Source organism: Akebia trifoliata, chromosome 3, assembly GCF_017979445.1.
Source record: "Akebia trifoliata isolate Shusen 1 chromosome 3, ASM1797944v1, whole genome shotgun sequence".
Classification (NCBI taxonomy): Eukaryota; Viridiplantae; Streptophyta; class Magnoliopsida; order Ranunculales; family Lardizabalaceae; genus Akebia; species Akebia trifoliata.
The window spans coordinates 39,153,921-39,221,634 of NC_141377.1; the positions used below are offsets into that span (position 1 = coordinate 39,153,921).

General features: G+C 35.0%; 2 protein-coding genes across 6 annotated transcripts; both read left to right on the forward strand.

Moving 5' to 3' along the window:
• The first annotated feature begins 6,621 nt into the window (after positions 1–6,621).
• Positions 6,622–55,064, forward strand: MCM9 (minichromosome maintenance 9). 5 transcript variants are annotated; one of them, XM_086435149.1, is made up of 21 exons: positions 6,622–6,890; positions 6,974–7,076; positions 7,148–7,247; positions 7,550–7,688; positions 8,345–8,411; positions 8,679–8,850; positions 10,068–10,167; positions 12,790–12,887; positions 13,056–13,121; positions 13,338–13,430; positions 15,193–15,309; positions 20,474–20,546; positions 35,417–35,483; positions 43,039–43,120; positions 43,368–43,489; positions 43,565–43,638; positions 48,946–49,055; positions 49,473–49,520; positions 49,609–49,761; positions 49,875–50,036; positions 54,025–55,064. In XM_086435149.1, exons 1-20 carry the CDS (start codon positions 6,775–6,777, stop codon positions 49,964–49,966), a joined length of 1,992 nt encoding a protein of 663 aa, XP_086291275.1. In that variant the 5' UTR covers positions 6,622–6,774; the 3' UTR covers positions 49,967–50,036; positions 54,025–55,064. The 5 variants fall into 5 exon arrangements, with proteins under 5 accessions (XP_086291275.1, XP_086291274.1, XP_086291276.1 ...); XM_086435148.1 differs by lacking the exon at positions 54,025–55,064 and adding an exon at positions 51,917–52,183 and having other exon boundaries at positions 8,676–8,850; XM_086435150.1 differs by having other exon boundaries at positions 6,623–6,890; positions 7,172–7,247; positions 8,676–8,850.
• Positions 55,065–57,210: 2,146 nt separating this feature from the next.
• LOC147406854 (uncharacterized) lies at positions 57,211–57,805 on the forward strand. The gene has a single exon (XM_086435152.1). It carries the CDS (start codon positions 57,283–57,285, stop codon positions 57,649–57,651), a length of 369 nt encoding a protein of 122 aa, XP_086291278.1. The 5' UTR covers positions 57,211–57,282; the 3' UTR covers positions 57,652–57,805.
• The last annotated feature ends 9,909 nt before the right edge of the window (positions 57,806–67,714 follow it).

A 67,714-nucleotide genomic window follows, 5' to 3' on the forward strand; every position in this document is an offset into this window, starting at 1 on the left:
AGGGTTGTATGTCAACTAGCTTAGTTGAAAGGACAATTATAAAAACACCTTACAAATTAATAAGGGTAACTCATATCATAGTCGATATTTTTTTTTTTTTGTCTTATATGAGTTAAAAGTATTGAAATAAGCTGATTTTTGGTGATGATGATCTCTAGACCATAGAGATCATTATCACAAAAAATCAGTTCATTCATAAACTTTTAACCCATATAAGACATAAACAAATTGGTTATGTGTGGATTGCCCTTATTAATTCATGGGGTGCTTTTATAATTATCTTAGATGAAAAGAATCATTATTTTATTTTATATTTCAAATTCTTTTAGATGCACTACGTGATGTTTCAATTATTCAATTTCTTTTAAATGTTCTTATTTACTATAATTGACATTTTTTCAACGAGGGTATTTCAATAAATTTAAAAAGATATTGATTTACTAATGAATTTAATATGAGGTATTTCAAAATGTGAGGGTATCTAAGTCTTTTAACAAGTACTTATTCACCTAACATCATCTTTTGTTGGTCCCTCGATCATATGTCATCAATTTAAAAATATGGGAGATATCTTTAATATTCATCAAAATGTAGGGGGTATATTATTTATTTATTGTTGGGAGGCGGAAGTGCAAGTGCACGTGGAAAGAATTTGTCTAGAGCCACACAGGAAAAAGTCCAAACGCACGAGAGTTCGTGGAAGTCCGCGCTCACGTGATTGGGATGGGTTACGCGTGGATAGAAACACTATCCTACATCCTCTACTCACCTAAATTATAAATATTATCGCATGTGATGATGTATCCGAAACAGCAGACCAAAGTCAATGGGGCTGATGATGTGGGCCCATTGGCACTGTTTTTCTCGAAAATTAAATGGTTTACTAGATCTTCTGATTTAGCCGAATGTACGTATATTTGTCCAGATGTCGGTGTCCATACGTTGAAATTGGAGTAAATCCACTGTCGACCGTTATAAAAAAAAAATGGATTTAGGATCACAGTTCTATGATTTGTCCATAATGATCTCCACCATTTACTAGGCTGCACGTTATGTGAGTCCCACCTTTTAATATGTGCCACATGTCACGATGATAGTAAATGCGATATGACCGTAACATTTGGGATGTTAGTTACTAAGAAGAGTCGCGTTAGGGTGACACAGGATTCACTGTGATTCTCATAATTCTAATGTGATCGTGCATACATTATCGTAGATGATTTTTACTTGTATCACGAGAAAATACACTTATGATTATATGCACATCCCATGTTAGACTTGTGAGAATTGCCGTAAATACTTTTTGTCATTTCAATATTTTTCTACTTAGGTGTTGTTTGTTAAACTGAAAAAATAAGTGTTGAATAGCATTAAGCGTTGAAATTTATAAGCGTTAAATTTAAGTGCTAAAAAAGTTGTTTGTTTATATACTGAATCATGTTTGTTACACATTACTGAAATTGATAAATTGTCTTTGTTACCCTTACAATCATATTATACATTGTTTGCATATTTTAAATGTTTATTTATTATCAAATACAATAAAATATATTATTTATTATAAAATTAAAATATAATTTATTTTTAAATAATAAATAATACTCAAATCTTCAATTTATAAATAATAATTTATATTTATAAAAATTCACAAATTTCAAATTAAAAATAATAATATCATACAAGTCACTAAAATTTGAAATCAACTTTAAAAGAACTTAATTTTGGATGAATAATTTTCGATGGAAATGAAGGATGTGTAATTATAAAGGCACCTTATGAATTAATAAAGACAACCCACACTATAGCCCTTCTTTGTTTTGTTTTATATAGGTCAAAGTTTTTGGAATGAGCAAATTTTTAGTGAGGATGGTCTATATGGTCTAGATATCATCCTCACCAAAAATCAATCTATTTTGAAAATTTTAACTTATAAAAAATAATTTAAAAAAAGGACAATTTACGGTTCTTAAACTTGTTTTGATAGGGTTAGAAGTTTCAAGATGTGCTGATTTTTTGTGAGGATGATCTCCTCATTGTAGAGATCATCCTCACAAAAAATCAACTAATTCCAAAACTTTTAACCCATATAAGACAAAATAATTTAACTATGGTGTGAATTTATTAATTTGTGGGGTGTTTATATACTTATCAATGGGATATAAGAGGTAATATTCTTTTAAGAATAAGGGCATACTTGTCCATACTCAAAAAAACAAAGGGCATACTTGTCCGTGTTGAAAAAAGTGAAGTGCTTATCGCTTCAGTACTTTGTTTCAGCATCAAAATAGTGCTGAATTTTTTTTACTTATTTTTAGTAATAAACGCTGAAAATATAGAGTAAACAAATACACTGTTTTAACAAAAATGTTGATTTTTTTTTTTCAACAATAAACATTGAAAAATAACACAAACAAACACCGTCTAAGAAATTTGCATCCCTACAAAAATGAGTGTTAATCCCTAGAACATCGAAATTAATTTTTAGAAAATCCGTGTTTTTTGTCAAATCCCAATTGCCCTATCACCATGAGACCTAAATCCATACGACTATGGGTGCATGTTTTCATATTTAGTTTAGTATTAATATCAATATAGCCTAAATTGATGACTTTTGACGGGCAAGTAACTTTCAAAGAGAATGTGATTTGTACACATGTATGATCTTAAATTTGTCCATGAACAACAACGTTTTATGGTAAGTTCTACTTCTCGAAGTACTTGTGGTTTCTTATCTAGTGCCCAGTTCAAATATCGAGAAGTGGCTTATTAATAAATTATTATTTCTGTTAATTATTTATTATATCTGTCACATATCAGGCACTGATCTCGTAAAAGTGCTTCAAGAGGGATCGTCTTATCTACAATACAGGAATTGAGAGATGATGTGTTGTTGGGCCAACCGATAATTGGAGCTTTTAGGAGACTTTTCCTACATGAGCAATGATGGGTACATGTCCTTCACAATGTTATAAAAGTCTCTTTCAATTTATTAGTTTCTTTAACATTACGTTATGGGTATGGTCGTGTGCGTGTTCGTCACTTTACATATTCATTCACATGGGCACTGCTTTTTCAATGTGGGTTAGAGAAAATTTGACACTATTTTGTCATCCATTATTAATTAACAAAATGGTATGTCAATGCCGGTGATGTTCAACTACAACCATGAGCAAGGTAATAGGATGCTCAATGTAAATAAGAGAGTTTGATTCACTTTTTAACAAAACTTAATTTAAGTTCATCGATGTTGTTTGGCGCAATTGAGTGAACTTAAATAATTTATGTAACTTTATTTTTTCTAGATCGACGGTAATTAAAGACAATGAGATCCGCACTCTTGAAATGTTTCATCTACAATAACTTGAAATTATAGCATTTATTTTATGCCCACCCCCAAAACTAAAAAGGCAGTTTAGAATTATCCGCACTTGATTTTGGTGAATAATCAAGATTTCGTTGTATTTTCAAACTAATGGCACTCCTCTGCCACAATCTTTGATGGGAGACTAACAAAAATCCCCATAATCCTTGGAATTTGGATTCTCGTCAAGAATACTTCATCTTCGACCCTTTGTATTGGTAACAGAATCACCACTTGTTCTCTCCTTGACATGGTTTTCTCTACCATTCCATATTCTAACACAATGATAAAAGTTAAAATTCTACTCTAGAATACTATATTTCCATTGGTTCTCGACGGTTGGATGGCAACAAAGCAACTAGGATTTTTTTAAGAATGACGTAAAGAAATTCTAACTAGAGAAATCTTGAATAATGAAAGATAAGCCAATCTAACATAATTTTTATATCGTTTATGTGAGGGCACAATGTAAAAATCCCATAAAGGGTAGAGGTTAATCCAAATGGGACCAAGGGAAGGATCAAATATAGCGCATTGATGAACCCAACACATATGATCAAAGTCTCGAGCACACACCACAATTTTGAAAAGTTATGGTAGGATATTTGAGAATCTTGAAAAAAAAAATTAACATGATTAGAAACTTGTCAAAACAGTTACAATCCATGTGGCAAAGATATAAGGCCAAATCTCAGTAGAACAGGAAGGAGAAGTAAAACATAAAAATGAACTAGCAAAGGTGTGGGAGCCATAATTAGAAGGAAACCCTAAGAAGACTAGAAAAGCTATGATTGCAACAATAGTTTATGTATGCAATTTTTTTGGCCCCTTACTATTACTTTGCCGAATTATTCACTGACTCGAGCATCGAAGTGTGCTGCCAAGATCACGACGGAACACACGCAGGGAGCTAATCAAGGTTAGGCATAAGGTTCTCAAGGAAAATGCCCTCACAGTTTACATGATATAATGTGTCCCAATACACCAAATTTTATGTATAATATATAATTACTCTAATACCCTTTTGCAATAACATGTTCACTTGAATAAGTGATTGGTTACATATGCAATTGTAGCCTCCAATTCCATTTGATTGAATACTTGATATGGTGAAAACATGTTCATCGTGTTATTGGTATTTGTCGTCTATCTATGAAGCCATCATCGTGACTTCTCATCATAATGAAATTTGTTGTGAGAGCACAGGTTATTGAATTACTCGCTTTGATACCATGTAGAAAAATATCCTTTTATTGATTACTAATGATTAGATAACAAGAACCACAGAGGGTTTATATAAATGTAAAAATAAATAAAAAGTCCTAATCTAAATAAACTATAAATAATAGAAAATAAACTTATTTTACTTAGATTAGCTTGATATGTATTTAGTTATAGTTTACTTAGATCATCTAAGTAAACTTGAGATAACGACTTGTCAAGAAAATAAAAAAGTCTAGATGATATGTATGCTGTGAATACAAGACAATGTATTGCAATACCTTTTTATCATAATGCATCATATTAAATTACTCTAATATTTACTACAAATGTCATCCAAATAGATCAATGGTTGAAGACAATACTTTCAAGAGAAAAAAAATGTAAGTTTGGCAAATGAATCAAAACCTTTATCCTAAAGGTTTACAAGGTCAAACGTGTTGGACTTTTAGAATAAAAGCAAGAGTTTTTGGCAAGTCAAATATGAATTTTGTGGGGAAAATTACTTAAAGGACTCAGGCGGAGGGATTTCTTTCTAATTAGTCCCTGAGTTTATTGGCTTCTCTTAATAGTTAATTTAGTAAAATTTTATTTTCTAATCTGTCCCTGAATCCCATTCATCACATCTCATTATTAAATATCCTAATCATTCAATCTCACTATTTTCATCCAAAACTTGGATTTTCGACAATCCAATTGAGGTTCAGAGAGTCCATTCCATCATAAAGGATTTAAAAAGAAGCCATTTTCAAATGATTTTTAGAAGACGTATGTAAAAAAATGGATTTTTTTTCAAATTTTTTTTTTTAATGCAAATCAACCAATGATGGTTATTTTAATTTGAAATCACCTACACAAGTCGTTATCTCAAGTTTTTAGTTGAAAAATGAAATGGGGGGATTTTACCAGTGCCAAGTTCACCACTTTTAATTGTCGAATTCAACAATAAAAAATGTCGAACTCTACAATAAAAAGTGGTGAACTCGACAATAATAAGTGATGACCTTGACAATAAATAAAAAATGGTGAGGACAACAAACTAACAAGGGACCAGTAAAAAATAAAAGGTTTACTAAATGGATTATCAAGGTACTATCTAAAATTCAAAGACTATTTTAAACAAAAATTCCTCTGTTATGGTCCCTTGTGTTGTGTATGTGAACACCTTTGTAAACTCACTTAATAATTTGATTAAACACCTATTAGGTATTTCACAAAATATTTCGTATGCCACACCTTTCAAGATATTGTTTGATAATGGCAATGAAATACAAACCCAACAAATATTAACAAATGCAAAGAAGATAAATAATCACACAATGATTACAACACGAGATTTTACGTGGTTTATCTAAAGATTATATTCACGGACGTACGAGTGTTGGAACTTGATTTTATTATATTGATATAATGAGTTATCTCTATTATTTAACTTCACCTTATAGATTCCAATCTTCCAAAATCTCTCATCTCTAGATTTTCGTTATTTCTTTACTTTATTTTCTAAAAAAGACGTAGATTTGAAATTATAACAAAGTAAAATAAAATCCCTTTTAAAAGTATCATATAAGTGGATCACTTACATAAGTTACAAGTCCAATCCAAATTATCTTCATCAAACCCAAAAAATACACTATTTGGACTCGGCCTTATTGTTTTGAGCCATACTTCAACACCTTGAAGTAATTTCCCCAATTATATATCTGTCCTCTCACTGTAGAAAGGCTGCCCATTGTCAACGGTTGTAATGTCATCAATTTTAAAACATAGGATGGAATCTCAAATATACACCAAAACCCAAGGGTTAAGGGTTATATCTAAATTAGGCAAACTAAGACGAACATAGATTTGCTGTTTTGAAAGTTATGTATTAAACTGTGAGCCAATGGCACGAGGCCATGCGTACCGAAAAGTTATCAAAAAATAAAGCACTTTAATTGCTCCAAAATTTTCTCCCGGAATTTTTCTCAGTGACCAATCACTTTTGCTCATTTAATACACGTGGCCTCCTGCCACTAGTTCACAGCTTAGCACATAACTCTGGAAACAGCGAATCGTTCAACTAAAACACTCACATTGTACCTAGCACACGTGGTTACGACTCGTATTTTTTTCCCGCCCAATAACCTCCTCCTCGGTTCCTCTTTTTTCCAAGACACAGAAAGAACCGCCAAAACACATTAGCTATTCGAATGGCCTCGGATCCAGTCCAAGCGTTCGCGCGATTTCTCATCTGCCACCACTCCCAACAGATTCGCTCCATTGTTCTCTCCCAAGACCCTATGCTTCACTACTCAATTCAGATTGAGTAAGTTATCACAGATATCATCAAACCTCACTTCTTCATCCCAATCTCTCTTACTCACATTCACATCTTTTTTTTTTTCTCAGCTTCGCAGAGCTGACAGAAGACGATCCTCCACTCGCTCACCTTCTCTTCTCTCAACCTAACGACTTCTTACCATTCTTCGATGATGGCGCTCGTATCGCTCAGGTGCCAAACCCTAGAGTCTCTCATTATATATCTCTGAAGAATGAAGAATATGTTTAATTTTTGAATTTTAGGGTATCGTTTTTGAGGATCACAAGGATTGTGCGAATGCGTGTGAGAAGGAATTCGTCCACGTTCGAATCAACATTAGCGGTTCTCCTTTGGAGTGCCCAGGTTTATATGTTCTACTATCTGAATTCTGGATTCCTCTGTTTTTGGTAATGTTTTTAGGGTAATTTACCATTTTGTGAGCTGAATTTGATGAAATTCCGATTGATTCCCAAAGTGACAATCTGGTTGAGTGATGATCTCTCGCTACTTTTAGCGAGATTGTTGCCTTAAACCTACAAGATCGTCATTGAAAAACCTGTGATCTCGCCTTAAACCTTTTTGGGATCATCATAAGTTGATCCCGTTTTGAGAAATTTCTCATGTTTTAACTAGTTTTAGTTTGGATTCTTTGAAAATTTCTGTAGAGACGTTCCCTAGTATTGGGCGTGTGAGAGTGAAGCACCGAGGAATTCTTCTCACTCTCAAAGGGACTGTCATTAGATCTGGATCCATCAAAATGATCGAAGGAGAACGAGTATATGAGTGTCGCAAATGCAAACATAAGTAATCTTTTATTTTTTTCCTCTTTAATTGCTATCTTTGTAATTGTTATATTGTTTTATCCCTTTTGGATTTTCTATACGAATTCTTGTTAGGTGTTTATAGTTAATCACCGTACTTCTAATGCATAAAAAATAAAAGTAGTAATTTGCATTATTGCTCACCGTTTCACATGGAACTACTATAGTGTAATTTATGTGTTGCAAACAAAGAATTTAATATAGATTGTGGAACATATACAAAGGAAATTATTATATTGGCTTGAATTGTTTGTTAATCCACTGATTGCAAATTAAAATGAACTGGTTCAAGATTGGAATTGCCAACTCAGCTTTCTCGAACCTGAACAACTCTAGTTGCATTCCACGCATGCAAACCATAGTTTATGAATTCCACTATATCAAAGTCTCAGTGCGATATGCCAACGAACTGATTTATGGGTCCAAGCCCCTCATGATTTCATTCTTGGTTTTATACCCTTTTAGACTAAAAATATTTCCTTATCTTTTCTCATCTCATTATGAATTCCATACCTGGAGTCTTTAGCAGTTTATTTATTGTTCAAAATATCCTGATATTGGATTGTGGGATATGCCTTAGTTTATTTCAGTTCTTGTTTTACTTGAAACACCAGTTTGGTTAACAATGTCCGTATTTAGGTTCAAAGTTTATCCTGAGATGGAAACCGGAAATGCCATACGACTTCCATCGTCTTGCCCTTCTCAGGTTTGTTCCAGGACAAACTAGATTGCACAATCAATCCCTACAACTGTGATGTGTACGTGATCAGCAAAAAACCACACTTTTTTTTTTATCATCTTTGATTTGTGAAATTCCTTGTAAATATAACTACAGAATTCATTTAATGGCTGCTAAAATTTATTTTTGTCATCAAACCACTGTATCTGACTCTTTTTGATCCATGTTGGTATCTTAACTTGTACCAGTGCATCTAGAGTTTGACAATAGATCTAATGTATTTTGTAACAGAAGGCTAGATCATGTGAAAGCACAAGTTTCCAGTTTCTAGAAAACAGTATCGTTTGCCATGATTATCAGGAAATTAAAATCCAAGAGAGCACACAGGTTTTGGGTGTTGGGTCCATACCACGTTCAGTTCCTGTTGTTCTCAAGGACGATCTCGTTGATATTGTTAAGGCTGGAGGTAATGCATATTCCAACGTGCACCTTTTCCACTGATTTTTCTTCTTTCCTAGGGCCTTATCACACTTCAAGGTCATCTTTATCATTCAGGAAATTCTCTTATATATTTGAAAATCACTGCTTTTTTGACAAATTCTTGTTTCCCAAATTTTATATCCATTTATTCAGCTATTCGGCCTTGTTCTTGTTAACGGCTTGCAGCTGAAAATAAGTATTTGATTTTCTGACAGTAATCTTTAAATTTAGCAATTATTTCAACAACAAAAAATGATGGCATATGATTTTAGAGCCTTTTTTTTTTTGTCGGTAACAAGAGTGCATTGTATTAGAAAGAAAAGGCATGGTTATGAAATGTCTTTATCCGTAGGCAATGCATATTTTCAAGCACCATCTTTTGCAAGAGTGTTTGTATTCTTTTCATACTCGGTAAGCATGGCAACATGAAATTCAAGTTGGCCACTGAATTTCTAATGTGATCAAGAGTGTTGGTGAGTTTCCGAGGGCCTAAATGCTTTCTCATTTCTTTCAAGAACAATTTGATGAATCTCTTTCCTCTTCAACATGACCTTAAAATGTGATTCGGTTTTCTACATGTTATGTGAAATGTTTGCAGCATCATTGTCACACATTTGAACCTAGTTAAATAATTTTGGGAGTGTTTTAAACATTTTACTCAATTATGTTGTTTTGCTTTTCCACCTTGGTTGCATATAAATTTTCAAAATTTTACTTGTGAAATTATATGCAACCAAGGTAGAAAAGCAGAACAGCATAATTGAGATTTAAAAATAACATTCCCAAAATTTATTTCACTAGGTTCAAATATATGAAAGTGTTGCTGCAAACTAGGGGTTTTCTTTGAGTATTTTGTGTCTAATTGGGATAAAGTTTGTAACCTCTCAGGGGAGGATTAGTCGTTTTCTCTTCGGAGAGGTTCTCCTCTTCTTTCTTGTTCTCTTTTGCTGGTTATCTCAACCAGTGTTTTAATATTGTTTCGTTCACCAAGCCAAAAAAAAAAAAAGTGTTGCTGCAAACATTTCACATAATGTTTACCATTTCCAAAAATTCTATTGGTACCTTATTCCTCAGATGATGTAATTGTTACGGGGGTTTTGACCGCGAAATGGTCATCAGATTTAAAAGATGTCCGTTGCGACCTCGACAAAATTATGCTCTTTATGGCTTTTTGATAGATTCTATTGTTACCTCATTCCTCAGATGATGTAATTGTTACGGGGGTTTTGACCGCGAAATGGTCCTCAGATTTAAAAGATGTCCGTTGTGACCTTGATCCTATCTTAATTGCTAATCACGTGAGGTAAATGGAATACTTCTTTTGCTTTGATTTGTAAATGGAATACTTTTGATAATTTGTAGAAGTATTTGGTGTTGGATTTCATATGCCTAACTTCCTTGAGTTGTATGTGAGTTCCTTTATTGTCCATGATCTTCGAAAGTTTTTGATCTCCAATCTTCAACATCTGATTTGTCTTGCATTATAAGTCTACTCTTGATTCCATCTATATTCCTGATGTTCTCTCACAACAACCTACCTCATCAGGGCTAGAGAGTGGAACCTTCATGAACATTTAAAGTCTTCTTGATAACCCTACGCTATTCTTGGTTCAAGAAAAAATGCAACCTCCAAAAATATTTATAGGTCAAGAATTTTCTCAGTGACCCCCTCTTTTTACTGTTTGGTTATAACACAAAAAATCACCATTTTTGGTGTTTGGATCCTAGAAATAGGAAATGGAAACTAACTAGTTTTGACAATGCCATGTAAGATCAAACAATAAACTTAGTGAACAATTAATTTCTATCACAATTAAGGTTCATGTCCATCAATCTTATTCATCCTATCCATGGACTCCTTGTGCATGGTCCTAGCTTAACAATAAGCGATTCAGTCATTTAGGGATATTGAGTAGTTTGGATCAAATGGTTTATAAATATTGTATCTCTTTGGTGTCATAATTTGAAGTTGGAGTTATCTAGTATATTGTGTTGCAATTTGTTAACATAATTATGCGGACCCTAGTTATCCACAAGGGTACAAAAGTCAAATTAGCTGTGGTTAAGAGGAAGATAGAGAAGGCATTGAGTCTAGATGGTATCCCAATAGAGATTTGGTGTTATACGAGAGAAACTTGATTGTGTTGGTTAACTAAGTTGTTTAACAGGGTTTTGGAGACTAAGAAAATGTGAGATGAATAGAGAAGGGCAATGGCACCTGTTTACAAGAAGAATGGCAACGTGCAAAAATGTACCAATCCAGCTTCATGCCAAGAAGGTCAATGATCGAGGCGATCTTCTTCTTCTTCTTTTTTATTGTAAAGATTTGAAGCGATATTCTCACTAGGATAATTATGGAGAAGTTTCAATAAAAGGGAAGAATTTGGACATGGTTTTTATCCATATTGAAAGTAGAATATTACAGTCCTTTGAGATTTAATTTGGTGGATTTTAGGAAAAGGGGAGTTCCAAACGAGTATTCCTATATTATTAAGAGCATATATGATGGGGTTGTAATTAGTTTTAGAATAATTGGTGGTGAAACAAGGATATTCACAATTATAGGGGGTTTGTGCCAGCAATCAACCATATCATTTGGACTAGTTATGGACACAATCACGAGGGGGTCCTCTAGTATATATTATTTGCGTATGATATATGTGCAAGGAGTAAATTCATAACTAGAATGACGGCAGGATTCCGTAGACAGTAACGGTTTTAAGAAGAGTAAGACTAAAACCGAATGGATGCAATGTATCTTTTGTAATGATAATCTTTGCGAAAGATTATCATTACAATGGAGTGAATATCCCAAAGTGATCATCTCCATTATTTAGATTCAATTATCCATTAGGATGGAGTGATCGGTGAGAATGTGATCCATACAATTAATGCTATGAGGATAAAGTGGAAGAGCACTTCTGGAGTTTTATGTGATTGAGGGGTACAGATTAAATTTGAAAGGCACTGATTAAACTAACAGGAAAATTTTGTTACACAATAATTTGACCAAACAAAGCTGTGATGTGGATGTTGAGATGGATGAGTTATAAGACTAGAAAAGACAAAATCAGAAAGGACAACCTTATTAGAAATATAAGAGTAGTCCCAAAAGGAGATAGAAAAAAGGAAAGTTGTTTCAAATGTTTGGGGACCAAGGAGACTGATAATAACACTAATGACAAAGAGCTCTTCGGTGCAAATCAATTGATCTAACACAGCAAGAGGAATGTCAAAAATGTTCTGAATTGAGATAGTAGGGAAGATAGTTCATACATTCCTTGATTGTAGATATGACCTTATTTAGATTGGAATGATGAAATAGGACTCGTGTGGCCGACCCCAATATTTGAGATAAGGCATAAGATTATTATTTTTTATAATGTTTTCTTTTATTTTTTATTATTTTTATTTTAACAAATTTACGAGCAGAATAAATCTAAAATTTGGTATTATAATACAAGCTCAAGGACCTGTTGGCATATTGGGCTTTTCAAAAGCATTGCATCAAATACTTCATATCTGTATCGGACATTGATACACTCATGCATGTCCTTGTTGCATAGGCTTTTTATGAGAACCGGCTTTTATACAAATATTGAGGCATTGGGTTTCCAAGGATTTGTGTTTGTGTTTGATGCCATTATGTGTCAATGTCTAAGTTATATAGTTTTGGACATTGCACCTAATTTTACTTCCATTTATATTGAATGTTATAATTTTTCCATTTCAATTGCTTTCAGTGCTTGGCAACCAGTTGGTCATATGTATGAAATCTTAACCATCTTATTTGGCAACATTTGTTACTTTTGTGTCCATTAATTGTGTTATAGTTCTGGAAGTTATCATTTATTTGTAATGGAATGGTAATGGAACCACTTGCATTTGTCTGTTGTAACTCTGCACTTGAACGGTCTGTTTCCAGGAGAACCAATGAACTCAAATCAGATATAGATATCCCCGATGACATTGTCAATAAATTCAAGCATTTCTGGTACGAATACAAAGATACCCCATTGAAAGGTATAGTGTACAGGTTTTATCTTTATGTGGTGTTTTTGGTCAAATACCCCAATTGAAAGAAATTATTTGATATACATATCTTCCTTTTTTTTGCTAGTGCCATATAAAGTTTCACTTGATTCTTATTATATAATTTTTTACTTCAAAGCATTTCAAAATTTCGTTCAGGAAGAAATGCCATTCTGCGAGGAATTTGCCCTCAAGTTTTTGGACTCTTCACAGTGAAGCTTGCAGGTATAATGATGCTGGTGTTAGCTTTTTTTTTTTGTTTTTCTACTAGTTTTGAAAATTGGAATAATGTAACTTTCATGGAAAATTTATAGTTGCAAGACTACAAGATGGTGTGCATTTTGTATATTTTGTATATTGTTAACATTTATTATGCCTTTCCGCACTATCATTGAGGAGTTCACAGTTCTAACCTCCGTTGTTACTTCCTTCCATCTTTAGTTGCCTTAACATTAATTGGAGGTGTACAACATGTTGATGCTTCTGGGACAAAGGTTCGAGGAGAGTCACACCTCCTTCTAGTCGGTGACCCAGGTACTCCCCCCCCCCCTTTGTATAATATGAAATCTCTTATTACTCCAAATATGAGCATTAATTAGAATTGTAAGTGAGGTTGCCTCTTCACAACCAGTGTTAAGTAGCACACCAATTCTTGTGGAAAACTGGACTCTAATTGACAGGAACCTATGTAAAGGAATTTTCATGGTGATGGCTTAACATAGTGTCATGGTGGCGTATTATAAAATGAACCCTCCCTGTCTGGGGTATTTTGTTTCATGTGTTGTCATTTTTAGGAAGAAGAGCTAGTTTTACTTGATTGTTATTCGTACTAGTTGAACACATAAGTGAGGTGTTTTGAAATATATCTTTGTTAAGATTTTGGTATTTTGCTCTTTATTCATTTAGTTTTTTTTTGAGTATCTTCATCCCCATCTAGAATTTCTTTCCATTTTCTTTTCCTTTATGTATTTATTTATATTGTGTCTGTTTTCTTATATTTTGTATTTCTCCAGAGAGTTTTTGTATAATTGCGCACTGCAAACGGGCTCAGTTCCAGTGGGAACAAGTATTAAATTAATCCTTTGTAAGACCATTCCTGGCTAACCCCTCCCATGTCCCAGTGCCATATCTCGGCTATAAGCAGCCTAAATCATCATTTGTGCCCCCCCTCCGGAAAGAGGATTCAGAGAAACCTTAGAATGAAAAATGGGCAATCCTGCTAAATCTTGTTTAAACAAAAAAAAGGTTCAGAAAAAGAGATTAAAAAAAATAAAGGAGTTGCAAAGACTCAATGGAAGCTGTTCTAACTAATGGAATTGACTACGTTATGTTTGTATAGGGATCCTTTATTGAACCTCTAGAAAGGATGAAGGATGAACCTACATATGTACGTATAGGCGTACTGGAATCTCAAACGATTAATGACAATCCAAATCTGTATTTTTATATGTAAAATTGAAGAATTATTGTGCATCAATTTCAAGTTGAAGGATAAATCGAATATTCACTGATCAAATCAGTCATTCCATAGTTTGATAGATCTTTTGAAGAACTGACTGATTGGACAAGAATAAAGATAGAGTTCCATTCTACATGTCAATACCGACAATAAAGAAAATTATAGTAAGAGGAAAATCTGTTGACTTTAGAGATCGAGAGGGTTCGAGTCCCTCTATCCCCAAGAAAAAGGCCCGTTATTTTACTCTATAACTAGGGTGAAAAAATGAGCCGCAACGACACGTAGTTGTTGTGAGAGAACCATATAATGGTTCCCTAGAAATAGTCATTCTTTCTAACCTATCCTCTCTTAATGATTTCTGCTTTTGTTTCGTTATGTTCCGGTTCTTCCGAAATGTTTTGGCCAAAACATTCCAAGACAAACCAGCACAGAAGAAAACATGTTCTAGGCATGTTTTGTATTGGAATGTTCTAATAACAGTACTAATGGCTGATACATTTCGAAATAGTATGATACTTTTAACAATAAGTACTACTTTTGGTGAAAATATTCAAAAGGTTTATGACAAGGTTCTAATGCCTAAATAATGTCCGTGGATTGTAACAAACGCATAATACTATTATTCGGTTCATCTGATACATTTATATTATGGTTGATTTTTTTTTTTTGTGCAAAGTTCGACTAAGCAGCATGTTGTCAATTTGATTTCACTTAACATTAATTCCACTTTATCTCTGCTTTGAATGAATGACATAGTTAGTCCAAGAAAGAGGAAAGAGACAATAGGATCATGCTGGCTACAGAGAGATAATATTGATGTATTTGTAAATCTCACAGGTACTGGAAAGTCTCAGTTTTTAAAATTTGCTGCTAAATTGAGCAATCGATCTGTCATTACTACTGGTTTGGGAAGCACTAGTGCTGGATTAACTGTTACTGCAGTCAAAGATGGAGGCAAGTTTTGTGATTATCAACTTTTAAATTTGGTAATACCTGCAATACTGAAAACTTGGGTTTCTTGATGTTGTTCGTGTAGCTTAATCTTTTTATCCAAATATCCAATGCATGTGCTTGAGTTCATGTGAGTGTGTTTCTCTCTTCTTGGTACTAAAATAATTCAGAAAATGGAATATAGTCTTCTTCCAATTGGATTTTTTTTTCCCTTCATTCAGTGCAATTAATCATTTGCGTACTTGTAGTCATGAATTCCTTCAGTTCTTCACCTTCTCCGGAAATTCTTCCGTGAAAATGGATATAGTTCTCTTCTTCCAATAACTGAACTGGGGACCTGGGTTTATTGCCTACCTTTTCCTTACTGATGTTCACGCCTTGTGCTCGATTGAGACAAAAAACTTTCTCTTAGTCAATTATCCAGAAGTCTAAACTGCTCCATTACTGTGTTCCCTTTTGACTGCCTCATGTAGAACCACATGCTCACACATACTTATGTTATGCAAGCTTTGTACAATGCTTTTATATACCATCGGGGGGGGGGGGGTGTTAATCCACCTCTCCAGTAGCTTCCAAATAGATAGGGCCGTCTCAATTTCAATTCCCACCTGAGGGTCTGAATAGTTCTGAATATTTAAACAACTTTCATCTTTGGGTCATTGGGATGGATTCACTTCATTTTTGTGCAATATTTTGTCATTTGCTTACGCGTTGCGACTTTACACCTGAAATGTTATACATTCTTCTTGTCCCTATTCCAGTCGCCTTGGTGTTTTCCATGTTTTATTCTTCTCTGTTCCATAATTGTCGGATATGCTCTCTCTTAAAAAGGGGATTCTTGATGCCATTTGCCGTATGTTAGGGTATTTGGAAGGAGAGGAACAATATAATTTTTGAAGGAATAGAACATTCCCTCCAAGAAGTCATTATTAATATTCATAGTCTCTTGTATTTCTGGTGTAAACAATTTAAGGGGGCTTTCTTTTGAGGGCCTTTCATTTGGATGGGAGTTTCTTTGTATTGGGTTAGGTATTGGTGTCTATATTCTCTCTTGTCGTTGAGGCAGGTTTTCTTGTCCTCTTTTTCCTTCTGCAATAAAAATTTACATTTTTCATTAAAAGTTGGATTTCCATAGTCCTCTCTCCTTGGAAGGAAGAATGTGATGTCTGTCGCATTCTTGCTTCCAAGAGGTGTAGGCAGCCTGACTTATGGTTTCTATGTTTGGCTTGAAACAAAAAGATTGAATTTCACCTATGACATGATCAATGGGCAAGAGCAAACAATACAACTTTTTACCATGAATCCCAAGTGGTGCCCCTCTCCTTCGATATAGAGCTAAGCTAAGTGAATCAACAGCCTTTCAAACAAAAGTCATAATAAGAAAATGAAAGTATGTTAAAAAGAGTTTGTAGAGAGTATGCTCATCAACATTCCAACTCCTATACACCGCAACAAAATGGCATTGCTGAAAACAAGAACTTTCACTAGGTTTCTAAGGATTTGGCTGTGGAGAAATCATATTGAGGGCCCCGTAAAGGATGGACTTGTCTTCTAAGTATCTCTCACATGGTAAGTGCATCTTGGTCTGTCTACTCAATCAAAGCTCGACTATGTGGAAAGGGATAATCAAATATGCATAATAAATTATCAATAATTGGCTTTTTCAATGGGAAATGTTGGTAGAGTAGCAGAGTCTATCCCCGTATTACAAAAGAGGTTTTGAGTTCATAATTTCTAGATTCGTCTATCAACCATGTTGTGGAGAGCTTTTTCGGCCTTCCACTCCTCGAGATGAAAACGGTCCTTTGATGGTAGGCTTGATCTTGATCTAACGGTCTTCTTCTATTGTTGATGATGACTCGGTTAATATCCGCACTTTCGCAAAAGAGGTGGGAGATGCAGCTGGCGATAGCCTTTCCAATTGAACATGCTTCGGGTGGTTCCTTATTCTCCTCCCATTTGAGAGAGATACGACATTTCTTTCATTTTCTCTGTCCAAGGTGACAATGGAAGGTGAGAAGGTAGGGGTCCCGGTATGATGCATGTCAAAGATCCTTCGAAATTTAGGTTAGTAAATAATGAAGTGAAAGGTGAGAAGTTTGGAGAAGATGATGAACAGTAAGTTGCAGAATGTGGGTGATATTCAGAGAGATGAAAGTCTTAAGAGATTTCGGGTTCTATACCCTTTTCCAGTCTTTGAGAAGGGGTTTTTATAGTTGAATGCCTAGGACAAGTGTCACCACATTACTTAGAAAAGTGTACTTCCAACTGTCCGTTGACTTTGCTCTTGTATATTGTGCCCATGTTTAATTAATGCTAATACTTGAGTTGGATTAGTAGTGTCTCAGAGTAATAGATGCTGAGTTGGTATGATTTCACTATTTGGAGGTAGGTGAGAGAGAATGTCATGTCCATTCTCTGTTTGGAGATATCACATTAAATGCCCCAGTTTGGCATGGGTGAGAGCTCAGATCGCCTTGAATTCCTTGTCTTATTATGTTGGAGGCTATGAGATCGAGCTGCGTGTTAATGTGAATAAGTGTAAGATATTTAATCCAATATTATTCTCTCTTGTTGTTACTAGTTGATCTTTTTAACCTTTTTGGGACAACGATTCATCTTGCGTTCCATGACAACAAAGGGCAGACCCTCTTTTTCTATCTAGTCTACTGCGTTGCCAACACTAATTTAAGCACTCAGATTGTATTGGCCAATTAGAGTATTGACAAACACCACCTATTCATTTCCCTCTTCTAAGTTCTTGATTTCGTTTCAAGGTCTAGTTTTTAAGTAGAATTGTTGAATGTCTCAAAAAGGGGGGGGGGGACTTAGGTTTACTCCTTCATTTGGTACAATAGAAGCACTTGTAGTGTGGAAGAAAGACAGAATTTACTATAAAGACCGATTAGGCTAGACGTTGAGGTCATGCCATTCTAATTGGCCTACCTCGATGTTAATTCACAAATCTTGTAGTGCAATTTAGATTGCTTGAGTTTTGAATCTAATCCGCATGTAGACAGTGCTATCTATCATACGTTTATTTTAGCTGTTCCTTGATCCATTGTCTCGCCTTAAAAAAGTGGGTAGGTAGAAAGATACTGCATTTTCTATCTATTATGTCTGAACTACTTTTTGCAAACAAATATGAAACCTAAAATTCAGGGTTAGTGCATGTAGTCCAAAAAATTGAGGTAGCAACCTTATTTGCTACATTGTCTCTATTATCCGTAAGTATGAAAAGATTGAGGAGGAATTTTCCCATAAAATTAGAGCTGGATGGTTACAGTGGGGGAATGCTTCTAGACTACCATGCGACTGACGCATCTTAGTCAAACTAAAAGGAAAATCTTGAGTCCTGCTATGTTTTATGAAGTTGAATGTTCGTTGATCAAAAAGTAACATGATCAAGAAGCAACATGTTAATAGCTTGATGTAACAAAGATTTTGAGATGGATGATTGAAATGATAAAAAAATAGCAATGAATGCAATAGGTGATAAACTAAGAAAAAGTTCATCAAGATGCTGTGGTTATGTGCAACAAAAACCGATCATAGCCCTTGGTTGAAGGAACGCGCCAGTTGAAGGTTCTCAAAGAGTAAGAGGAAAACCAAAAGAACATGAATTGAGGTAGTGAGGGTGGAGGATATGAACACATTTGCAATACTAGAAGAAATGGATTTAGTTAGAATTGAATGGGAGACGATAATTTGCTCAGCTCCCCAAATATTTGGGAATTGGGACAAGGCTTTGATGACGATGAGTGCATGTCTTCACATTTACTATTACTAAGTGGAAAAGGGAGAAGCGAAACAGTAATTTGAAATGAATAAAGTGGGAAAGGTAATATATTCTTATTCAAGTTTTTTGTTATATTCACCTGCAAAATATCCTATCAACATTCCAATAGAGAAAAAAAATATCTAATCCAAAATCAATCATAAAGCCGTAGTATTAAATTTCGACATATTTCCACGAAATATACCGAAATATTTCCATTTCCACAAGTTCTAACACGAAATTTTACCGACAATTTCTATTTGTATATATTTATGTGGAAATCACTGTTCATTTCGTGAAATATTTTGATGAATAGTGAATTTCGGCCGAAATTATTATTTTTAGACATAAAAATGCAATATTTCGATGAATAGTAAATTTTGACCAAAATATTTTTCTTTTTTGAAAAAAAAAAAAAAAACTTATAATTGATTTTAGGAAGAACTTGTAAATTACAGAAAGTATTTACTATTAAAAATTGCATAGAACATTCATCCATTAGTATAAATGAATTATGATTAGTTAGTTATATATATCATCTTATTTTAATGTATTCTAAGCATATTAGTACGTTTATACAATCAACCATGTTTCGCTTAGTTGGATACATTTGCAATTTATTCATACTTATTCAAAAAATAAAAGAAATATAATTACACACGAATGCAATACTTAATAGTTTCTTCATTTTAATTTTTTACATATTAAGTTGTATGTAGTTAATGCAACATTAGTATTGTTATTTCCACTGCCAGCCTCTCAATACATGTGTGTATGTTACCAAAATGTTGTTGATATTCAATTTCTCACTCCATTTGGTATTTTATTGTATTTTGATGACTTAATGAGTGTGTTTTAATGCCTATTTTATCGTTTCCTACAGGGTTAATGAAAATTTCATCAATATTTTTGTCATTTCCAAAAAATGTATTCATTTCCACATTCATCGAAATATTTCCATTTCCAGACTAACCGAAATAGGCACCGAAATCGAAATTTAATACCGATAAATCTTGAATAAATTGTACTATAAGTAGGACTATTCATGTTTCTAGTACAATTTGGAGAAGTTACACAATTTGGCTTTAATGGTAACTTTTAGGCCTCCTCATAGTTTTTATGATCTATTACTAGTAATTCTGGATACTAACTTAAGAACATTATATAGTTTTAGAAGGATCATTTTATAAGGGTTCTATGTGAGTCTACTATTTATCAAGTGTTGATATTAATCATTCTTTTAGTGAAGGTTCATCAATTAATTTATATTCCTCGACTTCATTATTTTTGATGATATACTCATCTAGTTATTTTCTGAGTTATATGCTTAGTCCAATGTGATTGATTGGTATCTAACATGAGCATTTCATGCATTAACGGAATATCCAGGTGAATGGATGTTGGAGGCCGGGGCTCTTGTTTTAGCAGATGGCGGGCTTTGTTGCATAGACGAATTCGATAGGTATGCAATTACAAATTGTTCCTAAAATGTTACTATTCTGTTATATGCTCAATTGACACGTGTGGTTTCTTCTCTTATGACATCCTTATTTTGAGTAACTAAGAAATATCGTGTTCAGCCTATGCACGTGAAGTTACATGCAACATTGTGTGGAGTCTGTTGATCCTCACCATAAGGCACATGTTTTCATTGATTGCAGTTTTCGTTAGTTTAAAAATTAATAAAAACCCACAAGTTTGGATTATAGTCACTCTACTAAATGTTTGTTTTAACCTCGTTTCATATTGCAAGGATATTGTTGCTCCCACAATTGACCAATTTGCCAAGGTTGTTCATTTGCAAATCAAAGGCAAGGGTGAATCCATTGTTCCCCAATATACTTTTGTATATGATGTGTCAAGTGGAGAGGGTTTTGCTTTTTGGACGGAACAAGGAAGTTTCAAATAAAGAAATTAGAGTAAATGGCTCAGATATTCTCACTTTACCTTTTAACCCCTAATATTTGGGCTCGTCAGGCTTGCCAAGCTTGGTTTAAGTCTTACCCGACTAGTTGATGGACCTGGAAATCCTAGCTTGAGCCTAGCCCCATGGACCTACGTTCTTGCCAAATTTGAGTTTGACTATTTGGCCCATTTGCAAACCCTAATTAACTGCTAATTCTTTGTGCTTTAAATGATTTTTAACAAGTTGGTATTTCTATATATTTGAGTGAGATGGAATCTGAGTTCATAAAGTTTCCTTGCTCCTATAATTTTTTGTTAAAAGAGAATTTTCATGACTTGGGGGTAACTAAATGTTCATCGAGTCCACTCCGCATAATTGCCATGTGGCACATACTTTTAGGGTCATCAACCCCATGAATCTTAGACCAACCCTTGGTGGACTACATGCCAAAATCAACCTGATTGGTGATTTGTAGTTGTTGGATTTGAGGATTTTTCATTATGGGCCATGCGTAAAATAAGTAGGGCATCAAGAGCATGATGAAAAATGCAATTCCAACTTCCCTTTGCCTTTTATTGGAACTTCTGTTGCAATGATTTAGCTGTCACCAAGTCAATGGTTGTCTACCCTCAAGGTCTACAAGGTTGTTTTAGTTCAAGAACTATTTTGTAAGTCAGTGTGATTGCAATGTAAATTTTCCGGGGAGGGCTTATTTGTTCTGGACAAGCCTTTGACCCCCTGTTTGCCTGGCAGATCTCTTGGGCACTTTGTAATTCTTTTTAACGTTATATAAAGATGTACTAGTTGTCGCCTGTGGAGCATTGAACTCATGAGTCACATTATAAATTATGGGAAAGGGTGGTGGAATAAAGGTTAAGACAAAAACAAAGATATCATAGAACCAATTTGGTTTCATGCGAGGGAAGCAATCTTTGAAATTATACAAATGATTGAGAAGTTCAAATATAAGAGGAAAAATCTTCACTTGATTTTTATTTACGTAGAGAAAGTATATAACAAGTACCTAAAGAATGAACTTGGTAGGTATTGGGAAAGAAAAGAGTATAATTAAGAACATGTATAAGATAACTATAACTAATGTGAGAACAAATTTTGCAGTGGCCAAGGCATCCTTCCAAAAATGGAGGTCTTGAATTCAAGCCCCCTCGTTGGCCACTCACAAGGATTTATCCCTACTTACCTGGTATGTGTGGTTTGTGAGGTATTGCATGTACTCGGGGGATTTGGGCGAGATATGGTGCTCTAAGAGGCCAGTTGCGTCGCCTTTGCTAGTTGGGCCTACGGGTCTGAACCCCCATCATAAAAAAAATGCGATAACAAATGGTGAAGGGGTAAATGAGTTCTCTGCTACATCCAATTTACATTAGGATTTGGCTTTAAGTCTGTTTTCACTTGCTCTAATTTAGATGGAGTAATGTTTACATTCAAGAGCAATTCCCTTGGTGTATGTTATTTGCATATGGTGAGTGTTAGTTGATGAAGGCTAGAGAGGAGGTCAACAAAAAAGAACTTTGGATAGCTACTTTGGAGTTCAAGGGATTCATAATAAGTAGGACCAAGAAAGATTATGAGGTGTAACTTAGTATAACACACAAAAAGAGGAAGGGGCAATAAAAGTTGATAGCTAGGAAATATTCTAAAACCCTTGATTTTATTATATTGTCCATAGAATTAAGAGTTTAATTGTTGAGGTGGAGTTATTCTTCTAGAGTGCTATGTAACCAATTTGTCATAATCAAATTTAACATAGAAATATTATAATATGGAAATAAGGACAATTGTGCTTTGAGGATGATCGAGGAGGATCTATATAAATAGTCTACAGTAAATTGGGCATAACTTTGTCATGCAGACTCGGATGCTCATTTGAATCAAAGAATAATCAAAAATCTCCAGGTATATTGCCTTCTGCTTAGACTGATAAATCCACAGGAAATTGCTATATCCTCTATTCAAAGCGAAGAAATGAGTCTGGATGTAATGCTATTCCAAAGGCGTTGGAAAGAGGATTCAGAGGGCTACGGGATCGAAAATGTGGAATGAGCGTTACCTACGAAAGTGTTTCGACATCGTTTACCCCTCCAAATTCACAATCAAAGTTGGATTTTCTATTTACAGAATCTTTGACCGCAAATAACTCTAATTCGATCGTGATTCTGAACTTGTGGTAGAAGAGAGTTTTAACATATTTAGGATTCTTAATCCAATTAGGAAGTAATTAGATCTTACTATTTTTAGACTTACAATAAATACTATTACTATTTTAGTACGTACGTCAATTAGAATAGAACTAGGTTTTTGTTCTTTCTTCTTTTATAAATACCATTGTAACTCCGTTTGGATAAGGAGAAATGTAATAAAGCAATTTTGTTTTCTCCAATTATTGGATTTTGTTCTTCATATGAGTTTTGTTTGGCTTAAGTGGTATCAGAGCTAATCTAGATCCGGAAGGAGAAGGTGGTTTATGGTCTCAACTCGTGACTGGCACAAGCAATCCAGTGAAGAACTCACTGTTCGATGCAAGTACACAGGAAACCAAGTTCGAAGACGAGCTTGGGGGAGATGTTAGGCAACAAAGAGAAAGATGGTAACGATAGATATGACAAGCTAGAAAAGCAAGTCGAAAACCTTACCAAGTTGTTGGAAAAGATAGCAGAAGGCTCGTCGACCAACAAAACCTCACGGATAAACACTCTGAAAATAAAAGAGCCATAAATAGGGGATATCGATGCCTTTGATATTGAAAGCGACTCCGAAGATACTAGTAAGGATCCCACGAAAACTCTGAAAATTGACTTTAAAATTGATTTGTGTATTTATGATGGGATGATTGATGCTGATAAATTGGATGGATGGATTGATCAACAAGAAATCTATTATACTTTAAAAAAATATTCTAGTACACAAAAGATCAAATTTTCAAGTTTGCAATTGTCAAGTCATGCTCTCACATGGTAGAAGTTGTACCGAAAACACCATGATGTGGCAAAATTGACATGGAAGAAATTCAAAGGTATGTTGCAAAAGCAATTCTACCCCATAGGTTGTGAGGATGAACATTGGTACAAGTGGTAGTACCTCAGGCAGAAGTTTGGGCAGTCTGTACAAGAGTACACTACAAAATTTCACAATCAGGCTTTAGTTCTAGATGTGGACGTTGATGACCATGTAGTTTTCATGAAGTACACTGGGGATCTCACGAAGTATATATGAAAAGAATTGAAATTGTTCACTGTAGAAACTATCGAAGACGCCGTAATGAAGGCTATTGCCATTGAGGCGAGAAATAAGAAATTCCTATAAGAAGGATTACAAGCCAAAACAAGGGAATAAGTATGACTAGAAGGATGACAAAAATGGGGAGTAGAGGAAAGAGGGATCATCCTCCAAAAAGAACTATTGTGACCATTGTGAACTCAGTGGGCATGTGAAGGATAAGTGTTGGGTATTTCACCCCGTATTACGATTGAAGAATGGAAAAAATAAGGAGGGGAGGAAGGACAGGAAGACAATAGCCTTGGCCACGCAACATGTAGAAGAGATTTCAGAGGTATAGACTGCAGATACTAAACTCACCATTATGACCAAACCAATAAAGTCCTTAGAACACGACGACCGAGAAGAATTGTTTAATGTAAGAATCAGATGAAACAAAGTATGGTAATGACTCATAGATCCGGGTAATCAAAAAAACTTAATTTCAAAATCTGTAGTCCAAAAGCTGGGGGTTGGAGACTACATCTCACCTTCGACCATACCCCTTGGGGTGGATTCAAAAAGACGTGGAGATGAAGATCACTAGCAATGCACCTTCAAGTTCGCAATCACTGAATGATATATTGATGAGGTAAGATGTGAGGTAGTACCATTGGATGTGTGTCAGGTAATCTTGGGTAGTTTGTACTTCTGGGACCAAGATGCGATCCACTGCCGACGTCTTCGCAAATATAGGTTTGTCGAAAATGGGAAAAAATTTCATATTAGTGCCTGCAAGGAGCAGACTACGGATCACGGAATCTGAAGAAATAGAGGCAAATCCAAGAACTTCTTGAGCAAGGAGTTATCAAGCCCAGTTGTTCACCTTGTGGTTCGTCAGTGTTACTAGTACCGAAGAAGGATGGCGGTTGGTGGATGTGTATCGATTTTCAAGCACTAAACAAAATAACCATCAAGAATTGATATCCGCTACCGAGGATCGATGATATCTTAGATCAACTTCAAGGAGCTCATTACTTTACAAAGTTGGATCTCAAATTTGGCTATCACCAAGTTAGAATTCGAGGAGAAGATACTTGGAAGACTGCCTTTAAGACCAAGCAAGGCCTCTTTGAGTGGTTGATTATGCCGTTTGGATTATGTAACGCTTCAGCCACCTTCATGCGACTGATGAATGAGGTATTCTGACCATTTATCGATGATTTTGTTATTGTGTATTTAGATGATATTCTAATTTTTAGTAAGACATGACATGATCATCTCTGACATATAGCAAAAGTTTTGGAGGCCCTACGATGAAGTTAGTTATATTTGAACAGGAAGAAGTGCAAGTTTGGGATACAGGAACTAATGTATTTGGGACACATAGTTGGCGTGGGAGAGTTGAAAGTAGATTCTGAGAAAGTATAGATCATCTCTAAATGGCCCACACCCCATTTGGTAATAGAGGTTCGAAGTTTTATGGGCACATGTCAGTATTTGCACAAATTCATCCATCATTTTTCACAGATTGCAGCACCCTTGCATTATTTGACAAAGGCCAATAAAAAATACAAGTGGAACAAAAAGCACGAGGATACTTTTCAGTTGCTCAAATGGAAGATATCTGAGGCACCAATACTAGCTTTACCAAACCTGTAGAGGCCTTTTGAGATTGAAGATGATGTTTTTAATTATGCATTGGGAGTTGTTTTGATACAGGATGGAATACCGGTGGCCTAATCATAGGCCTCTTCAGTTTTTTTTCTACACAGGCCAAGTTACTGCAAGCTCAACACATGTAGTGGATGTCTTACCTACGACAATTCAACATCATCATCAAATACAAAAAGGAAGTGACCAATAAGTTGGCAGACATGTTGTCTAGAAACCCCACTTCAGTAGATTCCGTATTACTGGTGGCAATGCAAATCCCACCTATGGTTCCTTTAGAGTACGCAAAAGGGTGTGACACAGACGCTGATTTTAGTTCTGATTATCAGAAGCTACTACAAGGGCAGACTAGTGAGTTTCAGCTGAAGGATGGGTTGATGTACAAGGGAATATGTTTGTGTATTCCAGAAGATGGGGATCGAGTGCAGTGGATTCGAGAGGCTCATACTTCTAGAATAGCAAGACACTTTGGGATCGAGAAGACTTTGCTCAATCTTTAGTGTTATGTTTGTTAGCTGAAGATGCAGTTCGATGTTTCTTGTTTTATCCGAGGTTATGTTTTGTGCAACACCTCGAAGCTTTCCAACAGAAAGGTAGGATTGTATTTACTATTACTAGTCCCTAACCGACCTTGGGAGAGTATTTCTATGGATTTGTTGGGTGGATTACCTAAAACCAAGTCTGGACATGATTATTTATATTTGGTTGTGTAGATAGATTTAGCAAGATGGTTATTCTTATTCCGTGTAAGAAGACCATTACAAGAAAAGGGGCTGCCAAGTTGTTCGTTCAGCATGTTTGGAAACATTTTGGACTTCCCACATCGATTATCTCTGATAGGGACAGTCGGTTTCTCAGACATTTTTTACGGTCCTTATGGGGAATGAGTAGATTTGAGAGTTTTAGGATTAGGGTTTTTGTGGAGAAGAAGAAAAGAGATGAAGAGAGAGTTGTTTTATTCTCTCTCACACTCATATATATATATTAACATCATAAGAGTGTTACTAATAACAAAAGAACCCTTAGAAGATTAGAAATAACCAAGAAACCCTTAAAAGAATTTCTACACTCCCCCTCAAGTTGGTGCATATATATTTTTCATGCCCAACTTGTTAACAATGCTATGAAAATGTAAACTACCCAGCCCCTTAGTAAGGATGTCAGCCAACTGATCTTCAGTTTGCACGAATGGAGTACAAATGTGTCCAGACTGCAACTTTTCTTTGATGAAGTGCCTATCTACCTCAATGTGTTTAGTTCTATCGTGTTGAACTGGGTTATGAGCAATACTAATGGCTGCCTTATTGTCATAATACAAACTCATCGGCCCATGAATAGGAAAGTTCAATTCGGTTAAGAGGATTTGAAGCCATAGAAGCTCGCACACCCCATGAGCCATAGACCTAAACTCAGCTTCTGTACTAGATCTTGCAACCACTGTCTGTTTCTTACTTCTCCAAGAAACAAGATTACCCCCAACAAATGCGCAATATCCAGAGGTGGAACGACGATCTGACACTGATCCTGCCCAATCTGCATCTACGTAGGCTTCAACACGCAAACTACTATGACAAGCATATAATAAACCTTGTCCAGGAGAAGATTTTAAGTACCTTAAGATTCTATAAGCAGCATCTAAATGAGTTGCAGTTGGTGCATGCATAAACTGGCTTACCATACTAACTGCATAAGCAATATCTGGGCAGGTTAAGGTAAGATAAATAAGTCGGCCCACAAGTCTCTGATATCTCTCAACACCAATGCAGGGTTCACCATTAGACTCACGAAGCCTATGGTTTGACTCAATGGGAGTATCACAAGGCTTGCAACGCATCATACCTGTCTCATGAAGGAGATCCATAACATACTTCCGCTGCGAGATGAAAATACCCTTATTTGATCTAGCAACTTCAATCCCAAGAAAGTATTTCAATTGACCCAAGTCTTTAATCTCAAACTCCTTTGTTAACTGGTATTTTAATTTTTTCATTTCATCATATTTATTACCAGTCACTACAATGTCGTCAACATAGACTATGAGAGCAGTAATTTTCTCATTGGAATGTTTAATGAATAATGTGTGGTCAGCTTGACTCTGCTTGTAACCATACCCCACCATGGCACTGTGAAACTTTTCAAACCATGCTCTAGGAGACTGTTTCAAGCCATAGAACGCCTTTTTTAGTCTATACACTTTCCCTTCAATAGTTGGACATTTAAAACCAGGAGGAGGTATCATATACACTTCTTCTTCCAAGTCACCATGCAGAAAAACATTCTTCACATCAAATTGTAGCAATGGCCAATCTTGATTGGCTGCAAGGGATAACAACACTCTAATAGAGTTCATTTTTGCTACTGGAGCAAATGTTTCGCAGTAGTCAATGCCATAAGTTTGAGTGTAACCCTTGGCGACAAGTCTGGCTTTATACCTATCCACTGATCCATCTGGGCGATGCTTCACAGTAAAGATCCATTTACATCCCATTGGTTTCTTTCCTCTAGGAAGAACAACCATATCCCAAGTATTATTCTTCTCAAGGGCCTGCATTTCCTCCTCCATTGCCTTTTTCCAACTTGGTTGAGACAGGGCATCAACAACACTACGAGGAACAGATATTGAGGACAAAGCAATATCAAAAGCACGATAGGAGGAAGACAAAGCATTATATGAAACAAAATTGGAGATAGGATGTCGAGTACATGACCGAACACCTTTTTTAATTGCAATGGGAAGATTAGAATTATCAACTTCAGGAGCAGGGATATTACCTTTGACCGATGGATTTGGGGAGGATTCTTGGTTGGGCTCATGAGGACTCTCTTTAGTGCCTTTGTCACATCGAGAATACGTAAGTAATTCTTTCTCTTCTTGTATAATAGGAATCTCTCCCTGGCTATTATTATTGCCAACTTGTAATTCTTTCTCTTGTATAATAGGAATCTCCCCCTGGCCATCATCACCACTATTATTACCACTATCAACATTGTTAGAGGGAAGAGGAAGAGGACAAGACAACAACTCTTGGGGAAAAAATATTTCTCTACTTTCATTGTCTCCCCTTGGAGAGATGTGTTCCAAGAGGAATAAAAGGAGGTAGACTCAAAAAATGTTACATCCATAGATATAAAATATTTACGAGAAGGGGGATGATAACATTTATAACCCTTTTGATTAGAAGGATACCCAAGAAAGACACATTTGATGGCTTTAGGGTCAAGTTTGGTGGGGTCAGCTCGAGAGACATGAACAAAACACACACACCTAAAAACTTTGGGGGGAATGAGAAACACCTTATTAGGAGAAGACAAAACCTCAATGGGAATTTTAAATCCTAAGACACGCGAAGGCATGCGATTAATAAGAAACGTAGCAGTTAAGACAGCATTCGACCAAAACACTTTCGGTACATTCATAGTAAATAAGAGAACTCTAGTAACTTCCAATAAGTGACGATTTTTTCTCTCAGCTACGCCATTTTGTTGAGGAGTACTTACACAAGTGGTTTGGTGAATGATACCATGCTCACTAAAAAATGAAGCAAGACCATTAGACATGTATTCTCCACCATTATCAGATCTAAGGACTTTAATTTTGACACAAAATTTTGTTTCAATCATTTTGTGAAAGAGTTTAAATACAGAATACACATCACTTTTAGCTTTGAGTAAGTAAACCCATGTAACAAGAGAAAAATCATCCACAAATGTAACGAAATAACGAAAACCACGTAATGAGGAAACGGGGGAAGGTCCCCCACACATCAGAATGAACAAGAGAAAAATGTGAACTGCTTTTGCTACCACTAGCAGGATAAGAGGTTCGACAATGTTTAGCAAATTCACACATCTCACACTGAAGATCTGACACAGAAATAGAACAAAATAACTGAGGAAACAATCGTTTAAGCAACAAAAAAAAGGGATGGCCAAGGCGCCTATGCCACTGTAATAACTCAAAACGATGGCCACTTCGAACAATAGATGGAAGCTTCTGGACTGAGGTAGCAACCTGTGATGGGGGATCCAAAAAATAAAGTCCTCCTTCCTCATACCCCGTACCAATCATCCTCCTCGTATCCAAGTCCTGAAAAACACAATGAGAAGGAAAAAAAGTGACACTACAATTTAATGATTTCGTGATATGACTCACAGAAAGGAGGTTTAAAGCAAAATTAGGAACATGAAGAACAGATGATAAGGTCATAGATGGATGAGCAATAACACTACCCTTGCCAGCTATAGAAGAATAAGAACCATCGGCAACTTTTACTTTGTCCCTACCAGAACATATACGATAGGATGAAAAAAATGAAGACATACCAGTGATATGATCCGATGCCTCTGAATCAATAACCCAAGAGCTGTTGTTAGGAGTGGAAACAGATGCACTGAAGGCCGAGGCCGAAGTACCTGAGTAAGCGATCGCAGATGTGGAAGCCGTACTAGGAGGCTCCAATTGAGCCATAAATCGCCGAAAAGCCTCAATCTCACCTCGAGAGAGGTTAGTACTATCAGATGCCGGTGTTAGAGTTGGAGTAGGCTCTAATGTCTCCATGGAAGTAATAGAAAGAGCACTTGAACTCCTTCCACTATTGTAATGACTACCTCCTCGGCCAACGGCGAATGAACCTCTATGTGATGGACGGCCATGAAGATCCCAACAAGTATCCTTAGTATGGCGAGTACGACCACAATTGTCACATTTCAACTTATCTTTATCATCGACAGTTGTCCCTGAACGACCACCGCCTCGAGCACGACTACTATTGCGACCTCCTCTTTGGGACATCGATGCTAAGGCTGATCTTTCATGAATGGTAGGTTGGAGCATAGCATTACGACGACACTCCTCACGATGCAAATAGGAATATACTGTAGTTAATGATGGAAGAGGCTCATTTCCTAGAATTTGAACCCTGACTTGTTCGTACTTGGAGTTTAAACCAGTAAGTAACTCAAATACATGATTTTCTTCAACCAACTTCTTATACGCAATAGCATCGATTGAACAATAGGCCCGAAATGTTTGTTAGTGATCCAACTCTTCCCATAGACGTCGGAGAGTGGAGTAATATGTAGACAAGGACTTATCTCCTTGCCTTATCTACCAAATACTATGGCGCAACTCATACACACGAGCTGTGTTGCCTACTTCTGAATATGTCTCTGTAACTGCATCCCATATTTCCTTGGCGGTTTGCAAAAATAAGTAATTACTGCTAATGTCGGGTTGCATAGAATAGAGTAACCAAGACATAACAATAGCATTCTCTGCATCCCATCTGTCAAAGGTTGGATCTTCAGAATCAGGAATTGGTAACCTACCGGTCAAATATCCCATTTTACCTTTTCCTTTAATGTATAGTATGGCCGATTTAGACCAAGCAAGGAAATTATGGCCATTTAGCTTCACCGTAGTAATCTGAAGATTAGGAGCAATACTTTGAGGATTACTCATACTCCCTTCACCATTCAAAGACACATTCGAAGATTGACTAACCTCAGACATTGTAAAGAAACTTTCGAAAAAAAAACAACACCACCTTGTGAGCACGAAATACACTCGTCTAGATATCCGAAGGTGATGTACACTTCACCCGATGGAGAAACACACTTATTATCCTCTTTAACAACACATGGCAAGCATTAGAATATGGAGAACAAGTCAATCCATATCAGAAAATACCACAAGATATCAGATTTGCATAAAAAGTACCATTTTCAGCAAAAAAAAACAGAAAAGGGGTCCAAAGAAAGGATCACCGAAGCTTCAATATTTGACCAATCGATCAACAGCCACCACCATTAGATTCCTCATAAAAAAACGACCAAACTACTCATGTCCAAACTCAGAAACAAGTAATCGAAATGAACAAATGGAGAAAAAATGACTTATCCTAAATTTCCGTCATTTTTGTTAATTTTTACTAAAAACATCATAACTTGCTCAAAACAACTCCAAATCGCATGAAACTTGTTCCTAAAATTCTCTAAAATCACCCTCTCTTAGAAACAATCAGAAAAGGTCACAATATCCGACGAAAATAGCGTCAGATGACGTCAGCACGTCGGCTGTTGACGTCATCAGACGCAGCAAGTAAGAGAGTCTTCTTGTCTCTCTCCTTTTTCTTTAAATTTGTATCTAAGGTCCTTATTGATTTTGAGCTCTGATACCAAGTAGATTTGAGAGTTTTAGGATTAGGGTTTTTGTGGAGAAGAAGAAAAGAGATGAAGAGAGAGTTGTTTTATTCTCTCTCTTACTCTTATATATATTAACATCATAAGAGTGTTACTAATAACAAAAGAACCCTTGGAAGATTAGAAATAACCAAGAAACCCTTATAAGAATTTCTACAGAATGATGGATACTTGGTTGAAACATAGTACAACTTTCCATCCACAAATCGACGGACAAACCGAAGTTGTCAACCGGACCATGGTGAATCTATTGCGAGGCTATAATTCCAAGCATTCGAAGACTTGGGATGACAGTCTCCCATACCTACAATTTGCCTTTAATAGGGCAATGCATAGTTCCACATTGAAGTTGCCTTTTGAAGTGTGTTTGGGTTGTTTGCCTCAAAGTCCTTTTGACATGGCATTCACTATAAGTGACAAACAGTTGGGTGGAAAGGAAGAAGAGGATCATGCTCTAGCTCATAAATTTTTAGAGTGAATCAGTAAGGTTCATACAGAAGTTGAAGCACAATTGCATAGGTCTCAACAGAAGTATAAGGCTCGCCATGACAAGCACCGAGTTCCATGCACATTCAAAGAGGACGATCTTGTTTGGTTGCGTCTTGGCAAGGAGCGGTTGCACGGTGAAGGTAAGAAACTCAAGCCTATTCGCTATGGGCCATTCCGGATTATCAAACAAATTAGTGCTAATGCCTTTCAGCTTGACTTGTCGCCTTATATGCATATGTATTCAATCATCAATGTCGAATACTTGAAATTATTTGAATCGTCACTCTTTGATGATGACTCTAACAAAAACACTCGTCTCCCATCGATTGATAATCTGTAGATTGACCATGAAGACCCTTTAAAGGAGGATTGCATTCTCGAAAAGAAGGTGACAAAGACATAGCTTGGTCAGTATGACTCTGTTCGTATTGGCAAGAAGGGACAACTACCTAGCCAGTCCAAGTGGTAGAGTCGAGACAGGGGGACCAAAACATTCCCTCATCTACAGTTTTAGATTTAGCAAAAGCTATATCTTCAAAAGAGGGGAGCTATGATCCAGGAGGATCTACATAGATAGTCTATAGTAAATTGGGTTTAACTTTTTCATATGGACTCAAAATTTCGACGATTCCGAAGATGTTGGAAGGAAGATTTAGAGGGCTACGCGACCGAATGCCCAGGTGCTCATTCCACCTATGAAAGTGTTTCTATGTCGTTTACCCCTCCGAAATCACAATCTAAGTTGGATTTTCTATTTATAGAATCTTTGACCGCAAATAACTTTAATTCGATTGTGATTCTGAACTTGTGGTAGAAGAGAGTTTTAACGTATTTAGGATTCTTAATCCAATTAGGAAGTAATTAGAATTTTACTATTTTTAGACTTTCGATAAATAATATTACTATTTATATTAAGTACGTCAATTTTAATAGAAATAGGTTTTTGTTCTTTCTTCTTTTATAAATACCATTGTATCTCCATTTGGATGAGGAGAAAAGTAATAAAACATTTTCATTTTCTCCAATTATTGGATTTTGTTCTTCATATGAGATTTATTTGAATTAAGAGGAGTTGAATGTTCGAAAAAACATATTCATAAATTGGTGTAGCAAAGATGGGGATGTTGAGATGAATGATTAGAAAAAAAAGAAGAAGCAAGATTAAATTAGAAATGAATGCATTCGTGAAAAATGTAAGGGTACCCCTAATAGGTGATAAACTAAGGGAAAGTTGATTGAGATGGTTTGGTCTTGTGCAACGAAAACCAATGACAACCAAGTTAAAAAGAACTTCCAAGTTGAAGGTTCAAAAGGAAAGAGACAAGACCAAAATAGATATGGATTACACAAGTGGATATGATTACACTTGAATTAACAAAAAGATATAGCTTTATATATTATTGAATGGAGGAGCAAGATTTGTTCAGCCAACCACAAATTTTTAGGATAAAGATTTACTAATGATCATGAAGACACTCATACTTATCAATATAAAACAAAATCACCAACCAGTTTGAATTCTGGTGTTCCACCATGGATGGGGCCAAATTCATAGGGTCAGTGGACTTGCAAAGTATGTCATGTTGCTATTTTTGGGTGTTGTGTCATGAAAACATTGTCCTTTGTATTGTCTACACTAATATGACTATGGAAAATGATTAGACAATTTAGCTTTTCAATAACTGTGACATCTGACAAGTGTAAATAAAAAAAAAGGTGGTTTGATTGCAACAAGCCCCAAAATTTTACCTTTTGGCCTTATCTCTGACTTTTCTCTTGAAGGGAAACCACATTAGTCTCATTAGTATAATTTGTTACCTTGATAGTCTCTTGGTGATTTTTTTCCGAAGTTTCTGAAGGGCCTATGAAATGAAAAGCAATGAAATGGATTCTTCAGTTACTCATAAAGAAAATATTAAAATATCTCTAGTTGCTTGATAATCTAGCAAGTGTCCTTCGAAAAGAGGATATTCATTTCTTGATTAGTTCAATTTGTTGGAAATTTGCTCGTGGAAGTGAACCATCTTTCAATTTCTAACTTTGTTTTGTGATTAAGCTGTTGAATCCCCTCAATTTTTTAATGCATGTTTCTAGTCTTCTCTAGAGGTTAACAACAAACTCTATTGTTTATTATCGGGTCTACAACCTAACTTGACTTTACCTGCATACACATGACAAATCAAAAAAGTAGAAAAGAGAAAAAAAAAAAAAAGGAATTAGTTTCTTGCCATCAAATTACAGTATTCTTGTTGTCTTGTCCAAGGAGACCTAGTTAGAGAAATAAAACTTATGGTTTGCTTTTGTCACTTGCATTCATTTGAGAGAGATCACTAAATTTTTTTTTTGTAGGAAATATAGGTAGTCCCTTAAGAAAAATATGAAGATTTTAGTTTTTGTTCCTATTGTTTGGTATAAACTTTTTTAGAACCCACCAGGGGTTAGCTGAGATGGTAAGAGCGACTAGGTTTGCTCCCCAAGTCATACTTTCGAATCTCTATATGCCCCTCCACATAAAAGTGGCTACTTACCTATTGTCATGTGATAGGGTGGGATGGTGTGTGCTGCCCGCCAAGCAAAAAAAAAAATCTCTAGAAAGCAACATGGAATTAGTTTCTGACTATCAAATTACTATATTCTTTTCTCCTAGTCCAAGGAGACCTGATTAGAAAATTATAACTTGCGGTTTGCTTTTGTCACTTGTATTCATTTGAGAGTTATTACTAAGACAAATTTTGTAAAACATATAGTTAGTCACCTAAGAGAATGTAAATATTTGTCTTTTTTCCTATTTTTTGATAGAAACATCATTGTTATCAAGCTAATACAATATTTTGTTGGTTTGATAGCATGCGAGAACATGATAGGGCCACCATACATGAAGCCATGGAGCAACAGACCATAAGTATTGCGAAGGTATCTTGTATGGCTTTTATTTTATATGGATGATAAAATAAGGTGGATGGATGTGATGTTACTGTATCTGTAGTAAACTGAATTTATTGAGAATTCTTGCATATCTATTACAAATGCCCTAATAGGGTATTTATAGACCAACTATCCTATTACAAGAATATTCTAGAAAACTATCTTATTGTAGAAGATTACAAGAATATTCTAGAAACTATCCTATTGTAGAAGATTATAAGAATATACAAGAATATTCTAGAAACTATCCTATTGTAGAAGATTATAAGAATATACAAGAACATTCTAGAAAGTTAAGAAAAACAAAAAATAATCAAGAATGTCCTATTTTCCTAAAATAAGCCTTGGAGATTTTTCAGCACTCCCCCTCAAGCTGGTGAATATATGCTTTCCATTCCCAGCTTGCCAATGACCTTTTGAAATGTGGTTCCAGGTAATCCTTTCGTTAGAACGTCTGCCAGTTGCCCTTCTGTTAAAACGTATGGGGTGCAAATTAAACCACTGTCTAGTTTTTCCTTTATGAAATGTCGATCCACTTCCACATGTTTTGTACGATCATGTTGCACTGGATTATGAGCAATATTGATGGCTGACTTGTTATCACAATATAATCTCATTGGACTATCCCAGGTGATTTTAAGATCTTCCAGAATTATTTTGATTCACAGAAGTTCACAAATTCCTTGTGCCATTGCCCGAAACTCTGCCTCTGCACTTGATCTTGCTATAACCGGTTGTTTTTTACTTCTCCATGTAACTAGATTTCCTCCTAGAAATGTACAATAACCGGATGTCGATCTTCTATCCACCACGGACCCTGCATAATCTGAATTTGTGTATGCTTCCAAACGCAAGTTTGCTCCCTTTTTAAATAAAATTCCCTTACCTGGACTACCTTTTAAGTATTGGAGGATGCGGTATACGGCTTGCAGGTGTATACTCTTAGGATTGTGCATGAATTGGCTAACCACACTAACAGAATATGCTATGTCAGGCCTAGTATGAGAGAGGTAAATCAGTCTTCCAACCAAACGTTGATACATCCCTTTGTCTACAATCTCATCTTCTGGAACTTCACTTAGCCTATGATTTTCTTCTATTGGTGTCTCCATGGGCCTGCAACCCATTTTTCCAGTTTCCTTGAGAAGATCTAGCACATACTTCTGTTGTGAGACAAATATTCCTTCCTTTGAACGAGCAACCTCTATACCTAGGAAATACTTCAACTTGCCTAGGTCCTTTATTTCAAACTCTTCTGCAAGACGTTTCTTGAGTGCTCCTTCTTCCTTCGCATCATTACTAGTGACAATAATATCGTCCACATATACCAGTAGTGCAGTTACTCCCCCAAAGGCTGAGTGTTTTATGAATAAAGTGTGATCACCTTGACTTTGTTTGTAGCCCATTCCTAACATTGTCTTTGTAAACCTTCCAAACCATGCTCGTGGAGATTGTTTTAACCCATACAATGCTTTCTTCAACCTGCATACCTTCTTATCTCCTGAATTGTCATCAAATCCTGGAGGCCTCACCATATAAATTTCTTCCTCTAGGTCTCCATGAAGAAATACGTTTTTCACGTCGAATTGGTGTAAACTCCAATCTAAATTGGCTGCTAATGACAAGAAAATCCTTACTGTGTTCATTTTAGCCACCGGTGCAAATGTTTCTTCATAGTCCACTCCATAGGTCTGTGTATAACCCTTTGCAACTAACCTGGCCTTGTATCGTTCAAGTGATCCATTAGCTTTATACTTCAGAGAAAACACCCATTTGCATCCAACAGGTTTCTTTCCTTTGGGTAGCTTTACCAACTCTCAGGTTTTGTTCTTCGCGAGTGCATCCATTTCTACTTTCATAGCATGTCTCCATTCTTCTTTGCTTAGGGCCTCAGATAGTGTTTGTGGTATGGTTGTGGAGTTTAGATGGGTGAGAAAGCTTTTGTGTGATGGTGACACTTTTTCGAATGACACAAAATGAGACAATGGATATTTTGTACAATTTCGGGTACTTTTTCTAACTGCAATGGGTAAGTCAAGATCATTTTTTTCAAAAACTTCAGAAGGCAAGTTGATGACAGGGATATCAATATTTATCTCATTTCCGAGAGTTGGTTCAGACGCTTGAGTTAGCTTCGGCTTAGCAGTGGAACCTCTCTTCCTTGAGTAAACTTGCATTGGTTTCGTGATAACTGATTCAATACAAGTATGTCCTGGGGTTATAGGTTCAAGCTGTCCAACTTCGGGTTGTTTTGAAGGCCCAACTTGTTCTTGTTCAAGTTGTTTTGGTGGTTCAATTTCAGGCAAGGGAAATGGTGGAGTGTTTTGGGTTGGTGGTTGGCTAGCTTGAGCAGGAAAGTCCATTAGAAAGCCATGATCCCCTTGATTCTTATCTTCACTAGTGTCTCCCCCTGAAGAAAAGGTTGGAAAAAACTTTCACCTTCAACAAAAGTTACATCGGCGGACACAAAGATTTTGCGAGATGGTGGATGATAACATTTATAATCCTTTTGAGTTGAGGAATACCCCACAAAGACACACCTAAGAGCTCGAGGATCAAGTTTACTACGACCATGAGAATGAATATGAACAAACGAGACACATCCAAAAACTCGAGGTGACAATCGATTGTGAGATGCAAAATCAGGAAAAAATTTGGAAAAGACCTCCCAGGGACTTTTAAAATCAAGAACTCGAGATGGAGTACGGTTTATTAAGTGGGCTGATGTGAGAACTGCTTCACCCCATAAGTATTTGGGGACATTCCGTTGGAATAACAGTACACGAGTTGTTGACAAGAGATGGCCATTCTTCCTTTCTGCCACTCCATTCTGTTGGGGTGTATCTATGCAAGAGGATTCATGTATTATCCCCTCTTTTTGAAAATATGGAGATAATACTTGATTAAAATATTCTCTTGCATTGTCAGATCTTATTTTTTTTATTTTAACCCCAAACTGATTTTTGACCATGTCATGAAAGATAGGGAGAACCGTACAAACATCAGATTTTTGTTTTAGCCAAAAAACCCATGTGACACGAGTACAGTCGTCAATAAACGTGACAAACCATTTAGCCCCTGAAATATTTGAAATTCTTGACGGTCCCCAAATGTCACTATGGATTAATTGAAAAGGAAATGAGGATTTTTTATTACTCAAAGGAAAAGAAACTCGTTTGTGTTTGGCAAACTCACAAATGTCACAATGAAATTCACGAATATCAATATTCTTAAATAAGGAAGGAAACATGACACTCAAAGTCCTAAAGGAAGGATGTCCAAACTGAAGGTGATAAAGCCAAATCTGGTATTTTATTGGAGATCTTGTATCTGACAATAAGGAAGATGGATTGTCAATCCTACAACTCTTATTTTTATTCTGCACATCAAGGTAATAGAGGCCACTGCTTTCCTTAGCATGCCCAATCGTCATCCCCGTAGCTTGGTCTTGAAAAATACAAGAGGTGGATGAAAAGGTCAAGCTACAATTCAAATCCTTTGTAAGATTTTGGACAGAGACTAGATTTATTGTAAGTTTTGGAACGTGCAAAACATTTTTCAGAATTAATGAAGGACTTATGTGAATATCTCCTTGACCTGCTACAGTAGCAAGTGACCCATCGGCCAATGTAATTTTTCTGTTACTAGAACATGGACTATATGTGGAGAATATAAAGGAGCAATGAGTCATATGGTCGGTTGCTCCTGAATCAATGATCCAAGAGTCGAAATAGTTACTATCCGAGACACTAAACGCATGAGAAGAATAAACCATACCTGAATGTGCAAATGAACACATACCCGATGGTTTCTCCAAGGAGTTGAGAAGTGATCTTAGCCATTCAATGTCTTCTTTGTTGATCTCCTTGCTATTAGAATTCTCTTGAGCATCCGAGCCATCACTGCCGGTTCGTGCCAGATTAGCATGTAACTTTTGTTGCCAATTCTGTTGCCAGTTTCTTGATCCTCCCCCATTTCTACCAGAAAAGTTTTGTGGTCTCCCATGAAGTGTCACCATCACAGACTGATTGGTGGCTCCTGACTCTTCTGACATCGTGAATTTAGCAAAGATCACAAGGAAAAAATAAAGGGAGGGTAAAAACAGATGCACAACGAACAAGATGGCAAAAAAGAAAAAAATCGATTCCCAGGATATGAACCTAAGGCTCTGATACCATGTAGTAAACTGAATTTATTGAGAATTCTTGCATATCTATTACAAATGCCCTAATAGGGTATTTATAGACCAACTATCCTATTACAAGAATATTCTAGAAAACTATCTTATTGTAGAAGATTACAAGAATATTCTAGAAACTATCTTATTGTAGAAGATTATAAGAATATACAAGAACATTCTAGAAAGTTAAGAAAGACAAAAAATAATCAAGAATGTCCTATTTTCCTAAAATAAGCCTTGGAGATTTTTCAGCAGTATCCATTTGAATAGCCTTCTGTTTTCATGGAGATTCAATCACCATTCATTTAAGACACCCTAGTGATGAAAATTTCCAAATCTTGTATCACTACTTCAATGCGTCCTTTTTGGTCTTTCTCTCACTCTTTTGGAACTTCTAATTGGGGACTGTTATTGATCTCCTTTGTACATGACGGACCATCTTGATTGACTTTCCCGTAGTTTAGCACCAATTGGGGCAATCCTACATTTTTGAATGTGTTCATTTCTAATTTTATTTTTATTAGATTCTCCACTTATCCATCTTGACATTCCCATGAGCTACGCTTATTTTGTGAATGTGTTTATTGATTCCCCAACATTCAGTTCCATAATGCGTAGCCTATCTAATCAACATCTTTTAAAATATTCTTTCAATTTGAATGGTGTGTGTCATTCACATAGCACTCCAGAAACATACCTTTTCTTTACCTCTCTATTCCTAATCACATGGGCTACATCCTCCTCAATCTTTCCATCCTTGTAGATTACAAAAGCAATTTCTTAGGGGCATGTTAGAACGAATATTTTTTGTACATCCAATATCTTTTGTTTTTATCTGGTAATCTAAGTTATGATTGCATTAATCCTAATCATAATATCAAATTTCAACATATTCCCACAAAATATGCTAAAATATTTTCATGTCCACAAGCTTTGACATAATTTAATTGATAGTTTCCCTTGTATATATTTGAGTAGAAATCACTTCCTTCCGCAAAATCCTTCTGTAAATGGTGAATTTTAGTTAAAAATAATCTAATTCTAATTTTAGGTATAAAAATGCAAGATTTTGGTGGAAATATTTCATTCAATAGTAAACTTTGATCAAAACATTTTTTTTTTTTTTTGGAAAAAAAATTGTAGAATATTGATTAAGTTTGTAAATATAATAAAATAATTAATTGCTGCAGTAAAGAATTGTAAATTACACAATTATATTTGCTATTAAAAATTACACCCATATCATCATGGTTTGATGTATTCTACACAACCAACCATCCATGTTTTTATTAGTTGGATGTATTTGTAATTTATTCATATATTTTAAAATATAAAAATATAATAACTTATGAATGTGGTACTAAATAGTTTCATTTAAGCAACTATTTTACATATTACGTTGTATGTAGTTAATGTGAAATTGTCCTTATTTCCATGTAGAACATTTTTCTTTTTCATTACCGAGCTCTCATAACCTATGCGTGTGCCACAAAATATTAGTCTTCATCTCCACACTTCATATGGTGGCTTATTTTGTTTTGATTACTTGATGAGCGTGTTTATGATTTCTTGTAGTTTCAATGAGAATTTCCTCCATGTTTCAATCATTTGCACAACATTTCCACGAAATTTTATTAATTTCTAAACTAGTCAAAATATTTTCACTGAATTCCTTTCTAGACTACCGAAATAGACATTGAAATGTTAATACCTTATATGGAACTATTAAAGAATTACCAGGTCCATGCTACTATCGAATGAAGTCTTCCCATCTTGGAGCCTTTGTTGTTATGATTTTGATAAGATGATCATGCACAAAACATGCAGCCTTGTAAATGCAATGCGATTTATCAGTATAAAAGTGCATTTGATAGAGTTAAGAGGTTTACCACTTTTTTGAGTGACGACCATACATAACTCGATGCAGTAAATTTCATGGAAAAACCTTTTTATGAGATCATTAAATCGCTAGAGATAACTGAGATTTTGTGCTGAGGTCGAAAAAACTAAAGTTCTGTTTGTGTTGGATGCCTATGACCTGTAAAATCACTTATAAGATGGACTTGGGAGGATTTCCAAGGTGCTTTAGTGCTGAAGATTTTGGATTGGTGTGTTTCTAGAAGTTATTGAGGTGTATAATAGCTAATGACATGGATAAAGTATGGATGAGGCTGTAAAAGGGTGATAAAGTTGCAGCAACTAGAGTTTCTGGTGGAGTTCCAACAATCTACTTCGAGGGTGGTTTGGACTTTGTCGATTGAATACATGGATAATCAAGCAACCAACGATGTGCAAGGTATAAGGACAACGAAGTTGCAAGGTGCCAGCCGTAAGGATGTATTTCGAATTATGTTACAATACTTGCGTGTTTTTTCCTTTGTTTTACATTTTATAAGGTTATGGCTGAATAATTGAATTCTTATATCTTTATGAAAAAAAAAATATGATCATCAATGATCCATCAATTAAATAAATCCCTCATATCTTTTCCCATCACTCCCAGTTCTGGTTTGCAGATCAGGCCATGGATCATGGGGTCCAGTCCCAAAATTCAGAGCATGACAGCATTTATTGAAAGGAAGGAGGAGAAGAAAATTAAGAGAATCAGAAATTTGTGTTTTTCTACACGACCCCTAATTGGTTTTTATTTGAAGAAGATACAATAGTTGTTGATGATAGTACCCTTACATAAGTAATCATCAATGAAGACAATAATAATAAGTAGAACTAAGCTACCCTTAACCAGATAAATGAGGGGTAAGGACGAGTCATAAGCATCCAACAAGACTCCCAGAGGTGTTCTGGAAGGCTGTTGGTGTTGGAATGGTATACCAAGGTACCCAGGCAATGGAATAGATTTTGGGGGATCCCCAAGAACTTCAGGCTATTGGAGGGGGACCTACTTTTCAAGGATGACTCCAAGGAATTTGATGATTGTGAGTTGATTCAATGAGTTAGGAAGAGAATCGGTCTCCTGTATTTTCTCAATTCATATAAGGGAAGTTTTAATCAATGATGCCCATCTACCCCGTAGCTGCAAACCATGCATGTTTATGCGCTTTTGTGTGGTTGGTTGTTTCCCTATCTCTCTATTTTGTTGCTATTATTTTTTGTTTCCTGCATTATTTTGCTGTGTTTAGCATTCTGTTTTTGACAACTGATATCAGAGTGCAGGTGAACTGGGTCTTGGTTCTAACAAATAGGAGATGTATGCAGTGTAATTTGGTTCCTATACTGTATTTTTCTCCAAATTGTGTTTAAAATAAAAGATTTCATTCCTTGCTTTCTTCTTTTATGATGTGTGTTGTGTTGTTCAGAACGCTTGAGAAATGGTAAATCCATAACATCAGGTTAATCTTTCAGGCTGGTCTGGTAACGACCGTTAGTACAAGAACGATTGTCTTTGGTGCAACGAACCCAAAAGGGCAGTACGATCCAAGTCAATGTATCTTTTTCATTTAAATATTTTCTGTCTTATTTAGTTTCTAAATCTAAGTATGTAGCTAATCTTGTAAGTTACAGTTTCCTTTAACTGTTAGACTGTTGTGTGTAAGCACCAAAGCTTTATTACTTCTTGCATCTCCTCACACAGGAGGTTTCTAATAACTGCATCCAATATTTATACTTACCAAAACATGTTTATGGTAAGGCATCAACGATTCTGCTGTTCTCGTTTTCTCAACCTATTCTAGCTTTGTCTGTCAACACTACGCTCTCTGGGCCCTTATTGAGCAGATTTGATATTGTTCTTGTCCTCTTGGACACAAAGAACCCGGAATGGGATGCTATTGTTTCATCTCACATTTTAGCTGAGGTAAAAGTGCTATTATGATTGATTCTCAAAGCATATGGATAAAGCCAATATTGATTAATTTGTGAAACTTATCAGCAAGGAGAACCAGAAAGAGGGGAGAGAAGTGAAGACCACCTAACAAATGTCTGGTCTCTTCCTATGCTCAGGAGGTAAAAGTTTCTTGAAAGCATTCATTATGTTTTGAATTGATCTGAAATTTAGACTAATTAAGGTTATTATCAGACCTAGAAATGGACCATCACATTGAAAATTCAAGTAGCACGTCAACCTTTTTTTTTTTTTGGAATAGCATTCCTGTTTTTTTGCCACTTATATCAGACTTAAGTAGGACCAAACAAATTGGTTTGGATTTTGTTCTCTCAAACCAACAAGTTCATGTATCAAACGATACTTCTTTTTTGTTTTTTGATTAGTATAAAGATTTTATAAATATCAAAAAGAGAAAGATATTACAAAGGAGGCCGAGAGAGCCCCCAAGAAGGAAAGCAAAAAAAACAGAGAAACCAAAAGGAAGATCCTACTAATTACAAAAACTATCCCATCTAAAAACAAAGTCCTCGAAAGAAAACGCAGAGAAGTCCTTGCTTAACTTCGCCCATAATAACAGCATCCCTAAAATCTCCATGTACACCGAATGCGAGTTGTTTCTCTCTTATTACTTGGGACTGTGCATTGAATGCCTACTTGCCTTTCTCCAAGCTTTATTTGCAGTTGTTTCGGGTAGCATACTCATGTTCAAATTGGCAATAAGATGTGCCAAGTTTATTTATACACACAATGCACTAGGTCATCCACTGAACGAAAAAAAAAAAAAAAAGGAATACTTATACTAAGAGTGTTAAGAAGAAAAGAAAATTGAACACATCACTTAGAAATAAACAATAAATTTACTTTATAGTATACTATTTATAGTAATTTGGGATTTACTATAATATAAACACCATTTTTTTTTTCGTTTTAGTATATTCAAAATCTCCTTTTTTAGGTTAATCTACTTTTACTATTTCTATGAATGTGGTGGTGGTTGTAGAAGATAAGAGAAGTTGTAATTATTTTAGAAAGTACATTTAGTTGTTTCTTATTGTTATTAGGGTTAGTTTTAGGAGTTTTGGAAATTTCCAAAGCAGTTTTGTTTTGCAATAGAAAATGAGTTTGCGTGGAGTTTTAAATTCCCATAAGAATTAGTTAGTTACTTTATAAATAGAGGAGAATATATGTCATGTAATGTGCTTTTGCTTATACAAAATAAGTGATCTTACTGTATGGACTCATCTCTCATGATTTGTCCATTGTTTTGGTTGAATGGTTGCGTTTAGTGAGGCTTGGAGTCACCAGTTTCTTTCTTTTTCATGGGCTATTTGTTTGCAAATCCTATTTTTTATATTAATTCTGTTTTTTCACTTGTCTGTAGGATCTGTCCTAGTTCAGGCATGTTAAAACCCATGGAATTAGTTAAAATGAACATATTTTCTTTATTCTTTTTAGAATATCCAGGGTTGGTCAATATCTCAAAGAATTTGTTACAGTAATGTTCTCAATGAAACTCCAACAAGAGGGATCCTAGTGGATGCCATTGGCCTTGGATTTCTAATGGTAGGCATTTGTGCATTGGTGAAGGTAATCCATTTGTTGAAGCTATCATACCTAGGAGAGGTTGGTTCACTTGTGAAATTAGTATTTCCTTTCCCTCCACCTTTCTATTGGGTAGGGTTGGGTGATGGCATCTGAATTGGAATTTAGAAGATGTACGAAAAGAAGGCAAATTACTTGTTTTGATTGGTAAAAGAGGTGGTTTACACTTTACTTATTTTATCTATACCGCAAGATAAGTTCCTGTAGCCTTAGAAGAATACATCGTAGATTATTTATCAATAAAAAAATAGTAATAATAATAAATTGTGGATTTACTCAAGGAAAATTCTTTAGCTCTGAAATGTGTTCGGTCTTGAGGGATATAGATTAGAGTTGGCTTTAACAACATTTTAAAATCAAGCTAGTGAAATTTCATTGATGTCAACTGTTCACTTTGAAACAAATAAAATCTCCATTCAAATGCTGTACAAGGTAAACTTAATAAGAGGATATCATATGGGAATACAACAAAACAATGAGGAAGACATTGCAAAGCAACTTTGAGGTCGTGGGTTCATGTCCAACTTACCCATAAAAAAACAATGAACCTTACAATATGACTTTAGTAAGCATAAAATTGTTATTTGGATTCCATTTTTCTTCTTTGATTGCACCTAATATTCTGAAATAGTAGACTAGTCTTACAATGCAATACATGAATCTTTTTTTTTTTTTTTTGGGGGGGGGTAAGTAAAAAGATTTCAAGGAAATTAAGAACCAGAAAAATAGCAAGAAGTGCATGAGGAGTTCTACCAAAGGCACCCCTCATAAAGTTAAAAAGAAACATAGTCAAACCCCAAGCAAACAACACAACACAAATGCCCTGCCCAACAGTGGGCTTCTTAGCTTTTATGCATATTTTGACCTGGATGTTTTCGGGATGTCCCTAATGACTAACGAATGGCAAGTGTTTTTCCTTATGTGGATCCTATTTCAATGGGAACTTGATGAGTCGAATCGCCTACACGTCTTGCTTTTACTGCTACATCAGGAGTTAATGTTTTCCTTGACATAAAACAGATAGTGTGGATTTGTTTATGTCTTTTGTTGAATCTTTTATTTTTTTTTGTGTTTCAGAACACAGTTAACCAACATGTTAACTAATTGATTACGATAAATTGGATCGGATTTTGCAATTTTTTCTTCTATAGTACCTCAACGCTCATCAATCAAATCAAGTTTTTGAATTTTTGGAAGAACTATTCAAGGAACAAATCGTCCCTTCTCACGTGTTATTTTCTTCTATTTCTTTTGCTCCTCTCTTATTTTATTTAGTCACCAAGATATATCATTGAGCGGTTGAGGTATGAACACTTGATAATCTGGAAAACTTAGTTAGGGCAATGACCCTACTGGCCTTTGTATTAAGGAGAGAAAAGAGAATGTACAAGTATACCCTCATACAATACAAACACCAAAAATGATACAAGCACACACCATAGACACTAAACACCTTACAAAACTCCCCTCAAGCTGGAGCATAAACATCAGACATACTTAGCTTGATAGTGACATCCTTAAGGATGGATGGTCTGACTACTTTAATGAATATATCGGCGCCGAGCTGATGAGAGGAAGAAACATGATGCAACCTAAGTGAACCATCTTGGACTTTTTCATTGACAAAGTGGATATTGACTTCTATATGCTTGGTTCACTCATGCAAAACAGAATCAGAGACAATCTTCTTAGCTGCTTCATTGTCATAATTTAACGGCATAGATTTCATGGTAGGAAATCCTAACTCACATAGAAGAAATTGAAGCCAAAGAAGCTCACATGTACCATGAGCAATAGCCTTATACTCAACTTCGGCACTCGAGCGAGATACCACTGGTTGCTTTTTAAGAGGATAGTACGACATGTGGAGCCAAAATGAATGAAGACAGTATGATCAGAGTGGCAACTCAGAGAGTCCATGCTAATCACCACTCCGCTGAAGTGATGAAACCAAGCTCTAAGCGATTGTTTCAAACCATAAATAGACTTTATAAGTCTGCAAATCTTTTCCATGGACTCATTGAAATAGGTACCTGGGTGGTTGATCCATATACACCTCTCCTCTGTGAGATGTTCATGAAGAAAGGCATTCTTCACATCTAATTGATAAAAGGGCCAATCCTGATGAACTGCAATGGAGATAAGGACACGAACTAAAGTCAACTTTGCCACAAGAGCAAAGGTGACATCTTAGGACCCGCTACTTTAGATGAACCTCCCTAATGATAAAAGAGGCAGATGTGAAGAGTTTGCCACTACACGGTTCTGTTGCTACAACAAAATCTCTATTTTCTATATTCTTTTTTTGTTTTCTCCTATTTATAATAGGTATAGACATACATTCATAAACCTTAACCAGTCAGCCTAACCCCAAATCGTCAAATCACTCCATAAACATTCCATCAAACCATAATTTCCAAGCTCTAAAATCCAATGTGTCCAGTGTTAATTTGTTGTCCAAAGCAATAAACCAACACGATTTAGCCCATTATGGGATTTTGTGTTTTTAGTTTACTGACTTAGTTGTATTTTTTCTTTATATAATAGCTATGGTTGCTTACTTGCTCTATTTTTTCGTGATTGTGTCATTTGTGTTCTATATCATTTAATAGGTCGTCATTCGATTAGTTATTGGTGGTTTTGGTGCCTACTTCATAGAAATTGAAATGTTGAATGCTTGAACATGATTACAATATATCTGATTTATGCATTTTATAATTTTAAATTTTATAGAAGTTATGTTTTGTTTTTCAGTTTTTATAATTTTACACTAGTTATAGTTATTATTAATATTTTTATAATTATTGAACCTTGCTTCACTCTGGCCAGTGCCAATAGGCCTGAGCCTTGAAAATTTTGGCCCAATGTTGTTTTCTCTATCATGCATTAGTTAATAGCATTCATATGTAATCGGGCTTTAGAAAATTTACATGTTGCATCCTTCAATCAAGGTAGTCACTAGTTGCGGTCTATATGATCCATAAAATTTTAAACATGTAGTAAAAAGTGGGCTGTTCAACTCAAACCTAATGTAGGTGTGATGGCATCCTTGCATCCCTTTAATGGGTAATGAGATTTATATCATGTAAACTACACAAATGATATAGAGTTGGAGATAACCCTAATAACATGCAAAGAAGAGAACAAAAGGTGTATGTTTCTTAAGTGACTCTCCTATTAGTGTGATAATTCTCGGAGGCTCATAAAAATGCCGCCAATTGATTTCTTGTTCAATAGGATGGCGTGAAAGTCTCAAATACATCCGTCTCTTTCCAGATGGAAATGCAAACAAATTCCCAACCTTTTCCTTTACAAGTTACAGGAGTGAAACAATCTGGAAAGAATATTTTTTCCTCTCCATAAGAAGTGGGACTGATGGGTTCTCATTCCAATCAATCCACAGAAGTGAAAAGGTCTGCTGCTTTTAGAGGTTCCAAGTGGTGTTATTGTCAACCATAAATGATTTTTTTTTCTTGTTTACTAAGGGAGCAAATGAGTTTATAGAAGCATAATGGCATGAATTTCCACTTAGGCCCAATACAGTATTTAGGTGGTGGTGTGGAAAGAAGCTTAGAAACCTAATAGTTGTTTTACCTCAAGCATACAATTTATTCACAGCTCTAGGTGTCTATTTGCCATGCCCCCTTTCCAGTGCATTTTCTAACTCATAATAAACATTCCCTAATACAGATCTTCATCGGAAAAAAAAGAAGATAAAATAATACCATTGTTTTTATCTTTGTGAGTTAATAACAATTGTGTAGCTTAGCATCGCGTGTATCGAGAGAAGTGGCAAAATTGTGTCCTGACATATTTTCTTGCAGGTATATTCACTTCGTAAAAGGATACTTCAAACCCATCCTAACAAAGGAAGCAGAAAAAGTTATTTCAAGCTATTATCAACTCCAGCGAAGATCAGCAACCCAGAATGCAGGTTTGTTTCTTTTCCAAGTGAAACACGTAGGGTCTGTTTGATTGCACGGAATTTCGTTTTCCAGGGAATTTAAACTCCTTGGAAAAATGATAATGGGAAAATGGATGCCACCATTTGATTGCCTAGGAAAATACACACATGCAAAGAGAGAGGGAGAAAGGGAGAGGGAGGGTTCTTTGCATCCCACGCAGGGTCTTGGTGGGAAAACACATTCCCTCTTAGGCAGGGATTTCCTTTGAGTGGGAAAATGGTAATCGATGGTAGACACTGTTGATTTTCCATGGAAAGCCATTTTCCACCTGCAACCAAATAGACCCTTACATCTACATGGGATGAGAGTGGCTCAGTCTCAACCTCAAAATCACTTATAAGCTATGAAACACCTTCATCTTAATGGGATTTGCTGTAAATATGCAGCAAGGACAACGGTGCGTATGCTTGAAAGTTTAATACGGTTAGCCCAAGGTATGTTACATCCAAGGCTCCAACCATATGAATGCATAATGTGTCAACATACAATGCCCCCAATGATTTAACATCACTAATGTTTCAGCACATGCAAGACTCATGTTCAGAAATGAGGTCACTCGACTGGATGCCATAGCTGCCATTTTATGCATTGAATCATCGATGACAACTTCTGCTATAGTGGACAGTGTTGGGAATGCCCTGCACTCCAACTTCTCTGAATACCCAGATCAAGAATGTATCCTAGCAGCGCTAAGTCCTATATTATTTTGCAACTGTTCCGGTGATACGGTTCAGACTTGCTCTGTTTTGCAACTATAACAATTTGTGAACCTTGACCACACACTATAGATGCCAAACAAGAGAAGCTGATACTTGAAAAGCTAAGATCAATTGATGACTTTCCTGATATAAATAGTATGGAAGGATCAATATGCAGGTGAGGGTGTACAAGAGAAAGCATCTGACACTGGCGACAATTGTGAAATGCACAACTCTGCATTGCTTGCACTGGTAAAGTTTGCAAATATCTCAAATCTCTTGCCTTTGGAAAGAATAGTTTAAATTGGTTGATTCTATGTACTGTTACATACAGTTTGTTTGTTTGTTGCATGGTCATGATCTGTTCATTTGTGCCTGTGTTCTTATTACTGTTTTATTTGAAGTGATGCTGCCTTATGTGTGGTGCTTAGTTGGGAAAGATGTTTGTGGCCCTTTTTATTTTTATTTTTTATAAATAGCATTTATGTTTAAGCTAGATGCTTTGTCATCTTCTTTATTTCTTCTCTCATGGTTTTATCAGTATTTTCTCATTTCTCTATGTATCTACTGAGCATCAAATTTTCTCTTATCCTTTTTTATTTTGTTTTGTTTTTCGAACATGCATCAATCAAACTCTATCATAAGTAGCTAAAATAGCGGCAGGGATGCCTATTAAGAAAATAATAAAAAGAAGAAAGACAATCCTTAAACCTAAAGATTTACAAACACAATAGTACAAACAAAATCTAATCAAAATAAAAGGCTCAAGACATCACCACCAACACTATATTTGAGACAACCCGTATACCATATCATTATTCCTTCCTATGAAGTGACAGCCTGACACATTCACTTCTTATGAAGGGACAGATTTACTAGTCGAATCAAACTATCAGAATATTCCTTGAATCTTCTTGACATCTCGGTTCTTAAAAATATTTTAACCAAGGTGCCAAGAGGGAGCTATTGTATAAGTCAAAATTTATCCCACCCTAAGTGACACAATCACCTTGATATCATTAAGGGCATGCCTTGAGATATGAGCCAGGTAAGCATACACTTCATACATATTGATGCAGGTTGGTGAGGGAAAAAGATGAGAAAAAGGGTGGTTATGGAAATTGGGTTAAAGATTTGGGCGACAATAGGAAAAGGGTTCCAAAATCCCAATTGGCTATTGAGATGTAAAATGCAAAGTTTTGTAAATTACAATATTTTGGTTGGGGTTGGATAAGGATTAAAGGAAAGGGGGAATGATTAAGGGTTAAGGTTTGGTTTCAGGAATCAAGAATCAAGAAGTCAAGAAAGTTAAGAGAATAAATAAATAAATAAATAAAGATTAGAAGAAAAAAAGAGAAGGGATAGAAAGATAGAACCGTGGAATCACACCAAGGGTTTCTTGGAATCACACCAAGAATGGTGGAGAACTCATTTCACTACATGAAAGAAATTTATTTTTTATTCATCAAATTCTTCATTAAAAAAAATCCTAATACAATCTTTATATAAAGAAAATAAATCTAAGAATCTTAATATGCTAAAATATCAAATAAATAACCTAATTGTAACTTTCTCTCTCCTAAATTTTCAACCTTTATAAACTTAAATAAACGACAAACTGGATTTATTAAACTACCCCTAAACATTATCCTAAGAATATGAGCTAATAAAACATGAAAAAAAGCCCAAAAAACATAAAAATACTCTAAAATAGAAAATAAAATAAAAATAAAATCTACTCTTCAATCTTTGATGTCCTCATCACATACACATCTACCAAAGAAAATAGTTTCATCTTGGACAGCGTAAAGCCAATGTATCGCAACTTAAAATAATCTTGGGTAAATCATATTAAATAAACATCCATATGTACTCTTTGAATAAATTCACCTCAGACAAACCAAAAATCATGGCACAATCATTATTCACCTTGGCTGAACTTAATATATCCTCACCTCGAAACAAAACAATTATTATGGATTTATAGTATACATACTTCCCAAAGCTCTATTCAATACTCCAACACCTTGTGGAAACCTCAAGTATGATGGTTATATTTGGATTTTAAACAAAGATAATTAAAACTTCTTTTCAAAGAAAGTTCTTGATAAGGATTTTTTTTTTATTGATAGGTTGAACCCAGTCCCTGGTTCTAGTATCAACACTCATAGACTTAACCGACTTAGCAAGCTGGCACCTCATAACATCTCTGAGAAGCTAAGTTTTGTTTTTATCTTAACTTGAGGGATCTCGTTACACAGTTTGTTCTAAAGTTTGTATGCCGAGAATATGTAGTCCTAGCAAGTTATTTTGGATCTTGCCAATAAGCCCATTGATGGACAAGTCAATCTCTTGCAATCTAAACTTGTATAGGGATGTTGCCCTTAATCTAGTTCTGTCGGGGGGGGGGGAGGGAATCAACTTTTCAAGGTTTTTTTGATAAGTATAAAATTTTATTGATAAGAAAGTAAAAAGGAGGGGAGGCTGAGATACCCCCCAAACAATGAAGAACCAACATAAACAAAAACAAGCGCTACCAAAAACAACTAAAAAGAGAAGAAAACTACAAGTCAAAATATTTCAATATATTAATGAAAGTTTTTTTTTTTCTTCTAAAAAATGTGTACCCTAATATATTAATTATGGGATTAATGAAACATTCATCAAAAGTACCAGGATGGATTGTATATGTTTAAATCAAGCGATTCCAACTTTGGCTTTTGAGTAGTTTCCAACTTTGAGTTGACTACTCAAAGCCAAAGTTGGAATTGTGGACAATCCCCAAGTTGAATCACTGCATGCAACCAAAGGTTGGAGCTCATTTCAGGAGTTGTAGTCAAGTCCAACTCTGCTCAACCGTTTCTTCCAAGCCATAAATTTAGCAGTAGAGTTGTTAGAACTTTCGTTTTTTTGAAATAATGTTACAACCCAAGAGATAAGGGCTTAATATTCGTGAAATCATTTTACTTGTATTTAGTGGAGCTGGGATTGTATGCATTTCCGACGGTGGCCATTTGGGGACCGAAAGTTCTGTCAAGGGTGGCCTTTTTTAATTTGGTATGCTCTTTTGGGCAGAATCATTACACAATGGAACAAATTATTAGGAAGGGCATCCAGAGCTTAATATTTTTCTCATGTGTACGGGGGACACGGAATCGGCGGATTATGTGCTTATTTATTGTCCCTTTGCAAGCCATATATTAGAAGTAGTTTCTTAGTGTGTTTGGCATTGTGGATGTATTCCATATTCTGTTGAGTCAGTTTTTCTGGCTTGGACCAACTGGGGGACCCTCTTCTAAGAAATCCAAGAGACTACTATGGAGCGTCATCCCTTTTGCTATTAGTTGGGGGATTTGGAAGGGGCATAATCGCCAGGTTTTCGAAGGGAATGGTGAATCAGTGTAGGATATGAATATGGTGGTGTTGACTTTAAGCCTCTTGTATATTTGGTGTATGGTATTTAAGGAGTTCAAGGGGATTTTCTTTTTGAACTCACTCTTTAGATAGAGGTCTACTCACGGCCATTGAGCCCTGCCTCCCCTGACTACCAAAAGGAAGGGGAGGAAACAAGGGGCTCATACGGCAGTGAGTCTGACCAACCAAGTGTTGACTGGCATAAGAAGCTACAAATATTTGAATGTATTCCGTAAGGTGTCCCCCCCACCCAAATCAGTTTATAGTCAAGTTGGTGGTAATTCTTAAGTAGAGGATAAGGTGGCGGATGGTGCGTTCAGAACTCCTTAGAGACACACTTCTAATAGTATGAATCCTTTGGTTGGCCCTTATATTTATATTATGCAATAACTTCATAAGTTACGGAAGATTTTCTAGTTAGATGGGATCGGGTGTGTTGTTTATCCTCTTGTTATTGCATCTTGAGTCGGTTTAATTGCTTGTATTATTTCCCTTTCTTGCAGGTCACCTTGATCTCTTTTAATGTAGTTGATTTTACTTATAATAAAAAAAAAAAGATAAAATAAGGGCTTAACATTCAACACTGTCATCACTAGGTTTTTTTTATCTACTAGATAGGTTAATTTCAAATGGTATCATAGCCAACTTCATGTCACGGAGATATTAGTACTGACATACTCTGTTACGATACTACTGTTGCCCTAAAGTTCTAAATAGAAGTAAGACCTGAGAGTGAGTTTAATTTTCCTCACCATTATTGCCTATGTGATTTTGATGTATTAGTTACATTCATATCAAATGTTATAAAAGTCGTATCATGTTACAGGTTCATCTCTCTAAGATTTGGGGAATGGGCTATACCTACATGGGGGCCAAAAAGATGGGTAGCAGAAAGCTACCACAGAAGGAAGGTGTTACCCATGGACCTAAAAAATGAAAGGTACCTGAATGAAAGCTGCCGCATGTTAGGCCACTGTGGACATTGATTGTGGAACATGATGGTGTGTTACAACCTTAGAGATAATGATGTTACTGTCTGCATCCTTATCGTGGGGCCGCTTATGATGTATTAGTTTGGTTGGTATCAATTATGTAGACTAAAGTACATCTAGATGTATGATACTGAGTTTGTTGCGAGACTAAGTGGTGCCCCACATTGAGAATTGGCCTTTATTTTATTCTATTTTTCTTTTTTATGAGAGATCCCAAGGCTAGGTTTGAGTGTGAGAAAAGATACTTCTGCCACCATCTCTTTTTTCATGAAAAACGACACCAGATCAGTGATGTTTACTAGAGTGTAGGTGATGCCACATGATTTTCGTCTCATGGGGCCAAAATAATTCATCCATGGTGGGTCCTTCATCACCTGGACAAGATGATCATGACCGTCAATTAGATTCCCATTCTTTGGCACAAAAATAAATGGGCTACTTCTATTATGATCAACCCAAGATGTTATTGGCATAATAATGCCATAACAAGAGATTGCCCACCATGAACATTCTTAGCAGGTCAAAAATAACCTCACCATTTCAAAAGGGTGGGGGGTTTTAGATGGGGTACATTATGACCTGCCAAAAAAAAAAAAAGATTCTTCCCATATATTTTGATGTTCTATACATGTTCTTATAATCTCATTCTTTGTTAGCTCTATTATTATTCTTACTGTCCAACCAACAACCTAATGTGATGGAAACACCTGTCTCGTTCGGTGTTTCTAGCTGTCCAATAATTGAATAAATTTTGTTTTTAAGGTTATCAATTATATGTATTTTTTATAGGACTTTTCTTGGCTTCTGCAATGATGGGGCCTTTGTGTCGAACAAAATGGCTGAGACGGGAACGTGAAACATGTATCATAGGGATTGCTATTGCAATGGATCATTTTATATGATATCTAACTTCGCATCTCAATCATTCATGGGGGACAGCCTCCAGCATAGTTAGGGCTGTGCATGGATTGGTTCTAGATCGGTTCCACATACATCTAGAATAAAAACTTAAATAAAATCTCGGTATCAATTTTGCATAAGAGATCATTGGAATTGGAAATGACCCTACAAATACCCGACACCCATTGGGTACTCATTTAAGATATAGAATATTTAAAAAAAGAAAAAGAAAAATATGTATATTCAATAAAATGGCTAATTAGTTTTAAATGTAATATAATGTAACTTTAATTCCTCAATTGAGAGTTGAGACCACCAATGAATTTTTTGAGCAAGTCAAACTTTTGAGAATAAAATCTTAGAAAATTATGATATGGAATAGTTATTTATTGTTGAAATTGAATAAGAATGTGGAAAATGAAAGACTTCAAACTTCTCTTTATATTTTAATTTTAGTTAAAGTACATTTACTTTAAGATATTTTTTGGTTAGTACTTAATTAACCTACTAATTTAATTATAAATAAAATAAATTTATTTGTCAAGTACCCTATTCGTATGGAGTCCTTGAGAGGCTACTTAGAGCCGGATCCTAAAATGATTGAGTACATGAAGATAAACCCAAAACTAACTAATCAAATTTTGGGTACCCATTGACACACTTAGTTCAAATGGCATGTGCTTGCCACTATGATTAGGACCACCCCTTCGACCTAGCCAAAAATCGATTTCAAATTGGTTAATTTTTTTGAAAAAACACAACTAAATCAATAAGTTTTTTAATTGCCTTGGTTGTTTTTTTTTGGGTACCCATTGACACTTTGTTCAAATGGCATGTGGAATAGGACCTAGCCAAAAATCGATTTCAAATTAGTCAATTTTTTTGAAAAAAAACAAGTAAATCAATAAGTTTTTTATTGCCTTCATATAGAAGCCTGATTTTAAGTTCAATAGCATAAGATGTCCAACTACACTGATGCTCGAATAAGTTCTAATCCCTATTAGGGCTAAAGTAATTCAACTAGAATTAGAATGCTAGCTTCGGCTCTCCTCTTTTTATATAAAAAGAGTTGGAGATCTTATGCTAGTGAACTTAATCCTTGGTTTTGGAGAGTTTACAGTTAAAACATTTATATTGTAAAAGAGTCGTGTTGGAGTGACCTCAAGCTAGAACCTCAAATTGCACTTTTTGACATGAAAGTCTATAGGATTCATGGATAATACTTTTCACTTGTATCTTGATGAAAAACATCTATGATTCCCTTACGTTTTTCACATCAAGAAATGCGATACGAGATTCTAACCTGAGGTTACTTCAACATTATTCATTGTAAAATCCACTAAATACTTTTGGGCCAAGTTTTCATGTAGAGCTAGCAACAGATTGTTTGATATTGGATCAATACCACTCTAATATCGATCCAATATTTTTTTAATATGTTCCTGATCTGATTGAATTAATGAATATGTGAAATAAATTTGATCTATTTCATTTCATCCTTAAATCTGAAATTGAACCGATCAGATCCAAACGCATGCCTTATTATCAATGTTAAAATAATTTAAAATTAGAAAATTTTATAAAATCTACTTTTCAAATACAAATATAGAGGGAAATAAAAAAGACAAATATTTTATCTATATATATTTATATGCAATTAAGAATAATAAAAAATCTATTAAATTATGTTTGGATTGAATTTTTTCTGAACTAATTGGGACACATCCGAAATTCGGATCTAAGATTTTAATTCAAAATTTTGATTTTTCATGTTTTTTTTTTTTTTGTTCAGCCGACATCTTATATATTTCTGATCATTGCCAGCCCTTCTTTCAGTAATTGATTGGGGATTTAATCGTGTATATAAACTTTCCAATTATAAAGACCGCGGATTCAAACTAAAGCTCCTGATGGTCCTACTTAGAGATCTCATCGATAATAAAAATTACATATCAAATAAATACCAACCATTGGATCTCCATAAGTTATAATGTCATTGAGAAACAAACCACTATCTTGCTTAGTTGGCTTACCAAAGAATAATAATTCAAATACAACACATACTCCCCATACTCGCTTTCTTCTCTCTGTGTAACGCGTCATCCCCCCAGCTATATAAAGACCCTCTCATCAACCCTAAACCCTCAAATCTCACTCTCTCTCTCTCTCTCGTTGTTGAAGATTTAACTAAGATGGGTTTCTCAAGCGTTGTAGTTCTGCTGATGTTCGCTTTGTTGATGGGATCTGGTCTCTCACAAGGACCAGCGCCGGCGCCGACCGCTAATGCACCGTCTCCGGTAGTGAAGCCCCCGGCATTCGCTCCTTCTCCGACAACCACCACTCCACCAGCCTCTGCTCCTTCTCCTGCATCCGTCCTGTCACCTCCGGCACCTCCGACATCGTCTCCATCTCCGTCTCCCTCAGCTCCGTCTCCTTCAGGAATCTCGGCACCGCCATCACAATCTCCGTCAGGATCTCCAAGTAACGGCGCCGCTTTTAACGGTGTCACCTTCACCGCATCTGCTATCGTCGTCATCTTTTCGGCTGCGTTGTTGATGTAGATCTGTTTAGAACTTTTTCTCCAATCGCTGAAGTAGAAGATTAGGTTATTTTATATGGTCTCGTTGATCTCTTTTTTATGTCTTTTTCTTTTCTCTTAAATTCATTTTTTTGTTTATTAATTTGGCGATTATTAGAATGTTTGATTTGGATTTACTCTTCTAAATATTATTATTTCTGAGATTCTTTTAATATTTTAGCTCTGTTTCTCGAAATCTCTTTCTGCAGTTGTTCCTCATCTTGATTTAGATTTTCAAATTAAAAGTGAAGTGAGATTAGTCCGATTAAGGATTTTGAGAGAGTTAGTTAGGACTTTGGGGGAGATGAAGTCGAGGGGATGTGTAACACGTGTATGGTCTTCATTTGTCCTTTTCTCTTACCAATGTTGAACTGACATCTGGAATCATTAACTAAGATCTCTCTCTCTTGATTTGTAAATGGGGGGTTTGAAGTTTCAACTGTGTAACAATTTTTTAATTTGAGATTCGGTGATTTTGACACGTTTGGCATTTATTTAAGTGGAAATGGGGGACCGGCTTAGATATCCCGTTGAAACATCAAAGACCTCATAAATTTCTGCTAAACTCTGGATGGGGATGGGGTGGGTTTGGTTTCGTGTGTCCTAAGGCACACGTTAAAGTACAATAAATACACCCAATTTCTGCTAAACTCTGGATGGGGATGGGGGGGTTAGGTTACGTGTGTCCTAAGGCACACGTTAAAGTACAATAAATACACCTTGGGAATAGCATCTGATGGTATTTTGGTTAAAAACATATTTTTACAAGGGCATTTCGAAACAAAATCAACGTCCACGAGATCCAATTTTGAAATATATAAAACCACTCAATAATTTCGAAGGTTAGAAATGAGGAAAATTCGCTGATCTAACAGAAAGAAAATCATAAAATTAAAAAAATATATATATTAGAAGAGTGGGAGAAGACCCAAAAAAAGGATGGGAAATTTTTTTCAACCGGAATGAAGTTATCTAAAATTTGGTGGAAATATAGGGGCATGAAATAAATTCAAAATCCCATGTGTTTTGTAACGAGGAGGATTTAATCAAAATTTTGAAGTGCTTACCACCGAGGGTCGTTTCATTCAAATGTGGTAAATTTCATCGAAAAATTCAAATATAACAAATAAATTAAAAAATAATTTTTTAGGAGTCTTGAGCCAAGGTTTTAAAAATGGACAGTTATCTCCAAAATTTAAAATTAAAATTCAACATTAAAATTTTTTATTTTTATTTTTTATTATTTTACAGTTCAGAGAATTTTGTTCTCTCTAGTGAAGTCCTCTTAGCAAGGGTGAAATCCTTTCTTAGTAAGACTAGTCGGACTCAAAATAATAAAAGTATGCGTGACATACGGATAACGTGAAATGGAGGATCATGATTCTCACTTTATCAAGTGTTGATAAAAGTGAATTATATTTGAGATATTTTCTTTGTTTGTGAAAAATATGATTCACAGGTATATGAATTAGACCTTGCTGATGTGGAGGTGTGCACATTAACCATAGATGGTTTTCTTCGATGAAAAGCATCTATCATCAATGGTTTTGAATACATGTCCACGTCAGCAATTTGTGGAACAATGTGAATTTTATTTTCACTCCAACATTTTCCTTTTCTAAATATATATATATATATATATATATATATATATATGTGAGCATTGTAAGAGACTTAGAGATGATAATATAGCTATAGCACCAGAAAAATAAAGATATGGCATTGGCACCTCAACTTTTATTTATTACACTCCAATTTCTCAAATTATTTCAACCCCCTAATTAAAGTTGAAAACACACTCAAATTATAATCTCAACGTTACAAAAAATTATAATATTTAAGAAGTTGTTTATAGTTATGATTAGGCTCGTATAAAATTCTAAACTTATTTTTCTATTGGCACCTCAACTTTTACTTATTTTTCTTTTTGGTGTAACAAGTAAAAGTTGGGGTGACAATAATAACTCTTTACAATTATGAATAATCCCATAAGTGATTTTGTTACAAAATCTCACAGTAAATGAATGAATGGTACAGTCACAAAATTCCATTCACTTATGGGATGATTTTATAATAAAATCACTTATGGAATTCATTCATGTTTTTATGTTGCGGTAACATCAATGACTTACTCTTAAAGAAAGGAAACCATTGTTTCTTTTCCTAGTGCTCTTATGCTATAAGTATTGATATCAATGAACACATATATGGAGTTGGTGAGGCACTCAAGAATTGAATTATAGCTATAGACACTAAATTGTAGAAAGTTCTCTCCATCATTAAAAAAAAAACTCCCTTGAAGCCATTAAGGGATCTCACACATCTAAATTGGATCTAACAACTAGGAATGATCTCCTATGATTTGGGCTTGGGTTTTTGTAGAAAAATTCTATGATTCGAACATCTCAATACCAATACTAGGCTCACATTCAATATGGTGGATTAGCTCACGGTCGATCTAACGAACCAATCAAATGGATTGGTCCAACAATCAACCAGCCTTTTCATGGGCCTCATACTTAGTGATGGGTGGTGTTTACTAAAAATCCTAAAATTAAAATGGAACAAGCTTGACATTTAGATTAATTTTTAATTAAATTTTATTAAGTTAGAGGCATAATTGAAAGAAATTCCTATCCTAGGTCTATAAATCCCTATTCTCCCAAAAAAACCTAACTACCTTCTCTAAGGATAAAAGATGATCACAAGCTCTCCTCCACTGAAGAAACAAAGTGTCCTTACATTATACTGGGACTTCAACCACTAGAGATGATAAAGTGGAAAGCCTTTTTTTTTGTTTTGTTTTCTTTTGGGTACTAAGGTTTCCAGGCCTCTTTGAGCACCTCACTAATCTTTAGAGTGCGCCTCCCCCCCCTTTCAAATTTTTTTTTTTTTTTTTTGAGGAAAATATCAAGTTTGAGGAGAGAAAAAATTGTGCCTAAAAGCCTTCTCTAGAACAAGTACTCCTTAAGCGATCAAACTCGAGAGTCAAGCCTAGAGAGAAGAAAAATGCACTATAAAACCTCTAGAGAAAATCAAGCCCACTAGTCCTTTTCCAAGAGCAACACCTACACATCATCTTTTTGGGTTCTGTTAATCAATTATCGATCCTTCTTTTTTTTTTTTTTTAATCAGAGGATAACATTCCATAGAGGTGAGTGTAAGAAATATTTATTTTTTTTACCATTACTTTTCATTAACTAAATCAAAATCATTAGTCATTTTGTTTTGAGAATCCCAAGGTAATACTGAAAAAAAAAAAAAAAAAAAAGCAACAATAACAAAAAGAGAGAGAGAGACGATTGAGAAAGCATTGGATTAAGCTTCTTTTCCCTTTGGTAGAGTAAGATATATATGTTATTTTGCCTAACTACTTTCTCTCCCATCGATGGAGTGATTCCTCTCATTGTCAGTATTCAGTGGAGCTTTGAATCTTTGATATAAAAATGTGATTTAGATCATGTTTCATGTGCTTTAAAAACTAATTATCATTTTTCAAGTAAGAATTAGGGGTGTCAATTGAGCCCGCGAGCCTGGCCCAGCCCACCTGCCAAAACGAGGGTAAGGACCTTCATATTGAGCAAGTTAGGGTCGGGTTCGATAATTTTCAGCCCGTCAAATTCAGATTAGGCTAGGGCCTACTAATGCCCAGCCCGGCCCGATCCTAGCCAACTATTATATATTTTAGAAACATTTATAAAATATTAATCCCATAAATATTTTTCTAATAAAGATAAAATACGTTGTATAATTAGAATTTAACTCTAATCTCTTACTACAATTATATGTTAATACGATATTAATTGTAAATTTGATAGGGTAATCTTCAAACACAAAAATAGATTGTTGTAAAAGAAAAAAAATGCAAAATTTTCATTAAAAAAAGTGAATTCTAGACATTTTATTAGGCCGGGACCTAGCCCGAATTAAGTCCGAGCCCGTGCTATGACTTAGTTGACTTAGGCCAGATAGGGGTATTAGGGCTGATTTAGGGAGGGCCCGTCTCTTTAGGGCCAGCTTAGGGCTCAATGAAGCCCGGCCTAAACCTGTCCATTAACAACCCTAGTAAGAATTAGATCATCCGCATACGTAAGTTTTGTAGAAATTCATGTATTAGGGCGTATGAGTAGAGATGGAGGCCTCTTAAGGGCTAAGGGCTTTGAGAGTATTTATTTTATTAATTAAAAAGTTAAAAAGGCTTGGCTCAATGGCAATTTCAAACAGATAAGTGGTTAATACTCGTACCTGTGAGGGTACACTCTTCCTTACCTAGTGTGTGTGATGTGGATTGGGACAATAAAGTATTAATTGATCACCATGTCAGGATCGGAGTCTATCTTTCAATTTAAAAAAACGAAATTTAGAGCAAAAATCACTAGAACAATGATCTCGGCAAACATTATAAACAGGAATAAAATAAGTTGAAGAGGGATTATTTTTTTCCTAGAACTTGAATCTTTAACTTTTGATAAACTCAAACTTTTCTTCTCGATTATTAGAGTACTGAACAAGAAGAAAAGTCAAGATCATTAACGAAATACAAAAACTAACCAGATAAATTAGAAAATAAATATTTGGATCATATAATAGGAATAAAACATGTAATAATTATTTTTTGGATTATTGTGAAATGACTCTCAATAAACCTAGGAAGAAACCCGTTGGATTGTCGATTAATCCCTTAAATAAATCTCCCTTATGTTCTTTCTTTGTTATATTCATGTAATTGAACAACTAATTCATAAAAGTATGCCAAAAATATCCTCTACAGTAATACTTTCAAATAATCCGTTAACATAAATGTAAAAAATAATTAGCTTGGTTGGTATTAGTTAAATCGCAGTACCAAAATTTTTTAAAGTAAAAAACTAAATATCAACCCTTTAAAATTTGACTAATGATCTTCTGATCTTAACCGTTGATCTTTTCCTTGTATATCGGAAGGGAAAGATCTATGGTTCCGTGCCCTTACCATGTCAGCCGGATATAGACTGAGTGAGTCTTTTCGAATCAGAATATCACGACTCTTAAAATTTTTAAATTAAACTATTAACAGTCAACTATGAAAATAAACTTTTTCTAATGCCATGACCCACCCAAACAACTTGTCTGGCCTAATTAATAACTTGAAAATGTTATATATGAGTCCCTATCCATACCCCAATTTTTCTCACAAAAATAAGATAATTTAATGACGTGGACCATGTGTACGTGAAACATCATTAGCTACCACAAAAAGATTCTACTTCTATTAAATAGCAAGTCATGCTGGGTGACACATACGAAGACACAAAGGTGATAAAAATGACATGGTATCTTGCACATTAGCGTAGATGCTTTTCCACGAGATACTATTAACATCATTTTTGTCACCTTTGTGTCTTCATTTGTGTCATTCCAGCATTTTCCATAGCGAGCCAAAATAGAATAAGATTGCTAACAACTCGTTTACTTTTCACCAACCTTGGTTTTTGGTATCCGATGGGGACGTACTGGGTCCAATTTGAATGGCCTGGGCGGGTTAATTCTTTCAAAACCAGTTTAAGCTATTACATGTTGTGGATATCACTTTTGTCCCATTTTATCAAATAAGATTACTTTCTTCTAGAGATAATATAAATTTGTGAGAAAAACATGTTGTAAGATTAAAACAATTTGATCAAGCAGTTTAGTTGGGTGGATGTTCATGAGCTACCCTAAATTCATATATAATAATAGTCAAACAATCACTCGGTGCAAAAGTTATGTTCACATATTTAAGTTCGTAGATGGCACAACATCGATAAAGCTCAGCTTGATCTCAGTAAGTCGAGTTACACAAATATATCACCTAACAAATATTCATGTTCTCCAGCTAAATTTATTTTTCCAAACTATACAAATATATCAGCTACAAAAATATATTTTCCCAAGTACATCTGAAAACAGATTCTCCCGAGTACATTTGAATCCCAAAGTTGGACAATTCACGTCTGAGCAATAACACTTACGAATATCCATTTTCCTGAGCACATCCATAATCCAAACACATTTGTAATCCAAGCTCACCTGCATTTATATATTGAGTGACATCAAGTCTGAGCAGTAACGTCTGGGAATGTTCATTTTTTCAAGCACATTTGTTGTACATACATGACATATACTCTCCAAATACACCACTGCTAAAATTAATATGCTAGCTCGAAATTTTATTCAGAAATTGAATAAGATCAAAACAGATCATTGTACCTTCAAATCATAGCACTAAATGAGAGACAAACCGGATCTTATCAAAAGAGCAAAGGATGATACATCCTATGTCAAATATCCAACTTTTTCTACTTTGCATTCAATGATTCGAGGCCCGTATGCATCAAACTCAAATGTTTGTATTAAATGTGATGTACACATCTTCCAAAACACTCAAATACTTTTTACTTATTCATTTTCCCAATTCCTCACCGAACTCATTATACACCAGTCCATTCATGTGGTGACACCTATCCATCAAATTTTGTCTAAAAATACACATCCCAAAGACTAAAGGAATGAGAATTTTGCACTCCATCTCTTTGAGCATTGTCATCATCATTTTCTTTTTCATTTATTTATTCATATATGAGTATTAACTTTATTGATGAAGTATGCTTGGTAGTGAAAACACCATCGATTTGCGGGCGCAAATCCATATTATTTTTTTGGGTCGTCACTTAATTTTACGGTTTAGGAATCGAAACATGAATCTAAATGGATAAAAAATACTTGACTACAAAAAAATGGGTTTGGGGATCACATTACAGGATTTGAAGGTGTTAGACACCAATCTTGCTCGGCGAACGTCGGTCTTTACTTTTTTCAAAAAATTTACATTAAAAGAAAAAACGGCATAAAAAATTAAATAAAAAGATTATCTTCTTTACCTGGGTGATTGCAACGGTTGATTCCCTCAGAAAATGACGGAGAGCATTACTCGTATAAATCTTTTCGCTTTTGTCTCCGTCGCTAGATCTGTTTCCGATCTCCGAGATGATGTTTTCTTCTCTTAGATCTAAGTATTTTTTGATTTTTCGGGGTGTTTTAATATTTTTTGGGTATTTATTAGATAAAAAAATAAGGTTTGAATATTAAGTATGGACTTGGAGCTTTAGATTTAAGATTTTGGAAAGTCTTTGGAGAGTTTTTTATCTCTTTTTCTTAGGATTTTTTTTTTACTTACTAATTTAAGTGGTGAAGGTTCCTTTTTAAAGAGTTTTTTGGGATATTAGGATTTTGATTAGGTCTCTTAAAGATAAGGTTAAGTTGTTTCAATTAGAGTTCAATTAGATTTTATTTGAATTTTGAATTTCAACTTACGTAGAATGAGAATTTTCTTAAGTTTTTGGAGAAACCCCCAATGAAGAGTTCTTTATAAATTATATTTTTAATTCTTTGGGACCCCCGGTAGAGGGTTTTTTATTAAATATCATGTGAGCCCCACTCAAATAAACGGGCCACCACTTAAAATTTGGCTCCTGGACTTAATTAATTGATTTTATTTGTTTTATAATTTTAATTTGATTTATTATAATTTTAATTTACATTAATTAATATTTTAATTATTAGTTTCAGATTTTTTATTTTTAAGGTTTGAAAAATTATTGTTTTTTTTTTTTTTTTTTTTTTGGAAGATAAGCTGGGGGTTAGGCAGACCCCCGACCAGCTTGTCTTCAAAAGGGGTTTTTAAGTTGAGAGGTTGATTTTTGACGTTTTCGAATGTTTTGGAATCAGTTTTTCATAAGGATTTTAATGAGAGTATCGGTTTATATCACTTATGGGTTTTTGACGTGAAATGATCGTGGATCCTATGAGGACGCTTTTATAATTTTGTTGAATTTTGTAAAAATTGATGAAGCAGTTTATTTGGTTTTAGTTTATTATTTTATGTGTTCGAAAAAATTTTCCTAAGCGTAATATAGGCTCTGGGGATGTTTTGATGTCATGTCAGGGGTATTTTGATAATTTGATCATTTTTTAGTGATTTTTTCTCGTAAAATTTCTTTTTGTCTCCACATGATGCTTTCTATGTTTTTGAATCATATTTTCCTAGCGTATCGTGATTTCTAAAGTTTTACTTGTTTGAAATATCTCATCCGAACTTTGAAAACACATCTAATAACAAATAAAAATATTAGAATATTCATCTATTATTGGGAACCGTTGCAATCGGGTTGACGAGTTGATTAATCAGGCAGGTGCAAAAATGGGGTGTCTACAGGTAGACACTATACTAGTGTTCTAACTCAATTAGAAAAGAAGATCGAAAATAGATGATCTTTCATGAGAAGCATATCGGAGTCTGACTATTTTACAGAAGAGAAATGATCTATTTCATTAACTTTTGACATACATCTAGGGAAAGGATATTTACCATCAAGGTTAATATTATTGGAAATGATTATAGTCACCATTGAAAAATCAAGTATGTGAATAAAGTAGTTTGGGTACTCCAAAACATCTTACAAGGGGAGATGGGGTTGAAGAACATTTAAATATAAAAAACTTACAAAAGGGACTATCAAGATACCGCCCCAAAAGTCAATGACTATTTACAAAGAAACCCATAACACAAGTGAAAAGAGAAAATGGAGAGTTCCTATAAGACTACATATAAAACTTATATTAGTCAAGTCAATATAGACGATCCATATCTATATAATAAAATACAACTGAACAACTTATTTTTCTGGGGAACAAACTTCCATCTAGCTAAGACAAACATCCAATCCGACAATCATTTTTATGGGGTCCACTTTATTGTCTTTCCTATTCACCCCCTCTAACTTTACTATATTTCATCTTTTACTCTATTAACTAACTTTATTATTTTTCATCTTTTACCCCTTAACTTCAAAAAATTTAATAACACCAAAAAAATTTATTTATTTATTTATTTTTTCTGCTTTTAACCCCTTAATCCCAAAGATGATGGCATAGGTGAACTCTAGTTAGTATATAAACGTTATAATGTATCACATATATAACATTTTTGGCATTTAATACAACGAGATTACTTAGAAGACTTTGTGATAGGTATGTCTGTTTAAAGGTAATCCGAGGTTTGGGGTGGAATCCTAAGAATTTAATTAGCAAAATCTTCTTTTCTTAATGCCCTCTCACCCTAATAAAACGCTGAATTCAAATTATAGAGATTGACGATTCAAAACATTAAGATCAATCATTAAATCTTCGATCCCAACAATTTGAATCAGTGATCACAATGATTCATTTTCAAACACAAAATCATTGTCTCAACAGGTTTAAAAGGTCAATCCCAACAATTGGAACAAATTTGATCACAATTATGTGAATTATCGATTTTGATAATTTGAATAATGGATTTCACCAATTGAAAGATGTGAGGGGATTAAGAAAGAAAACATTTACCAAATGACCTATAAAGTTAGCGTGGGAAAGTTAGGAGGGGTTTGGATAGAAATCCCTCCATCGGGGTTGATTAAGTATTTTTGCCTTTTAAAAAAGGTGATTTAGACATACCTCTCCATATTTTGGTGAATATTTGAGTTACCTCTTAGTATTTTTTAATTGTGACATGCCCTTGGACATCAGTCTTCTTTTATAGACCAATGAAAAATACCTAAATTGCCTCATCTTTACCAAAGCCCCTTAATTTTTGTCCCAAAACACTATCTTCACTTGAATAAATTTGTGATTTTTCACAAGTAATTGTTCCGTGAGCTTAAATTTAGAGGAGGCTTGATAATTCATCATCAGGATTTGGGATAATCTGGATTTCAGACCATAGGACATAACAATAGCTAATTTTCAATTAGAAGATAATAAGAAAAATAAAGAGAGATAAAAACAAAAAGAACGAAAATTAGAAGAAAATAAATGAAAGATATAATAAATTACTATTAAGTTATATGTTAATGTATTTTGCTTGTTTTGAATAATCTCACATTTCTCAAATTAAAAAGGACTTTAAGAAATAATACAAGACCTAAACCTTTTAAGTACACATTCAACCATTGAGATTTTATGCTCATATTGATAATACATTTTTCAAT

Bases quoted from the DNA above. Each gene is read 5' to 3' on its own strand.
- MCM9 (XM_086435148.1), top strand. From the start codon at position 6,775: ATGGCCTCGGATCCAGTCCAAGCGTTCGCGCGATTTCTCATCTGCCAC. The intron at 20,547-35,416 runs GTATGCAATTAC...TTGGTTTGATAG, and splicing joins TGCATAGACGAATTCGATAG to CATGCGAGAACATGATAGGG. The intron at 49,762-49,874 runs GTATCCTAGCAG...CACACACTATAG, and splicing joins TGAATACCCAGATCAAGAAT to ATGCCAAACAAGAGAAGCTG.
- LOC147406854 (XM_086435152.1), top strand. From the start codon at position 57,283: ATGGGTTTCTCAAGCGTTGTAGTTCTGCTGATGTTCGCTTTGTTGATG.